Genomic DNA, 72,089 nt, shown 5'->3' on the forward strand with positions numbered 1-72,089 from the left:
GTCCAATGTACCCAAACCTAATTTAATTATTTCAGGATCAATTGTTTCTGAATAAGTAAGTTTTCAATATTTTGATAAATGAAGTTTTGGTAGTGTATTGAACATTTCAATACTTTCAATAACAAGTTTTCAATATTTCCCTACATTAACCACACGCATATCGCTTCATTTTATTCATCGAGAAAGTGATATAAATTTGTGTCACTTGAAGTACAAATATTTAACAAAATTCAACAAAAATGTGAGCCATTCTGAATACGGTTTATTATATGCAGCCCATGCATCAAGAAAGACTCTGGACATTTTAATCTAATACAATGGATATAAATAATGTGATAAATGTTGATGCATTTAATAATTTTAAAGACAAACTGTATACTGTTTTATTTTACTGATAAAGATGGCGTGTTTTATTTACATTATAAAATTATTGGAAAATTAATCGAAAATAATTTAAATTACGAATTCAGGTATTTAATATTAAATCGTAATCAGTCAACAAGTACGTTTATCATTTTTATTTTATTTATTACTTGAAGATTATTGTAATTATCGAGATAAAGTGACGTTAATTTACTTGAGACTTTAGAGGAAGTCAAGACAGGTCATTACGTTTCATTAATTGCACATTTCAGTACCTTCATTTAAGTGAATAACTAACTTGATTTATCTACTTTTCTAAGTCAAATTTTTGTACACACCCCCTCCCCAAGAATCCCACATTGTGATACCCATCTGATTTAATATAATTTTGCAAATTAACGAAAAATAATAACCTAAAATTCTATAAAAGACTAATCCTGGATTTGACTACTATCGTAATTTTTACTGTAAGTGTTTTCTAACATATATTTCTAAGTTTAATAATAAAATTTTTTAAAAACTCACCTAGATGAAATAACTTCACTTCTGAGAATAATTCACTAAACACTTCACAATTTTCACTACGAACAATCTAGTTTCCCACAAAATCACAAAATACCTTTGTGTACACTGTAAAAAAAAGTTTTTGGGGCAAATTTTAAAAAACAAAATAAATAAAAACAAATAAAAAAACAAATACATTAAAAAAACAAAAAATATTAATTTAATTTACAATTATATTTTATTTTTACATATATAATTTATATGTATATATATATTTATATATAATAATTAATATAAATTCAAAAAAATTCACATGACAGAAATTATTATTTATTAAATATATTTATATACTTTTATACTTTTTTTTTATTATTTCCTTAATTTTTTTATTAATAATATATAGAATTTGTTCGTCATTTTCATCTTCATCTTAATTACGTCATTTACACAATTTTCTTTTATCTTTTTAATCATACGAGTTGTCAATAAAAATTATTTAGAAAAAAAACACAAATTCGAAAATAAAAAACAAAAGATAGTTTTTTTTTTTTGAGGAATTTTAATCACCGTTTTTTAGCATTCGTTAATTATAATAAAACATCTATTTGGGATTTTTTTTAGGGGTTTTACTGTATTTAAATATGTACAACAATTTGAATTTTATAATTTTTTTGGTAATAGATGTTTTATTACTATTTTTTCTTGTGTTTTTTTTTTTTTTTTTTCTTATTTTAATTATTTTGAGTACGTAATGCCTTTTTTGTGTTGTATTTTAACTTGAAGAACAGTGATTTTAGACACGAAAAATGCCCAGATTTAGCGAAGAACTAGGTTTGCATTGTGCTACATCTCTCATCGAATAATAGAAGCAAGTGAATAATTTTTTGCCCGGTGATTTGACTCTAAACAAAATTATTTACAAAAAAAATTCTTTAAGTTTGAATGAATCTCCAATCAATGGCAGCAACTTTCACAACCCGACATATTGCATTTTACAAATTTATTGTTGAAGAAAACGGAACTAGATTCGGCATGGCTTTCTTTTTTGAAAAAATTGCTTTAATTCGAATTATTCTCGGCTCCACGCAATTTTTTCGAATTTTTTTGTAATTTATTCTTAAGCCTTCTATCCAATGGAAATATGAAATCCTTTGCTAACTTATAAAAATTCTATTATTTAAACTTTACCAACTAAATCAACATGAGAATTTCGAGATACATAGAAAACCAATTTGGTATTGGAACAATTTTCGAAACATAAATTATATGCCAAAAAGGAGAAGGGACTTATTTGGTGCAACGAATATCGAATTTAATTTTTTTTTTCTGTTATTTTAAATATTGTGTTTTTTGTTACTCAATTATAGTGCCCTTGAGATACGTTGTATATCCCTGCATATTAAGAAAAGTTTTTTCTAGTTTTCTTTTGTTTTTCCATTTTGTAGGTTTTTACTCGGAAACAAAAACTGAGAAAAGCTGCCCAACTTGTTCCTACATTCAAATTTTCTTCATCAGTACATATACTTTTAACAATCATCCAAACGAAATTTGTATAGTACTGCTAGAATTAAAAACTGCATTCTTTATAAGATTTAACACTTCTCATTTTCTAAACGAAAATACCAATTTTTACCGACTGTTAATTCAAAAGGTGTTCTCATATCCCAATGTTCTTCGAATATAATGCGTCTAAAATTACGGCTCTAGAATTTTCATTGTGAAAAATATACTTAAAAAATATATTGTACCTACCAGAGAGAGAAAAATTTATACTCTACACACTAAATTACAACACAGCACAATTAAATATTTTTTATTTTGATTTTTTTTGACCATTTTTTAAAAGTTTTTTTTTTTTCAAAATTTTTAATAACATAAATACTAAATTGAATAATTACTAATTTATAACTTATGAATTAATGTTTTGTTTAATTAATTTTCATCAAAAAATTTTCCATATTAATATAATAGGTACAAATGTTTGTATTTACACAAAATGAAAATTGTTTTTTTCTTGCAAATTTTCTTGCCATTTTTTCTCGATTTTTTACTTACAATTTTTTATAAATAGGTAAATATGTATATAACTTTTTTCTTGAGTATTTTTTAATTAATTTTTTTTTACGTATACAAAGTCATATCAATAATTAATTTTTTCCCAAAAAATTAATTTTTTTTTTACGTATATAAGGTTTCTTTTTTATAAAATCAAAATTTTGAATAAAATTTTTATACAAAATATTTTTTTTTGAGGCATTTTAAATTACGTATTTTTTTTCCTTGGAATAAGATATGAGACATGAAAATTTTTCAGGCATTTTTTTTTACGTATATATGGTTTTCAAATTTTTGAAAATATATTTTCATAATGCTTTTTTTTTACTCAATATGGCAGTTTAATAAATTAAAAAAATTCATCCATTTTTTACAAAATTAACTGTGAATTAAAGAGAGAAAGGGTCACAAAAAGAGGGGGAGAAATATATATATTATATAAATATACAATTTTTTTAAGGTCTACCTTTGGTTTCAACGCTTAATACATTAGTCATCGTATATTCAATATCCATTTTGTTTTATTCTGAAACACTTAAACGTGCTTTTGTGTGGTTTAAGGTTTTTTCTTTTTGCTATGTACATAGGAGATTCGTTAAACAATTTTTTTTTATCGTATCGATTTTTAAATATATTTTTTTCAAATGAAACCTGTTGAAAGTTTCACATTTTACAAACAGTAAAATTTGTTTGCAAGTAGGAAGATAAAATCACTATTTGGAAGTGAAAAACGTACGAAAATCGTTTGATTTAGGCTGAGGTCACACGGGTACAGATTATACCTAATACATGTTGATTAAAGCGCAATAGAGTATTGAATTTGACGTCCGTTTGAACAAATCTAATTTTATCAAACCAGAAACTTCAGCCTAAATGTAACACAAATTTAAATATGACCGATTTTATTTAAAGAAAATTTTTCATTCAAAACTTATAAGTTTTTCTTCTCAGGACCATATATATTTTTGTAAGATAAACATTTTGTAAGACTAATCCTTAACTTGCCAAATCTTTTCTAAATACTTCGAAAGCTCAAAGACATAATTTTTTGTTATCATTTTTTAAATTTGTTCACCAATTTGTTTATAAGGCAAAACTTAAATTTTTACGGTAGTTTTTTCAGGTTCTTCTTACCTCAATTATTGCTTCAAATTTGTTCACGAAAAAAATATATTTAGAAACAATAATAAACAATACAATTTTGTTTGGTTTCTATACCAAAAATTTGTTTAAAAAATAATTTATTCTCAAAAACAAATATTTAAAAAATATATTATTTTTAAAAAATCGAATGAAATACGATTTTAAATGATTACAATGACTAGTTTTTGAGAATCAATCAATCAATTATGTTTTTAAAAAATAATTAGAATTAAACTTTTGCATGCAAAATACAAAAATAATTTATTTCACTCACCAATTAAAAAAAAACAAACTATTTAAGAAAAAACTTTGCACTGGGAGGGGAATATAATTGAAAAATAAATTACTGAAAACAAAATCACTGTATTAAAAAAAAATGTCAATTGCACATTATAAGCACTGGCCCTAAAATCCAATGTCTTTTGTTTTTGTATTTTTTTTTTTGTTTGAAATAACACATTAAAAATGTTTTTTTTTTTTTTCATTGTTAATTAATTTATTAATTAAATTGTTAATTATTTTGTACACTAATTTATATAAATAATAAATTACTAATTTAATATTGAACTATTAATATTCGAAAGAACAATTTCTTTGAAAATTTTTTATAAATATAAAAAATTTTTAAATTTTTTTTTTTTTTCATTTTTGCATGATTTTTTTTTTTGTAAAATAATAAAACAATGCTTCGTTTTTTTTGAGAGGTTGAAATGGTTGTTTCGTGTGGTAAAAAATAAGTTTAAAAAACAAAAAATAAACATAAAAAATTATGACAAATTTTACACTTGGTTTTTTTTGAAAACATTTTTTTTTTAAATTACATAACCTGAAATAAATTTCGGTAACCAAGTGTAAAATTATCTAATTATATAAAAACAAAATTATTATTTTGACTGAAATATTATATTCGGTTTTTTTTTTTTTGTTTTTAGGTACATATTGGTTATTATTAAGAATTAAACAGAGATAGAAATAGATTCTCATTGTGGTGAGCCTTGTGGACTAATATCATCACCACCCCCTTCCGAACCACCTTCACCTTTCGTTTTATTTTCCTTTTTCCATTTCATACGACGATTTTGAAACCATATTTTAATTTGTCGCTCTGTTAGACATAACGCATGTGCTATTTCGATACGTCTTCGTCGTGTTAAATACCGATTAAAATGAAATTCTTTTTCCAACTCCAATGTCTGGTAACGCGTGTAGGTCTGACGTCCACGTTTTCTTTCTGAAACAATAGAAACAAATATTATAAGAAATTTTTAGTTCTACAAAGTTGGTAATGTTAATTGTTTTTAAAAAAGTAAGTTGTCCCTAATTTTAATTTTAAATATGGCGCGAAATAGGTGCCTGGTTTTTTATTCATTTGGTTGGGTCTTTCATAATGCATATTTATATATTGTTAATATTGTGTATTGTTTTTAACTTCCAAAACTAGAAAATGATGGAAAAAAAGAAATGGCTTTGGAACAAGACAAAAATTAAAACAACATAACGAAATGCAACAATAAGATACATTCGACATATGATTTATTGACCATTTATAAATCCATTATTAAAGTTCACCTTGGTGTACACGAGCTAGTGATACAAATCACATCGCAATTTGTATTTTAACATACTAAAATTGAACACACTTTATTGCACCACAAAATGGATAATAATTTTAATTGTAAAGTAAAATTAAAAGCGTGGAGTGTTCATTCATTATTTAATTAAGCTTATTTTACAAATATCACCAACACCACGCTTTCAGTTTTTCATTACAATTAAAATTATTTTCAATTTTTTTAGTATTTTAAAACTACAACTTATTTTCTTATTTTTAGTCTCCTTAAGTTAAATATTGTGTAACCTTTGGATAGCAAAGAAAAATAAAAAGAAATCATTTCGCTTGGTAAGTTTCGATCTCATGATCTTACGCAACAAGAGTGAACATCATAGCCACTACGCCATCTTATAATTGAGAATACTATTCACATTTCAAAATTATATGATTATACAGATATGATTATCGTTTATTATGTTGATCCTGGTCAGGATATTAGGATAAAATTATCAAATTATTATGGTGTCACCGGTTTTTAATATGAGTGCAAATTTTCAAGTCAACCGAACATTTATAAGTCAAGGAAAATAACTTTGTAAGATTTCATTACATTCATACATACATTCAAAAGAACAAAGTCTACTCAACTAATTCAATTTTAAATAAAATATTTTCAAAAATTGGTCCCAAAAAATAATAGCTCCCTAAGTATCCTTTTCATCTCCTCTGATGTAATTGACCATCACTTTGGAGTTGATAGTTGATTTAAGAAGGAGTGTTATAAGTTTAAAGTGTTTATCTGTGCGTCTATGTGTTTCTCAGTGGCATCGTAGCCCCTAAAAGGTCGAACCGACTTGATTGAGAAAATTTTATAGCTAAGTTTCCAGAAAATCGGGTTACAAGAATTAAATCGTATTTGTCGGGGGTTTTTTAAATTTTGTAAATTTCACATGTATAAATGAACTGACTACACAAAGGACAACTATATTAATATATAATTTATATCTTATAACGTTTGGACGTATAGCAATGTTTTGTAGTTTTTAGCTTGCAGCATGAAAGAAATAACAAAGAATGTGTTTTTAAAAAGGATGCAGCTCAGCTCAGCACAACACAATGATGATGAAGAAACCCAAACCAAAAAAACAAAAAAACCAAACTATATACACCAAACTTATCATGATTGGCGTCACAAGGTTACTTATAGAAACCTACTAATTTATGTTCCCCTTAGCTATCATGAATAAATACAAATAATTATCCGACAAACAGACTGTGTTTTGCTTGCTGTTATTACTCCCTTGTACCAGGTAAAATAATTAATTAGACTGCAAAAAAAGTGTGCACCTGAGAGCAGTAGCGTTTACTGTGAAAATGAGTTTTAAAATTAGTTTAAGACATCAAATTTTAAAATCATTTTTCATATTCCTTTAGGGGCCATCCATAAATTACGTCACACCTTAAGGGATGTGGAGGGGTCTACAAGATATTACAAAATGTGATCAGGCGCAAGCAGCGGGAGTTTAAACCTTGATTTTAAAAATGAAAATCGCGAAGTAAATTACTGTTACTTCCGTACGTCATTTGTCTAATTTTATTAATATTATAATATTATTAATGTTATTAATAATTGCGTCGCGTAATTTATGAATAAACCTTTATCAATATTTTAATTGCTATGATAGTTTTTCTGTTGACTAAAGAACATAATTTTAATTTGCAAAGCTGAAGTTTGGCTACTCTACTAGCATCCATAGAACGATAGTTAACGCAACCACAAGTGGGATCCGCACATCATTCCTACCTAACGTCAAGGCAAAAAATATCCGAAATTCAACCACCTTATTTTCAAACTATAACAAAAAATAACTCTCGTACCATTACCCTGAATCGATTTTGATTAAGCAAACAAGGAAGTTATGTGGCGGCTTCATAAATTTTTTTGATTATAAATGCGACCTGTGCCGTAGTGTGGTATCATCTTAAAGAGTTTTACAAATGAGCCACAAACTGCAACCATTATGCTATTGTAGCCAATATTGTGTAGTACCTACGTATATTGATGTTTTAGGGCTTTTTTTTAAAAAAGGGGTATGAATTATTCATTGTTTTATTAAAAATGAGTTTAAGAATCAGTCAAAAGTTGTTTATAATATTGTTCTTTAAATAATGAATTTTTAAATACAATCGATTAGGGTTCGATAATTAATTCGACAAGATTTTTTACAAATTAGTTTTGCCGTTTAAAATAATCATGATAGTTGATTATATTAGCGTGGAATTTTGCGGTTTTTGAAGAGAATGGAAAGAGTTTTTTCAGAAAGTTTTCTTGACAGTTGAATAAAAATGCCATAATATTGATTATTGATGCAAGTGCCAATTTCTCAATTTGCTAAGAATTCATTCAACAATAAACTACTTTGAAATCGGTGGAATCGCAAAGAAATAAAAATCGAGATAAATGTTGACAAACTATTGCATATATTTTAAAATTATCTAATTACAAGTGTAGCAATCTGTTAAGATTGTTAAAAAGCTACAGAAAAAAAGTAACATTATAACTAAAAATTGAATAATGTTCAAAATTTTGAGAAATTGCTCCTAAACATATTTTGAAGTCACAATAAAATTTTTTCAAAGACTCTCAGAAATTTTGCAAGGTTTAAAGAAAATAAGTTACCGTAAATTAACAATAGTTCTTATGAAATTATTATTCTTATAAAAATACGATTTTTTCTTGCAGTAGGAAGAAAGAATATCATTGAATTGATATCCAAATAATGTTAAAAAACGGATAGAACATTAGTTCTAAAGATTGGACACTTATGGTCTTTAAAATGTGTACGAAAAGTTCATTTGATAAGCTATTTCCAAGTTATTTGGTCAATTGTAAAAAAACTTGCACCTTTTAACAAGGTATTTCCAACATTTTTATGAATTGAAAAATAAAAAAGTCTTTTGAAAAATTCCTATCAATAAATATCAAATTAGTTACAAAAATTATAGTCAATAAATTTTTCATTAAATACAACTCGTTATAAATTAAAAAATCTACCCGGTGTTTAAAAGCTTGTGTATAATTAAACCATCGGGGACACTACGTCATCAAAGATTTAACCATATAGTTTTTGTAAATATTTTACTGCGATCTTGGTTTAGGAAATAATTTCTTATTGATTTAAACACTGTACGCGAACTTTCCCGAGAATTTTTTGGGTTTAGTTATGTATTGTTTATGTTTTAATCAATGGAATTTAAAGAAGTTTGATTAATAATTCAATTGAAAAATCTCAATTTTGCAGTTCGCATTTTGTCAGTGAGCAACAAGTAGAGGCTCTGAGCTTTTTGAATACCTTGTATAATTTTTATATTAAAAGTAATTACTCTTTTATACATATTTCTTGTATTGCATTCTTATCGCTTCACATGTAAGTGTATAAATCTTAAAATCAACAAACAGTGTATTTTGACACAATAATAAGATATTTGTGTGATCCATCTTCACAAAGACAATGTTCTCCTTTTTTCCTTTTTATATGTGTGTGCACTTCTGAGCACTTCACTTTTGCAAAACAATAATAACCATTTATTTATAACTATCTGTACACATCTTTTACCATTTTTGTGCTATGTATTTTGTACTTTAATGGAAAACAAAGAAAAAACAAACGAGAGAATGAGAAACAAAACAAAAAATAAAAAAACTAAGAGACAATTAATTATGTGTTCCATCACCCAATACGTAATGTCATTTGTGTCACATAAAATGTGATGTGTTGTCACTCATTTTATTGTATTTTTAAAGTATTTTCTTAATAAATTGATTTGCAAAAAAGTATTACAAGAGACCATCATTATTGTTGTAAGAGTGGACTGGATTTTTATATATATTTCCTTATTTGAATTCGGTAGGGATGAACTCCATCTGGTTCCTGAGGGTAATTGCGTTTATTACGGGTACTAGTTGTTATTCTTGAAAAAGCTGTGAGAATTGTTGATTTTTAAAACATTTCAGTCATTTTAGTGTGTGCCTATAATTTTAATTTGTTGTAGCTTTATAACTTAAGAATGCAATTTTAATTTGCCAGGCTGAAATTCGGTTGCTTTACTACAGTGAATACACAACTGCTCTGGATACGAGACGCTGTTCATCCCTATCTGAATTCAATCATCTTAAAATAATCTAACGAAAACGTTGGGACTCTCGTACTATGTTATGAGTTTAAATTAAATTTTTTAATTCTTGCCCGAACCTTCAAAATTTCATGTTGTATTAATGTTCAAAAATAATCATACTAGTAAAAAATTAACACTTTGTAGGTCCATGATCACTCTGAAAGTACTTTTACTCGTACTTTTAAAAGAATAGTATTAAAATTCGTGTTTTCAAGTATTCTTCCCATAGCAGGGGCAACTGTTTCATCCTCAATAGGGCTGTGTCTTAAAATTTTTTTTATTGCCTCAATCGACCTTCGTTATCGAGTCAAAACATCGTGGACAATCAATTTATGGATAACATCAAAAAGTACGAAGGCTTTCGATGTGAAAGGTTAGAAAATAGCACGTGGTGAGGTCATAGCTTGCAACTACCATAGAGACTATATATCCAAAGTTTTTTGTAATGAAAAATATAGATAAAATATTTAATTGCATGGTTATCAATTTTTACTATTTATTTCAGATATTGTCATCAAAATTCTCTGACATTTTCAAATTTTAACGAAAATCGAAACATTGAAATCGACTTCAACATACTACCTTATAATATTAGATAGACATATTTCTAGTCTCCTTGATTCATATTATTTGACAAATACTATAAAATGCATATAAAAAAATTTTTAAATACAAGTAAAGCCGATAAAATTACCTAATTACACACAATCCACAAAACAGTTTTTATTGTGTCTTTGTGCAAATACTTTTACGAAAACAATAAACTATAAAGTTGTGAGAGATGTTGTCGGCAGATAATGTACTTAATTGATTCAATTGTTACCATAATTGTATTTGCCAATGTTTTTTTTTAGCTCCTTCCATGCTACTACATTCAGTCATTTCATATAATGGACAGTTTTTTTTCACCCAAAACTCATTTATCACAAATTAAAAGTAAGAAAAAAATTTATTTACACAAAAACTCAATATAGCATTGAAAAAGTTAGGATATTGAACGCTTATTTCCATAGTTTATGATTTACCTAGAAACTAAAATCGTGAAACAAGAAATAGCTAAAAATTCGTGGTAATCTAACTAAATTGATCTCTGTTTGGAAAATCATATTTCCATACATACCACAAGCAGTAGGAATTGAATGAAGTAGATAAGTATTAAGAAACTATAGTAATTTACAGCAATACCGTTCAAATGTATAAATGAACTCTCTAATCAAACATTTGAGGGTTTTTATAACCGCTATTTTGACTACTTGACATCAGTGTCCTCAAAAATTTTAATAAAACTATTCATTAAACAGCGTGCTTTAAAAAAAATATTTGTTAACCTAGGACATCTCTAACGATGTCTCATAGAAAAAAGTATTTTTCATAGTACATATATCTGTCTGCTAATGTAAATTAATTCAGAGAGTTGTTATGATTTGGGCAGTCAGACATTAGAGTCGTGTTTTAGTTTTTGGCAAAAGTATTCTAAATAAAATAATTAGTATAAATTATCTTAAAAGAAAATAAACAGTATGTGTACCGAATGCCTGGAAATTGTATTAAGAATCTAAAATAAAAATAAAAAATATCTCGTAAATAAAAAAAGTAAGCGCTACGTTTATGATGTATCAAGGTACGAAAGGAATATAGTTCCTACCTGATGTCCCACCACACCTCTCGATTTTTTTTCATAAAATCTCAAAATGGATTGGGTGAACGAAGATATCAAATACTATATCACAACGTATAAAACATTCGGTATAATTTACTATGTGACCCTAAATACGGAGACAGTTTTGAGAATTCCATTCTGCGGCATACAGTTGAAATTTTACCAACGACAACTTATTGTTTTAAAATTTGACTATTTTAACAAATCACATTCTAAATACCTAAAGTAGAAACATAAATGAGTCTTTATTCTTTAATAAAAATATATTCAAAACCTTCCAGGAATATGCATGTATACCAACTATACAAAAATGACAGGTACCAACCATGCCAAAATGTTATAAAACAAAAGGAATCGAGCCCAGTAAGTCTTTTATTTTTCGATTAGTTTGCAATCATAATGATTAATTTCTTTGTGTTACAAATAAATGAATAATCATATACTGTTGTTGTTGTTGCACACTAAGCTATAAGACTTTCAGCTTACAGCCACACACTCAAAACAAGAAATAAAAATTATTAAAACCTGTCTATTAAAAAAGGATAAATTATATTTATCATATATAAAGATGAAATATAATGATCACCTTCATTATAAAGTTACAAGATATTATATTAAAGTATTTATAAAGTTGCTTGCTGCACTACTTTATTATGAAGAAGACGTTTTTTGTTGTTTTGTTGCCCTTTTTTTTATAGTACCATTAAGTTAGTTGTTAAATTTTAAATTACCTTTTCTGTATGCATTGCATATTGTTTATCTTTTTTAAAATAGTTCACGGTGTATTTGACTTTGTACACAAAATGGGCGCACCTTTGTTAAAAGGTGGAATAACAGCACGAGTAGTGTTCCCATTGATAAGAAAACTTAGGAAAAGTGAATCAGCATCATCTATGACACATCTAATTGTAAGGTTGTCCATTATGACAAGATTAGATTATTGAGGAGTAGGTGTAAGCAGTTTCAGCTATAGAGAGAAAGTACACATTCGGAACCTTAAACTCGCAATTGGAACATATCTAAGAAGGCTCTCCATTTTTCCTTAAAACTTTTTCCAAACTGAACCAAATTTGAAGATCATCGGCGTTTTTTTAGCTTTTTCGGGTACGAATCCGTAAACTCGCACGTAAAACAAAGCTAAGAATCTCTCCATTAAATAACCTTACAAACGGGAAAAAAATCAAAATCGGTTCATCCGTTTAAGCGTTACGATGCCACAGACAGACAGATAAACATAGTGCGGTCAAGCTTATAACACCCCCTTTTTTTTAGTTCGGGGATAAAAAAGTACTAGTAGCAAGAATATGTCTTGGTTAAAGAAGATATACAGAGTGGGTCATTTTAATCTATAATGGCTAATAGCTTGTTTGGTAGTTAGCCAATCACAAAAATAACAAACAAACACTGTAGAGTTTGAACGGGGGACGTCATAATGGACCTAGTTCTTCTTTTCTAACATCAGATTGGACCTAGTTCTTCGGGTTGCTTTAATAGCCAATTTAGATCCTAAACGGTAAGAGATCGAATGACACTTTATGTAAAAAAGTTGATCCTCATAAAAAATTTCAACTTTTGTTTGAAACATTTTTTCGAAAAAAGTCAGCTTTCGCAGGAAAAGCGACTTAAATTATGCCATTATTGCATTTAATCGAAAGGAAATACACTTAAAGTTTATCGATAATTGTAGGTCAAAGTCATGGACACATGCGAATGTCTTCTATTGCTTTTACAAATTCTGGCTAAATGATTTCGTAAATTTGAGTACCATATAATCACCGCACGTGTTATCTTCCAAAAATAACCGTTATTAACAGAAATCTATTTTTTTAAGATAACATCATTTTTTAATTACATTAAAGTAACAAAAAATTATAATCATTTTCGAATCAACCATATATTCATTCATTGTGTTGTCTATTTCAAAATAAGATAAGGTGTAAATTTTTATTCTTTTTGTGTATTTGGATTCTAAACAAAAACTGACTAATTTCCAAATATTTATCAAAAACCAAAAAACTTCAAAAGATACAACGAAAAAAAAAATCATCTTCAGTTACATTTTACAACACAAGAAGAAAGGGAGAAGAAAAAAAACTTTTTTTTTGTATGTGTAGTAAGTTAGAAAAACATAGAGTGTCAGAAATTATTGAATAAGATAAATTATTTATCAGATAAACATATTTTTACATGTGTGTGTGATGGATCTATTATAAGATTAATGAGTATGATAGAGAAAACATATAATATTCATTTAAAGAAAATGTAAAATAATGTAGTTCGTTTCATGAAAGATATACCGTTAAATCGAAAAAATTTGTAGAGCAAAGCGATCTTAAACTTGAAACATTTATCGATACAATGTTAATAGATAATAAGTGTAAAACCGTCATTCGGTGCTCCATTTTTTTGTTCGAAAGATGTCAAAACCATCTTAGAATCGACGAGAATAGGGAGAAATTTGCGAGTGAATCGTGTGGATAGCAAATCGAAAAATTTGTTTTCATTTTCTCAGTCCACATATAGATATTATTTGACAATTCATGGTACCATCTGGTGGGCAATTGGTGGGCCGCTTTTTGTGGGCAAGGTTTCTACTTTCAAATATTAGATTGAAAGAAAATTTTTATGTTTCCCAAGAAAATCAGTACCTTATAACGACCCATTTTGCCACTTGAATATTTAATGCCAATTGTTTTCCTAACCTAGGTTCTAACACGGAATTCATTCGACAAAAATGACCTAGCCAACAAAAAAATGTTAGACTGTTAATTTTTTTCCTCAAGCTAGACCAAATTGAATGACACTTTACAATCCCTATCGTCATTTGGAAAAGTTCGCACTATTTGCAGTCAATGTGAAGTGACTTTTTGCTCTTGAGTCATTCATAATTGTGAGTTTAGATTATGAACTTTTCTGTCTCAATCAAGTTTCGAATTCTAAACTAAGATCACACGTTTTATAATGCGTTAAACGTTCGTTTAACGTGCGTTTAAGGGATATTTTGTGTTAACAAGTGAAATGTACAAAATAAAAAAACCCCGACAAATTTTTCGGGTTCGGAATCCTAAACTCGCACTTGAAGCATATCTAAGACCACTCTCTATTAAATTATCTTTTTCCTTAGAGCCTTTTCCAAGCTTAATCGATTTAGATTTTTGAATTTTAATCGCAAATTTTTTAGTTTTTTCGGGTACCCTAAACTCGCACTTAAAACATAGGTAAGAACACTCTCCATTAAATTACCTATGAAACAAAACAAAAAAAAATCGAAATCGGTTCATCCGTTTAGGCGCTACGATGGCACAGACAGACACAAACATATACACACAGCGGTCAAACTTATAACACCCCCTTTTTAAGGTCGGGGGGTTAAAAAGAACAGTTGTACGAAAACCAATTGGAACAAACATTATGACTATCGTTTAATTTTATGTAATTCAAGTGCTTGAGAAAAAAATGAGCAACCCAAAGATACTCGTTCAGTCAAATCTTTTACAAAAATTTCTGCCGAGGTTGAAAGTTTTTTAACAGGTTTTCAGAGCCATACACCTTTATAAAATAAAACTAAAAATATACTCAGAATTTAAATATAATTTCAAGATAATTAAAGAGATTTTCATTATTTAATTCGCATTTAAATTTATCGTTCTCACATTATTTTATCATTAAACTAATAAATCATTACACTTCTGAAATGAACTTCTCAACGTTATAATAATATTTTTGTCTAATATTTTGTGTTGTTATATTCAATAAAACTGTTTCTCTCACTTTTATACAGAAACGATACATTACATGTGTCTTTATCTACCAGATATTTAAAAGGTTGTTTGGCTACATTTCAAAATTTTTATTATAAAAAGGAATGGAATATGTAATTTTATATTAACAAAAAAAAAAAAACATGGAGGATTAATCATATCGTAATAATAATAATAATAATTTTTTTAACATATCACGAAATGTTATAACGTTTCGTTTTTTTTAACATTCTGTTTTGGCATTGATTTCCATCTGATTAGTCAAGAATGCGTATAGCGAAATTACCTTTGATTAATTGTTTCCGACAGATTAAATTAAAAGAAAAAAAATTGTATGCATTGTTTTTTATACTTCATTTAATTTCTAAGTGATTGGTTATGACTTCACGATTATATAACACACATCTTCATGAAATTAGATTTGAATTTCAATAGGGACGCCATTAATTTTAATATTCTTGACTGAAAACAATTTACTAAAAAAATATTACATTTAATATTCGCAAGGAAACAGAAAAAGAACGGAAATATTTTCTTGGCTGAAGCATTTTCCCTTAATTTTAAAGGATTAATATTTTATTTTAAAAAGAGAACAAGTTAATGACTTTTTAAAATGAATTTCGGTGTTTAACAGAAAAAATTCGAATGTAAAAGGAGCATAAGAATGAATCTATTTCCATGTCAAATTTTAACTCTCTAAATCAGAAAGGTTTGGAAAGCAAAATATTCAAAAATATCGATTCGAGTAATCCAATTTGAAAAAAAACAAAGACTATGGGAAAATGCACATAAATATTTTAAATGTTTTAGTTGAGTAATTTCAAAAATAGGCCAGGATATTTGGTCGAAAGAGCAGTAATTACGTGTTTATATTTCAAACCCAAAACACAACTGTAAATTGTTAAATAAAATTGTTTTTTTAAAGAATTATGAGGTCCTATATTTCAAAAATATTTCAAATTCATTAGCAAAATAAAGTTTGTGTACAATATTCTTCAAATCTTAAGCTTCATTAATATTTAATGGATTTAGAAAAAAATTTTAAGGACCTTATTTAAAAAAACAATGAAAAAAGAAAGAGCTTCCTCTTTTCAAATTAGTATATTGAAGAAAATTTCGAAGAAAGAAAATGTTTAAAATCATAAAGCAAATGTAACTATGTAAGTTTTGCGTTCTTGTATTATCAGTCGATAGTTTTCGAATTTAAAGCTTCATAAGAAGGCTGTGCTTACACCTTTAATTTTGACATGAACCACAGCTCCATTATAGTGAATAACTTTGTTTTTGACAGTGATGACTCATATTTCAACGATTCCAATTCGTATAATCAAAATAATAGTTTCTTATTGCAGTTAGTTATTAAAGTTTATGTGAGAAACACCAAAAATAATTTCGTCTAAAATTTTATGAAAAAATGATAATAAAGTAATTTAGTTCATCATCCATAAATTACCTTAAACATAACTAAATTAATCTTTCAAGGTCATTTTATATAATGATTACTACTTAATAGAAACATTTTATCCTGTACATAAAAACATGACTCTCTTTGGTGAATCCTTGAAAATGATAAATAACTTAATAAACAAAAAATAATGTACATTTGTGTTACTGAATAAAATGAGATATCATTCCATTCTTTCATTCATACCACCAGACGACACGAAGACCTTAGTCAGAACGACTTAAGTATATTATTTCTAATATCAGAAAGGGGAGATAAAATATTTTTAAAACTACAAAAGTAATACATTTTTGGTATACATAGCACAAAGTCAGATGTTTTGATCACATGCTGGTTTCAAAAAAAAAGAAGAATTTTACCTATAAGGTAAAATAGATTCTCTAACTGAACTGTGATAATAGTAGGATGGGGCCGGATGTACAATCGGATAGTTATTTTATAATGGTTTAAAATTTGATGTCGTGCCTAACAAATTTTCCTTATAAAAAACTGTAGAACTATATTCAAATCAGAATTTTATCATTTGCTCAACATAGAAAGTGTTATGTTGTCAGAAACATTGAAAGTTGCAATTTTTAAGGTTTTGAGCCACAAAGTTTTCGTTTTTTTCTGGATTGGGGCAAAATGATGTTTGAAATTTTTTTTTCAATTATCTTCTTAAGGTAGTACTATCGGTAATAAACTTTGCATTCACAATTTAATGAAACTTGGCATAGTTGTCCATTATTATATCATAATTAACTAGCTAAATTTTTAGGAGCCTTCAGAGAACTGAAAATCTGAACGTCCAGTTTTGTGAAATAAAATAAAATCTGTGATTTTCCATAAGGATCAATGTTAAAATATCTTTAAAATATATTTTTTTCAGTTCTCTGAAAGCCCCTAAAAATTTAACTGGTTAATTATGATATAATAATGGACAACTATGCCAAGTTTCATGAAATTCTGAATGCAAAGTCTATTACCGATAGTACTACCTTAAGGTGTTCTATCGTAAAAATTCGGTTTCTCAGAAAGAGAAAAAATATTGTTCTCTAAATAGTGGCTGTATTAGTGAATTAAATTTGTAAACGCAACAACGAATTCTATATTCCAATACAAAGTTTCTGAAAAAGTAAATAGGTTCATTTCAATTTTCATGTTGCACGTAGAAATTGCATTTATAAAATTTTTTTTCGGGAAATATTTATTTAAAAAATTGTCAAACGTTCTAAGAAAACAGACAAATACTACACCAGGCCCTGGACCGATATTAAGATTCATCTTTGAAATAAATAAAAAAAACTTTTTATAACAAATACTGTTTCTTTAATACAATGCAATACTAATTTATCATTGTATTCAGTATTTGATAAAGACATTAATTTTATTTGCTTTTAAAGCTGTGGTTGTGGATGTTTGGATTTTAAATGTCTGTTCTTTTAATTCTTGGTTTAGTTTTCTGAAATTATTTTATAAATGATTACGATTACTAATTTTATGACATATAAGGAAGTTGGGATTATAATATATGAGAGATTTTGATCCTTGAAAAAATGTGTGGATTTATATGGTTTTATAATAGTAAAATTCCCACAAAAGTTACATATATCCAAGCAATATTATTTACAATTATTCATTATAGACTTTATTTGCTCATTAAGGATTCCCTTTGAATTTAGGGAAGAATTGTGAAAGAATGTTTTTGAATTTTTTGTAAAACCTGACATGAAATTAATTGAGAAATGAATTCATACTAGCGTTCGATCGTAGAGCGATTTTTGGACGAAGACAAAGTCGATTAATCGGATATCACTAAAACCTTCGATCGAAGTAGACGTAGGAGTCTTTAAAGATTTAAGAAGGTTTTATTCAAGATTGGCTACAAGCTACAATTAATAATATGAATTATTTTAAAACATTAATATTGAAGGTTTTTTGTATTGACTGAGATAGAAAGGTAATTTAAATTATCTCTAGGAGTTGTTATATTGCTTCATATGGTTTTCGGACCAAAGCCAAAGGTTTTGCCGTGGGTGGTTTTTTGACCAATATAGCCAAATTCAAAACCGAAGCTTCGGTCGGGCACTTATTCACACAAATGTGAAATTTGAGCACACCACTACAAGCTTTGGAGGAGATAGTCATGTAGTAGAAAAAATTTTATGAAAGAAAGCAGACATGAAGCAGACAGTCTTATGTGAGTTTAATAGTAAATAGTTGTGTAAATTAGCAGGTAGCTTTTTGTGTAATAACCGATGAAGTCTTTAAGACTTTTAATATTTCAGAATTAATTATTTATTCTTCAAAAGATTGCACCGATAGTAAAGCTAACATGAAATTAATTGCAGTTAGTTGAAGCTTGGAATGTTTGTTTTTCCATCCACAGCTAACAAACTTTCCATTAAAAGCACGATTGTTTAAATAACTTAATACTTTCGGAGGTATCACCACAAATTTTGAATTTTTAGCAAAAAATGTACGCTAGTAATAAGACTAATAAGAAAATAAGGGAGAATGAACTATCAATCGTGGGCCTCATGTTCTTGAATGAAAAACCTGTCGAGCATAAATTTTTCTTTGGTGCTAAGAACTGTTAAACGATTACGCGAAAATCTATTGACAGTTTGATATACATTAATTGATAAACAAGAGTTATAGGTAAAAAATATTTACAAAACTTTTCGTCTAGTCTGAGTATTTTCAATTTTTTTGCACGTAGAATGTCTGTATTGTCTCATATAGAACGTCTTTAATAATATTATTGTTTCAATAATTAAATCCAAATGTTTCATTTACAATTCTTAAGAATGTAGGCAGTACGAAAACACAACAACAAAAAAAACCAACATCCAGATATTTTAATGAACATTCAATTTTCTCAAATAACAAACTAACGTTCTACGCTAGAACACACTAATTATATATTTTCCTCATATGATATTTCTATGTGTGTATAATTGACGTATACACACAAAAACATACCATGACATATTTTATGATAATAAATTAAAACTGATTTGAAACATAGCCAAAGAACCGCCACAGACAACACTATATAGCATTAGGTTGCAGCAAGCAAAGCAGATGAACGTTGGAAAGAAGTGAGTAGTGTATTGAAAATAGAGGTTAATTAAAGCAAGCAGAGAAGATATTGTTACAACAAAACCATTTGCTTTGACGACTTTTAATATCCATCGTGCATCATCTTGTAGAAAAGTAATCAACCACATCACAGATTATTTTGATATGAGCTAAAAACCACAGGCGGTTGCTTAAAAATAACGTATTTAATTTTCATATAATAAGACAATAATGTGCTTTTATGACTAAAAATCAGAATATAAGTATATTTGTACATAAATTTTGATTTTTACGAAATTTCATAATTCATTTATTTATTCAAAAATCATGAAAACATTCTTACAATGTCATAAATATTACACATTTGTCCAATATCTACGACAATACATCGGGACTACTCCTGTACATAAACACTTAAACGTATAAGTAGTGTGTATACACTTTATTTTAAATTATGATTAAAAGAACTTTCAAAGCGACCATAATATGATGACCTGCTTAGAAAGTTCTAGCAAAAATTTACGTGAACTTTGTCACTTAGGGGGAGTATGTAACTTAATAATGAATGATAAGAATGATGTTTTATGAACATAAATACAACATACTAATTGCGAGAGTTCGGAAAAGAATTACAAAGTTTAATTAAGCCGCCTTGAATTCAACTTTTTCGTGACATTATCAGGTGTCATACCACCAAATAATAGTAAAAAATGTTGCAATTTCAGTACCTCGCTAATTGTTCAATATAAATCGTAATTAAAATAAGTAAATTTCTCGATACTAATACTCTGTTAATAGTATGATTTTTATTTTCATCGAAATTAAAATTTTTGTGAGGTTTAACCATACACTCAACTTTTATCACTAATTACATCATATCCTAATATAATAAAATCGACATTCATTCTAGAGGCCCCTAATCCAAAGAGATTGTACGAATTGTTTAAGATCCGCCATTTCATGAAAAACAGTAGGTCTTATAATTTGGAACCTATTTTAGCATTAGATAAAATAATATCACGATCAAGTCATAATCAAAACAGTTCCAAAGTGGTCATAATATGGTGTCCTGATGTAATTTGCCTTATACTATTGTAGATGTAACATAACGAGAACGGGAAAAAATAGCTCTAGTTCAAAAGTGCTTTTTGGTAATAGATAGAGACAAATTTCAATTAGGACGTTATTCATTATAAAATAACAAAATATGTTTTTTTTCAGAAAATACTCAGCTATGAACATGAGAGCTAGCTCCTGCAATAAGTTTTACCTCAGAGCCTACGGTTACAAAAAATTTCGAAATTCGCAATTGTAAGTATCTTTATTTTGAGTATTCAATCCTGTATTGACAGTCTGCGTAGACTTGAATAAAATACACATTTTCTAGAGATACGCATATGATAAATATTTGCAAAATAAAAAATATCAAAGATTGCCACATACATCATTCAAAAGTATAGAAACTAAAAGTTTTCAGCCGTCCATGAATGCATACAAGTTGATTTTTAAAAAAGTTTTCACCTTTATATTTTGAAAACAGAATAGAAACTGAAAAATCGCGAAAAGCCCCATAAGCTCATTTTGAAACTAAAACATATAAAAAACTAAGACACAAAAACCAAATTTTTATTATACTCCTTTATTTTATTATTTGTTTTTTAATTTGTGTTCTTCTTTCTACGTTACCACGAGCCTGCCTGCAAAGTTTCAGCTCAAGCAGAGACTATGAGTTTAAAAAATACAATATACGATTTTAAGAAAAATGTGTTATTTTTTCAATCTCTGAGGGAATTCGCTTAGCTATTGCAGCTCCTGTGCCACGAATTTTTTTCCATTTGAATATAAGATTGGAAACTTTTTAAAAATCAGCCAGTCTAATATACATCATACTTCATACACGTACATAATATAATATTAAATATAACGATGAAATTCTTTTTGTCAGTAGAAACGTAAGTGTTGCTCTTATAAATATCATACATCATAAATCATATTTTAATAAAATATAATTATTATAATATTATTATTATTATGAATGATCATCATATTTATATATCATACACTGGTAGTGGTAGCCATTACGAATGTGATCTTATACTTCTTGTAAATGTAAATCTTTTGAAAAGCCTTTGATAATCTCAATTGGATTATAAACATATAAATAATATTTATATTTATTATATTACATTATTAAGATCATCTTAAAATGTGACACATTTTATGTTTTATCTTTGCAAAATTTATTTTTATTTTTGTGTTATATATGTGGAATATTAATGTAAACCACTTTGTTTAAATAACACAAAAAACTAATTTTTTTTAAAGGAAAATAATCTCTCTAATAGAAAGCTTAATTTAAAAATAATTATTAAAATTGAATTATTTTAATTATTTTAAAGCAACAATTTTTAATAGGAAAATAAGTATAATGCATCCTAGTTTTATTAATATTCTGTTCTTTAATTTTTAGCTACTTTCTACGGGTTCCCTTATGATTCACACAACCAAGCTCAAATCAAAACACCCCCAAAGACCTATGAAAAGTTTAATGGAAATATTGTGAGTCTTTCTCACAAGCAGAACGTTAAAAACCTAAAAGTACTCTGCTATAATAGTACCTACTTAAACTTAAAGAAAACGATCATTTGATAATTTGTAAAATCTGAAATTTCTTTTACAACTTTTAAAATTTATTGTTTGCTAAATTTAAAGTTGTTGTAAAAGTCTTAAATTTTGAAAATGATATGCACAGCAGATCAATTTTTTGGTTGAAATAAGTAAACATTTATAAAAGAAGGTCCAGTTTGAAAACCAGTGGATAGATATTATCTTGTTTTATCTTGTTATAATTGAAATAAATGAGGGTTATAACGCTTTTTTTTTTATAAATTCGTCCATTTTCGGTTGTTCGTCTGTCTATCTGTTTGTGATCACGATAACTAAAAAATGAATAAAGATATCAAGCTGAAATTTTTATGCTCAGGACGTAAAAAGTGAGTTTGAGTGCGTAAATGAGCAACTTAGGTCAATTGCGTTTTGGGGCTGTGGGACCCATTATATAAGCTGTTAGAGACAGAAAAAAGTTTAAATGTAAAAAATGTTCCTTATAAAAAAAATATGTAGCTTTTGTTGGAAATAGATTTTCGTAAACGTCACTGTTTGTGATTGACGGCTCAAATTAGTACAAAATTTGGTGTCCACTTTGTCCAAAATTATAAAGAATTGGCATTTGACAATTTTGAGGTAGCTGTAACCTGTGGCCTTGTGAAAGATTCTCGAAAAAGGAAAAAACATCCTAAAAAATACTTTCGAAATTCAAGCACATGACTTTCAACAGTTTCTATACAGGTTTTTTCAACAATTAACTCAGTCAATTGTTTATTGTCACTTGTTTTTTAATTAAAATAATTTTAAAATACTGAAATGTTAATTAAAAAGCCGACTGTTTGAACATAATTGAAAATAGTTTACGTTCATTTTAAACGAACGAACTTAAAAAATTACCTCCAACAAAAATATGCAACGAATTTCCTTACTCATACAAAAACTACCAAAAAAAACTCAACCTTTTTGTTGTTGTTGTTGTTGTTGTATATTGGAAAAACATGGTTCGTCTCACAAATAATAACAGTATTTGTAAATATAGAAATAGACAAGAACAACATGCTGATAATATACAACTTTAAAATGTATTGAATAAAGATAACAATACTAAAATATATATATTCTGCTTCTGTTGCCACGGCCTGCCACGATCCCTGATATAATTCCAGGGGTTGATGATGACGAGGGTACGACATTTCCTTTCACAATCACTTAGACTGTGATTATTTGTAATCATGTGAAGATATATATAATGCACAGTCTCATTGATTTCAAAAACGAACGTGAAGTGAAGTGAAGTAAACAGCATAACATACAGAAATGTTTTCAGTTTATGTTTAGGGGGTGGGATCTCTCTCTTTTTCGGGTGAATCATTTATCATTTAGTATGACAGCATTTCTAATTAGACCGACAGTCTCTCTCTCAGACATGTTATATTCGTTTTGTATATATATGAATGTATGTTATACTACTACCTATGTTATGGCGGATGAAATGATCATGGATCCGACAGACAGACAGACGGTTGGACATCTCTCATATTATCTATGGGTTATTATTGGACTGTGTAAAAAAATTTTTTAAATTATTTAGTTTCGGTAATTTTTTTTAGTTAAATCGTTTTTAATTGATTCTGTGGGAATGGTTTGTATTTTTATTTTGTGATGATAATGAGCTTTTAATTTTAAAAAGTATTATTAGGATTTTTTTTCGTTAACTACTTGTTTTAATTACATGAATTGTTTTTTAAGTTTTGAATTCCGTTGTAGGGAAAGATTATTTTTGCCACGAAAATCAAAATTTATGTAATTCGGTTTTACAATAAAGATTGCAGACTAGTAAATTATTTTTGACACCATAGAAACAAAATAACAAAACAAAAAATTGAAAATTATTCCTAATTTTTGTCATAAAATAAGTTTTTTCTAGTAATTTTCGATACTTCAAAACGTCATTTTTTTAAGTTTTGAAATTTCTTGACAAATTAAATAATAATAATAATAATGGGGTTTAACTTCCGTTTTTCAAATATCTATCTATAACAGAGGCCACCCATGTCATTATTTTTAAATCTTCACTTTTTATTGAGAAAACTGAGACACTTCGAAAAATGTATTTTCCCCTAATATCTCAAATATCTATAAAAATATATGATTGAAACCAAAAAAGTTTTAGAGAAATTTATTTCCTACAAAAATCAATCATAATTTTACATTGATGGCTCTTTATTTATCCCGAAAAAGAGCGGTTTTTGCCTTGAAAGGGCACCCATTATAAACAAAGTTGTAGAAAATAACACTATTTGCCTTCAAATTTTACGTATTTTTCTTAAAAATCGAAACAGTAAGAAAAAAGTAATTATTATAAGAAAATATGTTCTTAAAATGGTAGCAAGTAGATATTTTCTTGGTACATGAAAATATTGCTGTACTTTGATATTTTACCAGTCAAATACTAATTTTTTTGAAGTATTCAGATTGATGACTAAATAAATATTTACTTCTTATAAGAATAGCCAAGTTAACACCAGTAACGCAGTTACTGGTTACTTAGTTAACTCCAGTAATGTTTTTATTTTTTATTTTTAAAATGAAAATATTCACTATAATTTAAAAAAAAAAGTAAGAGAATCCATTATCAGGAATTGATTGATCTGGTCTTTTAAGGTAATACCCTCTACAGTTAGTTTAAGTTTTTACGTAAATATACCTTGCCCCGTATTATTCTATCAAAATATCTAATACTTAATTATAAAATAATTTAAATTTTCTAAAACAAAAAACAAAACATAGCAACGAGGTCAATTTTTTTGTTTTTATTTTAGTTCCATGAAATTAACCAATTAAATTCGTATTAAGATGGTAAAAATATCAAGTACATTCCGGTTCTTGTTTTTATATTTTGTTTAATATTTGTAGATGAATTTTTAAAAATATTATACGCAAGCGCAATATGTAATTTTCCTGGTGAATCAAAAATATTTGTTAATATTTTTGTTATGATTTGTCTAATTATTTTTTCATGAAAAAAATCTATAATTTGTTAAAAATATACTTTGGGATTGTACAATGATATGTGTAATCTTTCAAAAATATTTGAACATCTTTAACCGGCTTTGACCAGAATTTGCAAGAAATATGGAGGGAACGCGAAATTCATAAATTGAAACAAATACAATCAAATTTATATTTCTCAAATATTTATCGATTTCTTTGTTGGAAGAATAAGGAATTGTTTCTATTTAATATATTCTATTAACAGTCATTAAAAATATTGAATTATTAATAAAATGACGCTTTAAAAAACTTATACCCTTGAGAAACAAGTAATTGCATTTTTTCGTTAAAACAGGTAAAAAAAAATTAATAAATTTTAAACAATTTTTTAAGATATTTTAATAATTATGAACAAAAATATATTTTGAATATCTCAAGGCTATTTATGGCAATTAATTATACTTGTTTTATCTTTTGCAAACGCCGTTCGTTAGTTCATATTGAAATCAAATTTTTATAAAATGTATCATTAAATAATTATCCGCATCTTCTTCCTTAGAAACAGATTTTAAACTTCTTTTTTCAATGAGTCCAATGTAAAGTAGAAACTAATGACAAGTCTGCCTAATTTTTTGAATATCGAATTTTTTAAACTTTCGACTTCGATTCAGTTATTTCCTATTTGTCATATTTGTCGATGTTAGTATTGGTTCATTGCTATTCCATGCTGCATCTTTATAACTTTGATTTAAAATGTTTACATTTTATGCTTTGTGTTCATGAAAATAGAACTATAAATAATCAGATTAAAAACTTTAGACTGGAAAAAAATTCTAGTCGTACTTCATTTTAGTCGAAATATCTACTTATTTATAACAAAAAAGTTTTAAAATGATAGATTAAATTTGAATTGGTGAATTATTATTTTCAAAAGATAATCAATTTTGAAAGACATTCAACCACCTAGCACGCTTTTGAGAAGTTCTAAATCGATTTTAAATTATACTAATTAAATATTCCTCAAAAAAAGAAAAAAAAAACATAAATAAAAAACTAAAACATACTAAATCGATAAAAAAACAATTAGTAACATATTTAACTTTCACTTGAAATGTTTTATTAATGTGAAGTAAATAGTATTTTTAAATTTTGGAGGCACACTGATTGGTTAAAAATATGAGATAATAGAAACTAGTATTTATCGAGACCATAGCCAATGACCATTATTTATCTCGATACTTCATACGGTTTTACTATAAATAAACAGGAAAAAAATTACTGGAATTAAATTTAACACCTTCACTTGGAGGTTTAGTTAATACATACTTAATTTAACGATTTGAGAACTTAATTCTAACAGTAAAAATTTTCTTGAGCTTGAGACCGAGAAATAATTTCAACCCGTGAATTACTTCAAGCCTCAAATACTTAATTATACTAAATGGAGGCTTAGAAATATAAGAAATTTAAATTCAGAAAATTAAGACACGGTTCTTAAACATACTTTCGATGGATTTATAAGTTTACCTCGGATGCATAAAATTTGAACGGAATAGAGAAATTTTCGAGACACAGCTTCGACTCAAGTAGGCTTACAGGGTGAATTATTTGATTTGTTGTACCGGTCAGTGTAGTAAAACAAAAAAATAATAATGAAAGCACACACAAAAAATGTGTATTACAAGAGAATATAATCCAATGTACCTAGAATTTCTATATTTAAAAAAAAAAAAAAACCAATCATTATATTCCACTCACTACTTGAATATATTAATAATAATATATTATTCACGAAACTATAAATAAATAAAAAATATAATACACCTTCTATACGTAAAACCTTTAATGTTGTAATGGATCTGACCTAAATTAATAATCAATAGATATACATTATAATATATTTTTGGTAATTCCTTAACATGTACCAAGAGTGATGTTTTTATGTTCGATGGTTTGGTTCATCAAACCAAAAATATGAATTATAATAATGTATAATGTTATTAACAAAAGAAGGAAGCATTATGATATATTTATAGAGTATACATGTATTAAGTAACAAAATGTTTTATTGTAATCCATTGAGCTATTGAATAAGTTATTTTATTGTAGAGGCAGGTAGTGAACCTTCAATACGAGGTACCTTTTGAAGAATGATTCAAAGTACACTAGCCGCGAATGATGTAGCATCTAGGGTAAAATCTACCTTGAATCATTCTCTACCTCTTATACAGGTATCGCTATTTACTATATAAAATTTGTATTGAAAGGAGCGTATTTATTTCGAATGTAGATAGGCTGTGGATTGATTGTCAATGTGGTTTTATTTTCGATTCTTCTACATATTTACCATCTAACCATTGCATATTCTTTAGTTAATCATACTCAACATAAATCATGAATTATTGATGAGTAAGTTGTTATACCATATTCTAACTTTAAACATAACTTTAAATAATATACCTTGAATCTAACAACATATTGTACCATTGCTACATGATAATATGAATATCCTATTAGCCTAATAACAAAAATCAATTCACTGCGTAATGTTTTGTTGGTCTGTTCAGATTACAATGTAACGGGAATTACAATATTACGGTGACATATACACTCGATTTTAGAATTATATTCTTGTTTTTTGTAGGGGTTTTGTAAGCGTAGGTAAGCGAAATATAAGTGTGAAAAAGTCGTCGTTCACTCCGAGTCATCCAAAAAAGTACCAGTTGAATTTGTTACTGTACGCTCAGAGTAGCGAATGCCTGTAAGAGAAACGTGCCAAGTTTCAAATGGTTTTTTCTTTCCAACTGTCTTTGTTTAATGCTTTTATCCAAAATAAATATTCTTCTTAACTAATGCGTAAATAATGGGAAATAGATGATTGATTCAAAAAATGGATCATTTAGAAATAAAAGCAAATAATATACAAGATCTTCTTAGACAGATAATACAGAATATACAGATATTTTTAGACTTCAGTTATTAATAAAACAAAATGTTTTGCATTAATAAATTAAAATTTATCAATATCAATAAATGATAAATTCTTTAAAAGTTCAAAAATTCAAAGGTTAATGGATTTCTAATTGAAAATCATCACTATTTATAACAATAAATTATTCAAACAGAGACTGAAATTTCAATTAATTGTGAGTTTTAGTTAAATTAATATGAATTATTTTAAGTCTATTAAATCACAAAAATTTCTTTCGACATTTAATTTTTCCTTGCACAGGGGAACCATTTTTTTGACACAATAAAATTTTTCTTGAAATAAGAATATAAAAGTAAGAAAAAAGAAGTTAATAAAAAGCTTTGTAAATATTTTACTTTTCAATAATTTAGCGTTTTAGATTTTGATAACATTGCCCACGACCATTGATAACATCGAATATAAATTCGATACCGTAATTAAAAAAGTTCCCCTCTATTTTAAATTAAACAATTAATAAATCTATAGAAAAATATTTATATATTAAACATTAACAACATACAAAAAAAAATCTATGTATAACTGTTCCATGTATATTTTGAGTGTAGTGTATAAAAAGAGAATGTGGCCCACCAGAAATTTACAGACACGCACGAATATCATATTCAGAACAATATTTTAATGTTCATATTTTTTTGTTACATGTACTGACTGTGTTTTGTTTTCCTTTACACAACACGATGTATACACATAAAAATCTTCCTTTCTCACCTCATTCTCACTCTATAAACCACCAAAAATAATATGAAAAAAAATACAATCCGCGTTGGATGTGATTCTCCAAGGAATAACTTTCTGATAGTGAGAATAACGGAGATGGTGAAATAATTTTATGTATTCATGTATTTCTAACGACATTTCTAAAATATAGTCCTCTCAATAATAGTTGTATTAGCGCAGTAAAACTGTAAACGCAACGAAAACTACTCGTCTTTACAGTTTGTAGTACACTTCTAGATTAAACTAAATACCTATTCGTTAAAAAGTAATATTTGTAAATTGCTTTTGCATAAACAAATCTGCTAATTTCATCCTACTAAGCACCTCCCAAGCATCCCCAATTTGTTTATTTAGACATATCTAGTTTGGATTACAAAGTTGCTTTCTGTAGCACAAACGCGAACTAAGAATGTTCAAAAATGTCTTCTAAATAGCTTGGATTCCAATCCTTAAATGTTTAATACCGACAGTTTTAAAAATTTATAACACCTAACAGAGACGGTCAAATTTTTTTACTGCTTTATGTCGTTTTTATAACCATTTTTGGAATTTTTCGTGTAAAACTACTTTTAGTCACAAGCCGTTAGGAATACCTTCATTTACTTATTATATACCTGATTTGAACGTTCAAAACTTCTAATCAGACAAAGAGGGCATACTATAAGTGACGTCATTTCTATACATCGTATTTGTAACTTCATCGTATTTTAAAGTTCTCTTTTGGTACTAAATCAAGTTTTAAACTTGATGTCTAAGATGGCGAATTCATTATCTGAAAAAGATTCTAGAAAAACTGATTTTCTTCTTTGCTCAAGACAGTATTTTTAATTTCCTATCCTTTGAACCTTTCCTTTCTTCGCTTCAATTTTACTACAAACTGAATAAGTCTGGAGTCATCGTAAGTATTATTCAAGAAATTCGAGCAGCTATCTCTATGAAACTTTTGTAATCGAATGATTTCATCCGATATTAAATAAAAACATGCCCGACATTTAATAACACCAAAGATTTCAATTTTTAAAATGTCGGAAGGTATTCGTTTCGATATCTGAAAGTGTAGAAATCAAGAACAAAAGGCGTGAAACGTGAGTGGAGAGGGTGGCAAGAAAAAAGGCGCCTATTTGGGCGAGATCTAGCCCTAGGTCGTTGCGTACATTGTACTGCGCATCAGGCTATCTTTTGTTTTCAATCAATTGAAAGTAATTGAAAACAATTTCTATTGTTATCAATTCTAAGACAGCATCATGCGCAGTAAAAAGTACGCAACGGCCGTAAATTCAACCAATTCAATTTATACAATAATTGTTTTTTATTTTCAGGGATAAAACCAATAAAACTTCTATTAATCTGTTAAAAATAATAATATAATGCACTCGTCCCACTGTTTTAAAAATCTTTTATATTATTAGGTTGGTAGTATAGAGAGGAGATAGAACCTTATATATTATATGGTGTATAGTAAAAAAAGGCCACCAAAAACAAATGAATTTTAAATTACACAATGTTATTATTCAGTTGTTTCAAACAAAACGATTTTTTGTTTGTTTTATGTGTATGAATGTATATATATATGTGTTCGAAACAAATTCAATTTTCATTGTTCAAAATTATTTGTTCTACCTCATTGTGGTAATAAGGATGGGTACGATGATATATCTACCACTCACTGATCTCTGAATGATATTTTATTTATTGTAGAGGATTTATTATTAGGAATGTTTATACAAAATAAACGTAGAATTTTCAATATAGGGTTGATAGTTTATTTCAAATAAAACAGATATCTAAAAAGCTTTTAAAATGAGCAGTAAAAGTGTAAAATAGTGACAAGAATACCAAGAAATCTTATTAGTAAAAATTGATAGTTTGACTTCTTGGGTCATCAAAATATCGCTTGTCGCATTATTCAATTGTCGAAATATATTTTTCAAAATAATTTAATATGATTTCTATAAATTACTAATTAATTATTTTAATTAATTTTACGGTTGTAACTTTACATAATTTCGTTGAATGTCCGAGGTTATTTCAAAAATTTGATGACTGTTGAAGTCACACAAAATCTAAGATTGTTCTTGATAAATTTAGTGGCAAAAAAGTGGCCATTGATATTCAATGAGTTTTCTGATTATATGTAGTCAAAATACAACTTAAATAATTAACTGTATTTTATTAAATTCCGCTAAATAGCCTTGTAATTATTGATAGTTGTGAACTACCCATTTTCCTCGGCAACATCTCCACTTTCACCCCTCCCCCAACACCCCCTTGCGTAGGGGTTACAGTTTTGTAATGTACACGTCATCGAAAATATTCGATTATTCATCCCCACTTTCTCGCTCCATCTTTCCACCCCCCGAAGATTAAAATAGATACAAACAATCCTTGAAGTTGCTTTTACATCTTGTGAATTTTTGAGCTTAATCGATGCACAACTTTTTAAGTTTTTGAAGCATATCCCTTTCAACCTCTATTTGAATACCTTACTCTACTATATAATGCATGTATTATACATAAAAATCTTCCTCTTGAATGAGAAAAAACATCACATCAAAATCCGTTGCGTAGTTTTAAAGATCTAAGCATACATAGGAACATGATTACAGTTTAATTAAATATTCAATAAAAATGATAATTCCTTGCTTTAACCTATTATATTTTCGGAAATCGATTAGAAAATATCTAACGTTTTCCAAATTTATTTATTTTTAAATTGCTTTGGGTATAATTAATGATTTAAAATGAATTGGTAAATCAATCAAGCTTCAAACTTCTAGCTATCATATCTAACACCTTGCTATTAAAGCCTTGTCCAACGATTGCAATTTAGATTTATTATCTACCACCAAAGGTGACATTCATGTAGAGGTGCCCTGAAATTTCTGGGTGATTAGTTGTTCAGAATATTTTATCGAGAATTGAATCATAGAATTGATTTTATTCGGTAACAACTACCCAACAATGATTCATTTGTACCAGGATGGATGAACAGGACCTTACAACTAACTATTAAACAATAGAAAATTATCATCATTAATAGAAATATTATTTATACAACAAAAGGCCTTTTTCTTTGTATACAACCAACAGAGAAAAAAAAACTTTTTTTTTACTATTTGATTAATTGCAGGAAAACATGACGTGAAATGATTACTATACACTTTTTCTACGACTACGAATCACAACAGAAGGAGAAAACTGTAGAAGTGAGTATATTATTTTAACCTGAACTCTTATTTCTTTTGTTTGGGAATTGTTTTTGGGGAGAAGAAGAAAAAAACTTTGTGTGTACGAGCAAAAAACTATTATATCAAACCATTTTGAAATGGAAAGATCTCTAAAGTAGTTTTATGGTACAAAAAACCATTATGTATATATGTGTTATACGTATGGCATGTAGTGATTAATGAAACTATTCGACGCCATCTTTAAAATGTGTAACAAAATGGGTAAAACTAAATTATATTTAATCGAAAATTGTATTGTAAAAAAATTATTTATGGAATTTGTTTAAGAAATGTGTGCCAAACAGGTTCTTATTTACCATTAAAGTTTTTGATGGATTTATACAATTTTTCTTTACCATATACTTTTAAAAAGTGTAAGGACATAAATGTCTAGAAGGAATGTAAAAATAGTTGTTTCATTGAAAACTGAAAAACTTTGGTATAAATACAACAATTGTAATAAAAAAAATTTAATATGGTCCAAATGTATACAGGGTAGTGTAAGTTAGGGTAGCAGGACTTCATAAAATGTTAGGTAACGATAAATAGGACAATTTTTGGCACACTTATAATTGGAAAAACGTTTTTTTTTTTAAATACAGACTCTTGATGTTTGGAAAAATAAAATTTCCAAAATACTTGGTAAGTATATTTGAATATTTGAGACTATGACCTGAGGATCCGTCATAATTTAAGGCTCTTAGTCTAATTTACAAAAACTAGTGGTAGAAGAATGGGTGTACCATCACCCTGTTTAGAGAAGAATCCCAAGTGGCACTAAATTTATTGAAAATGGCATTATCCAATACTCTATGCAACATCTCAAAAAGTCAGCTTTCCCTGCTGTAAGTGTGTTGCGAAATTGTCATTATTTTAGCGATACCTAACTTTCGATGAAGCCGTAGATATTTTACTTCAAATATTCCAAAAAAATGAAAAAAATATAGATAAAAAGCCATGGCAAATTTTCTGAAACTATTTGCAATAAGTCAAAAATTTTGTAACACACGAGTCGATTACTTTACAAAGTAGTTTTTTTACGCCTTGGGTTATACATTTTGTATTATTAGTCAATTATCTTCTTTATCACGAATCGTAATTAAAAAATTTCCCGTGCAAAGTACTTACAAAACCGCAGTTTTTTTTTTTGACAATTTAAAAGCTACATTATCCCATAATATTTTGACTAATTGCGAATAATTCCAAAAATCCATGCTGTGTTTATTCCTACAATAAAAACAATCCAAGAAATATGCATTATGATTCAAATGTCTATAAAGTAAGCAATTAGTTGTTTCAAAAATAATATCTTTCATTATATTATTTAAAGAGTTAAAAGAGATAATAAATATAAAAAACAAAACACCATTTTGACTAACTACTTAATAAAAAAAATTAAAATGAAATCGATACTTAGCCCGGGCTCCGGATTTTCGAAAAATGGGCAGCATTTTTCACGTGTTTGTAGTTTTGAACAGAAAGAATCGCTTACCTTCTGGACATTTTCGAACATGGAACAAATTAAAAATAAAAAAATGTTAATAAAATGCGTTTATTAGTTTGTTAAATAAAACAAAATATTAGAATAACTAAAAATACATGATTTTGATCATTTTGGTCATAATCGGTCAATTTTATTTGAAAATCCAAGAAATTCCTTCAAATAAAAGCTTAATTTTAAAAACATCAAAGAAATAGAAGACCGATTATGACCAAACGGTGACCAATTAGAGTTATTTTCAAAACAAATCGCGCAAAATTTATTTCATTCAAATATTGCCACTAAACTACTATGAAAATTGGATTCTGAATTTTACGAAAACAATTATAAGTGAAATAAGTTTATAGAAACATTTTTTATAAAAACAATTGGTTTCCATTAGGAACCATAGAATAGGATCAAACCAAATTTGTTAACGGAAGCCTTCAAGTCATATAACAAGATTGCGTGTTAGAAGCCTTTACACAGTTATTCGAGAGATAGTTCTTCTTTAGAAGAGCTCGAAATAATCCAAAATGATCAAATTTATTTTCAATATCTATGAAAGTTTTTATTCCTTGAATCCTTAATGATTGTACAAAAGTTTCAATTCCCTAAATGAATTATTATGGTTATTACATTTTTACATTATATTTATTGAACATCGAACTTCCCAAATAGATATTATCCAGAATAATATGGATGACCTCACTCAAACATCTCATTTGATAATATAAAAATAGACAATGTATAATCAAATAAAAATAAAAAATCTGATCTAAAACCTCGAACAAGACCTCTATATAGAAGAAAAATATAAATCACTTTAATTTTGTTTAATAATAGATACATTCAAGTTTTAAGCTATTCTTGAAACTTCTTAATATTTGTGACATTACTTAGAAAAATGAGTGCATTAAGTGATCTTGTTATAATTTCGGAGCAATAAAATTTATGTCTCAAGTGAAGTTGTTGAAAAATGTTTAATTTTGATGTCAGCGGGTTTGACCGTATTGATATGAGAAACTAATATATTTATTGAAGATTTATAATTTTGAGATTGACTTCGATATTGCACCCTGTTGTCGCCCTACTAGCTCGGTTGGTTGAGGCGTAACCAATTCCGTCCACAGTATGCTTAAATAACAGCGGAAAGATGGTAAAATAAATATATGGTATCACAATGGGCCCTATAACCTAAGTATGTGCTTCGTGGACCGCCAATATAACATAGCCTAACCTCGATATTGCTAACCTCGATCAGTAGTCGGTCTTTTGGGCACAACTAAACTAGCTAGACTCCAAACAATATTGTATACATAGATGTAAAAATCGTTAAACAAATTGTGAAGTTTTTTGATAGAAATAAATTTTTTTATAAATATTTAATACATATCCTGATTAAATAATGACAAAGATATATTACATTTTATGATATGAAGAATAATATCTCTTTTGTGTTAATTGATGTTTTTTTTTTTGTATGTTCATATATGCATCATATTCTGAATGAACAGAGAATACCCCCATCATCAACGTTTTCAATTCCTCCTGACAGACTTGGTTGGCTTATAATATTATAAAGATAAAGTATTGTACCTTGGAAACAATGACCTTTGAATCCCACTTCAAATTCCCAAAAAATATTGCTGGCAATAAGGAAGACTAAATTTACTTACTTCAAGGCAAGCATCCGAAAGAATAGTTGCCCATGTACTTTTGTTTTCGAGTTGGAATATAATTTTATATATCACTGATTCTTCTTAGTGGGTCATTTGTTAAGCCATATTCAAATTTTAAAGCTAGGTAATACAATATTCAGTAACTTATGAAAATACAGCATCGGTACTTAAAGTGAATTTGGGCCTGTGTTTTTGCATACTCTGAGTCAATGAAATGATTATGATTATGGACTTTTCTGCACCCTCAGAGAATAAGCCGTCAAAATAAAAAAGTAGGTACCCTGAGTTAATGAAATTAAAAATAAACTTATAGGGTTTTCAAGGTCTAAATCACAAATTTCTTTTGGTGTTAGTCCCTAGGGTGAATTGTAGAAAAGATAAAGAAATAGAAAGTGATCCCAAGTACAATCAGTTGATGCAAGGTTCATTTGAGAGTGATTCTTGGTACATTAAGGTCTTGTATAACATATTAATAAAATACAATCATACAATACAATTGTTGCGTTGACAATTTGATGGTATTTGGAAAATCACCAGTGACGTCATGCAATTAATATGGCTGCCACAGGCAGGTTGAAGTCTTAAAAGCGCAGCATTGATCTATGGGATGACTAGACTAGCAAAGGAGCGATTATTTTTTATTAGCAGTCCTATTTTAAACGTATTCCCATTGCTGTATTTTTTCAAAATATGTCTGCTAAAAACGTATAGATTGTGATTCATGGTACAATACTCTCGCATATTATCCACTGAGAGATGATTATTATTATGGTGGACTTGCTATTGCTGTACATATAGTGATGCGTGTTATCAAAAGCCGGGGCTGAAGAAATAAACACAATAAACTATAATTTATCAATGTCATATGCTTGATTATTGCTCACTCAGTGATATCTTCTTTGTTAGGTTTCTGACCTCTTTTTTGTACTAGTGTGTATATTTATACGTATACATAGTAACATTTTGTGTTACAAAAAAATTATTCTTTTTTTTATTTTAGTTTTGAAAAAGGTATAACAGGAATAAAATACCTTTTCGAATGAAGAAGGTAAAAAGTGTACAGTTGTGTTTTTTTTTTGTTTTCAACAAAATGGTTTCTCTAAAAAAAGCCCTATTATTTATAAAAATCTTTTTAGTGTTGATTATAAAATGGGATTTGTTCGTCAGTTTGGGAAAAATTTCGCTGGTTCTTATCATTAATAAAAGGTGACAAGAAAACAAAGATTTGTACTCAATTATGGTTGGTATGGTTAGCGTGGCTTGAGGAGCTTTTTTACAGTCAAATTTTTTCTCAATCCCCGTTTGTTTAGGTGTATTGGATTAATAAATTTAAACTAGATAAGATAAAACTAGTGCTAAGAGTAAAATTTTCACTGTGACCAACCTGGTCTATTATTCAATTTTTTTTTATGGGCTAATTCCAGATTGAAATTTCTTTTTTTAAATTGAGTGATATTGCTCCAAAAAAAGTGAAATAGGAGACTGTTCTCGTAAGAAGTATTTTAGATAAACCTTCCTCTCTATTTCAATCACATATTTAAATTAAAACTATGTTTATTCTTTTAGTATTCAATATCTTGCACTAAATTGAACACAAATAATCATAAATATTAAACAAGCAAAGCGTAACTTATGACAGAGATAAAACAAACTTTTTGCTACGTGATTAAGAAAATTGAAAAACACAAATGTTGTTACTCAAAATAGCATGCGAAAAAAAACTTTATAAAATAAAAAAAATTGGAAAATTTGAATTTATTATGGCCTAATCAGACCCAACAATAGCCAATATTTAATCTCCTCGTTCCAGCGATGACAAAAACTATACAAAAATTGCTAGAAATTGTAGATTTGAACCAAAATTTTAATTGCTTACTAATAAAAATGTGACTGTCTTGTGATTAAATAGCTTTTATATTACAATATTTCGAAAAATTATTAAAAAGAAGGAAAAAAAGGTTGGCGTCAATTTCTTAGAAAAGAAAACCGTTGTAATAAAACAAACATTTCACTTTCAGTTCAAAAATCAAAATTAATTTATATAAAAACCAATTTATCTAAATAAATAATATATAAAGCAATCCATATAGGCAACCAGAAATCCAAACACACCAACATATACCTACACAGCAGCCAAAGAAAAAAAAATCGTTTATATCGAATGTAATATTTTTCTGTCAATTTCAGAAACATTTCTAGTATATTATTTTTCAATATGGTGTATGTTTTGGTTTTGTATTCGGGTTAAAAAAATACCTATAGGTATTATACGATAAAAAGGAGAAAAAAAAATACGAGTAAAATAAACGAGGAGGCAATCATTTCATTCTGGCATCGATTAAGTGCGTCATTTTAAGCGTAGGTAGGTTATAGGTATATAACAGTTAGTGTTTGGTTACATTTAAGGTTATATTCAGGTTTGTTTTACCATTTTTCGATACATTCTAATTTTATGAATTCGAATTTTTCTATCGTGAATGAAATTTTTTGCAGGACAAAAACTTTTATATTGTACTTTGTCTGTTTTAAGTATCTTTTGTTTTTTACAGAATGGTAAAAGAATTGTGTGCACTTTATATCAATCAAATAAAGTGTGGGACCTCTAACACTACCCTGAAGTACACCGGAGAGTTGTTCTTGAATTTTTACCTAGATATGTCTGCCTTTGAGGAAATAATTTTGAAAACAAAGTAAAACGTTTTAAAACAAAGTACATTATTTGAATTTATAAGGCAAACTAGGATGGCATACTTTATCAAATGCTTTGTTGAGATCTAGAAATGAAACTTTAAAGCCCAGGGCGTTCAGAAAACGATTCAATTTTTCGATTGTGTATTGAGCACGAAAGAGTCGAGCACAAATAACTCACTTGGTGAAGTTAAAATTGACATTTTTCACATATTTCAAGCAAATGTTATAATTTTAACTTCAAAAACCTTTCTAAATCCAGTGATAAGCCTTAAAACGACAAAAACAGACCTTTCATTTTCTACATATGCGTTGTTTCTTATATTATTTATACGCAGTTTTTCTTTTACTCTTTATGAAACCTCACAAGGGACAACTTAAAAATGAGAGAAAGTATAGAAGCGAATAAGGAGAAAACGCATATACATAATACCTAAAGAAAAACCAATGTACAATACATTGGAAAAAAGAAAATGTAGTGTTGTATATTATGGTAGACTGAGCAATGAAATTCACAAACATACGCAACAAAAAATGTATCGCGCCAGAGCTGCGATCACCAAATGAATTCTATTTTCGGTTAAAAAAAAATTTATCATAAGTTCAGAAATTGAAAAAATTAAATATCGTCTGTAAGCTCATAAGCTCATTGTTTGGGCGAACAAATTTTCAGATAAAAAATGGTGATAAAATTACAGTTTCAAACTTATTATGGATAAGATAAGTAGGCAAGAATTCCGTAAATCCTGGGAAAATTTTCACTTCCCGTTTTTATACTCTCCAATTTTGATCATTACTGACCGAGGTCGTTTATATAACCAAGAGGTTGCATCTTCGTCATGAAATTTTGACTGGTCATTTTCCTCTGCTAAAGTTGCTGTAACAAAACGATAGCTCTCATTTTACTTGAAAAGGAAATCCGCTCGAAAATCATTCATTTTTTTCTTTTACTCTCACATTTTCTTTATGTACTCATATATGTATGTGTGGTATATTTATTTTGTATAATGCGTATTTTATTATATTTCACCACCAGATGTCAGGTTATTGATAATGTGATTTTTTATAAATAAAACAAACATTTTTTATCTGAACGAACATTTCAGTTTTTCTTTTTTAACTTTCTTGTATTTACTTTACTTCGTATTTCATTTTAAAAAGTGAATGAAAATAATAATGTAATACCTTTACTCTCTCTCTATTTATTAATTCTGTAATATTTTTCTCAGTCAGGTTTTTGAGCGGTCATTAATCAAAAATCGTAAATCAATTTTTTATTACGCATTAATAAATAAAGCTTTCTTAACAAACAAAATGTTTTTGAAAGTTTGTTTTTAGAATGTGTTTTCTGGAGTTTTTGTAAAGTTTAAACATTTTCCTAGGCTTTTCCTAGGGAAGGGCGATGATCTTCAAAATTGGTTCAGTTTGGAAAAGGCTTTAAGGAAACCGGTAATTTAATGGAAATGTGTTCTTAGATATATTTCTAGTGCGAGTTTAAGGTTCCGTACTCGAAAAATTTGTCGAGGGATTTTTAAATTTTGTAAATTTCACTTGTCTGGCGTTAATTATTCGTAGAATGAGTTTCGAGAGCTTATCATATTCAAAAAACAGCTTCGCCAAAGAAAAAATTTATTATTTTATATGCATTTAATAAACTTTAGGAGAAAATCTTAAATAAAAACGGAAAACTTGCTTTTCTAACTTGAAATGAAACTTACAACAGAAAAAATTGGATTTCCTGAAGAAAAAATATTTCTTTAAGAAAGAATAAAGGATGCAACTAAGAAAATTTATATGTCGTTGTCTTAATTCCATGAATGGAATCGGTAGGACAATCTCTCTTTATTCCCATCTCACAAGGAAGTATTTTTCATGTCTTTCTATGGATTGATGTTAATTTAAAAAACGTTAAAATGCTGTTTTGAAGTGATATTTTTAATAGTTTGCAATTTATACAATGCATACGAATTGTATGTAAACAATTTAATAATAAGTTATATTTTTTATAACTATCAATATTGTCATTTTTTCCTTCTATAATTCGATTCGAAGTGTTGATAAACAAAATAACTATACAATATTAACAATTGCAATGTAGATTTTCACCTTATTAATTGATTGAAAACGGAATTGTAACGGAATCCTTATCAACTATTTTATATTATATAGTTATTAAATAATAATGAAATGAATGAACTGAGTAGATATAGAATGGAATGGAACCTTTAAGTAATATTATGTTTTATTACAGGTTTTGGCTTACAACTTTATTATTTAAAAAGATTATATATATAATGTATTATAAACAATAAAATACATTGTTATAATAATAATAATAATAATAATACTGTTGTAATATTATTGTTGTAACCTTGGCCAGAAAGTGGCTCATAAATTCTGAATCAACAAGTAGCCCATATAATACCAATGTATACACATTTATACATACATACATGCATACACTATGAAAGAGACACGAAGTGTATATATATTCTATATACATGCGGTACCAAGTATATACATATGTAGCTGTAGGTAGGTAGGTAGGAAGGTAGGTATTACACGTATTCATGTTAAGCGTATATAAAAGCTGTGCAAGTCACACATATTCTAATACACTATATTTTATTTTATTACAAGGAGAGACATGTATATGGAGGAATATTGTCTACGATAATGAGAATGCTGTTATTTAACTCTTATACTGTTTCAAGTAAGTGAAGATGGTTTTCGTTAAAGATACAAATATGTACTTTTAGACTTTTGACTAAACTGAATTCCAAACAATAATTAAATAAGTGCAAATATAGTTCAAAACAAATTGACCGAGGTTGGAAGGAAGATTATAGACATAGGTACTGTTTTCACTCACCAAAACACTAAAAAGGCAAAAAAAAGAATGAGAGGTGTCGTGTGCACCCGATATGAACTATATTCCTTTCGTACCTTGCATAAATGTAGCGGTTTCTTTTTTATTTACAAGATATTTTTCAGAAAATTTAAGGTATTAATTACCTTTGTTTGATTCGTTAAAGAATTTAATTTTATAGCTACTCTTAGTATTTACTGTATGAAATAATTGTAGTATGAGTTTAAAAAAGGCATACTTTTAATGTAGTAGTCCGTCCACCCAATATGTGAGTACATTACGTTTGGTTTGATCAGGATATTTATTATGACATAACATAAAAAATGCATTGAACTTCCTTTAAATAGTGAATCTGTTTTCTTTAACTTCTGATAACTTTCACAATTCAATTTTTAAAATGATAAAACATAAAATTTTGGCAAAAAATACAAATTTGACAAATACATATTTTTGCATTTACTCAAGATTCATGGCAACCTGAATCGATTGAAAAAGTTTCCTAGGTTACCTAGTCGCATTTTGTTGCCTGTTGCAACTCCCAACCAGGAAACAAACATCGTTCGATAAGGAACATAGTTCCAATAAATACCAAGGAAATATATAGTCGACATTAGAACAGAATTAGTTATCAAGGAAAACAACCAATAAATCCAAAACTGTCTCAATATTTCCTAGAGCCATTTCTCTTACGTTTCTGCAGCAAAGTTTTCGAAATGTACTCCAAAAGGTGAGTTTAAAATGTACTCCAAAATCATAAACGTTTCAACAGACCTTAATGAGTTTTCAATTTAGGGAACTGTTGCTAATCTTATGTTTAAGGAATTTTCTAGTAATATACATATTTCCAGAAAATTCTTAATATAAAACAGAGATGTCTAGTGGGTTAAAAAAAATATTTAAATGTTTATAGTCGTGGTTAATTTAAGTGAACCATTCTGAATTTAAATAAATTGCAAGTTTATAGAATGTATTTATTATAGCATTATTATTATTAAGTATATAATTTGCATGCAGCATATTTTTGAATGGATGAATTGAATCATTTAATAAATACAGAGAGATTCTAGATAATCGATAATAGTTTTGTGGTTCACATTACTTTATTGATTTTATTCGCCTTTATCTTCGCCTAAACCATTTTACAATATGGTGAAGGCGAAGATAAGTGCTTATCATGATACCTGAAATTTATAATTTAAACAGAATATTTGTTACTTAGTTACCACAATTTTTTGGCAGAAAGTAAGGAAAAATGCCTCATTTTTTGTAAAATTATCGAATAGAATGCATACTTTTTGTAACGTATTTATATTAGAAAAGTAAAAATTTTAATAATTAGATGATTGGTACATTCGAATTTTTATTGATTTTCTTATCGAAATCGAAACTAAATAAAGCTATAGTTTTTTGAGGTTAATCTTTTTTTTTTTTTAAAGAGGTTATTTTTTTTTAAGTGGATTTATATAAAAATGTGTATAATTATATTATTGTAACAGTGCGAACAGGGAAAGATCGTCTGAGTCAACCTGTATATATTATAAGCATATAGGTATAGTTATTATTGCAATAGATTTTCATATTTAAAGTTTGTTACTTGCATTTAAACTGTATTTAATGGTTCTGATATATTAATATGTTTTATATTCATATATTATTTATTATATTTGCAACAATAATAATAATATTGTTATAATATTTAACTACTTAGTGGTTTATATTTATTTATTCATAGAAACAGGTACTTATGATTGCATATAACAAACAACATATACATATAACATTTATTTAAAAGTGTTATTTTATTTTATTTATATTCATTTAAAAATATTATCGTTTTTGTACAACTATTTTATATATTATAAATGTATTGCAATTGATCAATTTATTTCAAGTTTATTGATTTTAAAGTACAAAAATGTTCGATGCTTTTGATTAAAATATTATTATATATTATAGGTAAAGGTTAGGTTAAGCTTTATAGTTTCAACGATACTAAAGTTCCTGGTTTATATTGAATTTATTCAAACGTTTCAAGATTGTTTACTTTCCTGGTTATTATAACATTCTTAAAATTTACGATACTTTTAAATCGAAATATGAGTTTAATAGAATTATAAAACCAATTAAAAAAGGTTTCACTAACGATGTATTTAATCGCGTACGAATCCTTGATAAAAAGAAATAAAATAAGATTTATTATTATTTTTGTTATTTTTATTTAAAAGAATGATTGATCTACAGTCAGTAATTTCAATAATAATTTCAAAATTTACCCCCAAGATAATAAAAATTTTTAAATCTATTTTTAATAATAAATAATTATTGTTTTTATTCAAAAAAAAATCCGATACACTAATATATATTTCATTATTTTTTGAATAAATTATTTTACTATTATTACACGATAGAATATTATAAATTCCGATGAGATAATTTAAAAAAATGTATGCATAATTAACACTTCATTAAAAAATAAAAATAAAAGTTACTATATTATGTATGATACACACAAAATAAAAAAAAACAGTCATTATTAATACTTTTAAAGTGACTTAAATTGTAAACAATGTCATTATTTTTATTATGATTATACATATACAATTTTTGTTAATATTACACCAGGAGCTAGACCTGTTAAATTTTGATCACAAGAACAATTGCATACAGTAGTACGCTAATTTTTTAATTATCGGCTAAAATCGTATATAAAGGCTGATATTCCAGAGAAATTCGCAAAATCAATCAAAATTTTCTTGTCCTTTCCTTGTTAGTATACAAATTTGACGAAATTTTTCGAGATATCTTGAAAACAACATCGAAATAACAGCTTTTTGTAAGGGTTTTAAGCGAGAATTTTTAAATGAAGCTGATTTTTCAATATTTAGAATCAAAGTTGTCCTATTATAGTAAATTTTATCAAATTGTGGTGTTCTGATTTTCCCATCGTTTCCACCATATTTGATATATATATACATATTTTAGTCTTATATTAAAAATTTTAATAAAAAATACTTTTTAAGGGACAAGCTTTTATTGTTCTAAAAAGTAGAAAATAATTTTATCTATGAGTTACTTATACTCGACTATATCTAAAAGCTTGAAGCGCTTAATATCAAGAATGAATTGAAAATAATTAGGCATGTGGAGTAGATGAGGCCTTCCGATTCATTTTCAACATTTTAAATTGAGTGCCTCACGCTTGTTCAAATTGTTAAAAATTCAAACCCCTTTAACGATTGCGCGAGTAGTTTTGAGATATCAACTAAAGTCAATTTCAAAGTGATACGCGGACTCCGCACTTGTGATATGGCTCTTAGTATATCATGATTATACATACAATTTTTGTTTATATAAATGTGTTTAATAAACATACAGTGTTTATCCACTTTTAAATACACTTATTACATGCAGCTAACAGTCAATGTATTTTATTTTTATATGATGGACAACCCACGCTGTCCGCATTGCATGCTCATTATATGCGCATTTAAATAATCATATCATCATTAATGTTCATCAAATGGTTTTATAATACATTTTTATTTGCAATACACACATTGCGTTGTGCACTGATTGGAGCAATCAAGTGGGATTTATATCCACCTTAAGGTTGATCGGACAGAACACAGTTTTACAATACATTCTTAATTTTTTTTAACAGAAATATAAAATTTTAATTTGTATAATAATTATTTTAATATAGATAGCATTCAACTAGTCATGGGATTTATGTAATTATTTAATGACCAAAAATATAATAAATAATCGATTTTGGTCTTGCTGGGCGAAAATTTTCGTGAATTTGTTTTAATTAAGATATTTACAAAACTCTTCGTAAGAGGATTTTTTTTTATTTTTATGTACTGGATTAAATTTATAAAAGTAGAAGTTTTTTACTTCTTAATCTTTAGAAGGTGGAGCAACATCATCGAAAATGTATCCATTCAACATTTGCTATGCTTTTTTACACGTATCGGTTATAAATGAATAGCTTATAAAAAATTCAGAATCTTATATATAAGTACATTGCCTTAATATCCGATCAACCTTAAGGAGCCTGTAAACGATTTACAATACATCGTTAGTAGATGATGATTTGCGTCGGATGCTTAAAATAATTTTGAATTTTTTGTGTTTTATAAATGTAAATCTACCTCAAACTGGAGATGGATTTATTTCCCGATTGGCAACAAATGAAGAAAATAACTTTAAATCGGCTGGTCAGATTTTCATCAAAATCGACTCTCCATTCAAAACAATTACATTTAAATTTGTTTATTTCCATAGCGGAGTCAGAAGGCGACAGAAATGTACCTCCCCAGACAAGCACACAATATAAACTGATTATATTTATCAAATTTTTCGGGGTTAAGAATTTTCCTAGCAGGTAGACATATAAAAAAAAGTTACAAAATTTTACTTACGAACTGATAGTTTTGTAACTAGAAACTAGAAAATCGTTCACAAAAATCAAGCACGCACGGGAAAATCGATATTTTCCTTAAAAACTTCTCACGTATTACCGTAGTTACACAAGCAAAATCTAACGAATGACTAACGAAAAATTTAAATATTAAAAATAATGCAATTCTATAGTCACCATGCAATAAATTTGACATTTAGAAAATATTATGTAACAATAGAATTGAACAATATTCCATATAGGATTGACTTTTTAAATACGTAATAAATATTTCAAAAGACAATAAACACCCCCAATAAAACCAAACTGTTATTAAGTATACCTTAATAAAACTGTTCAAGGTTAAAAATTGTATACTAAAATTATTTTTGGGGTGAAAGTTTGCAAAATTACTACACAAAAACTTTAAACAATTTCAGTCGTAAATTGCAAGCTATAAAGAAATTATGTTACATGAGTTCTTATGATATATAAACGAGCTCAAATTTTTAAACAAGCAAAAGAAAATTATGTCAAAAAAGATCAGATGTATGCTTTAGTTAATTTTTCATTATCCGAAAATTTTATTAATGTGTTTTCGAGTAATTTGGGGAGTATTTTACAAAATTGGTTTTTTTTTTTAATTATCATATAATCGATTCTATTTAATTGATTAAGTAAGAACAGTAAATTTACAATAAAAACTTGGCTAAAGAAATTAATAAAATAGCTTTAACTTAAATACAAAAATTCATTTTATTTTAAAATTAGTTCATTAGATTATTTCAAAAACTGCGTTGCGTAACGAAGGTAGTTTTAAGCTAATGAAAACACTTGTTTTAAAACATTGAATTTTATTACGGTTAAAGCGTTAAAGAAGATCAAACAGATTATAATAATGGTTGTAAGGAACAATTTAAAACACCATAAAACCATTTTCAGCCCCTTTAGTAAGTATAGTAAAGTAAGTAATAATGTTTTAACATTTGACATTTTTACGACCATTTCAAATAATCCCCATAGAATAAAATTATATCGTTGTAGTACCTACTTTAGTCAACTATTTTATATGTTGGTAGAACTTATTCGTATTATATGTTGGAGCATTTTGTATTTTACAAATTGATTTTAATGTAAATTTTTAAAAGTATAGTTTCAGAAATTTGAAGTTAGTCAGTGAAATTTAATTTAAGAATAGATTTAACCAATTTTTACATAATTGTTTATACCATGTATATTATATGAAGGTATACTAAGTTTAGTCCCAAGTTTGTAACGCTTAAAAATATTGATACTATGAACAAAACTTTGGTATAGGTGTTCATAAAATCACCTAATTAGTCCATTTCCGGTTGTCTGTCTGTCTGTCTGCCATCACGATTACTCAAAAACGAAAAAAAAATATCAAGCGGAAATTTTTGTGGGGTGCTTAGGACTTAAAAAGTGAGATCGAGTTCGTAAATGAGCCACATTGGTCAATTGGGTCTGTGTCCGTAGGACCCATCCTGTAAACCATAAGAGATAAAACAAAAGTTTAAATGTAAAAAATGTTCCTTATAAAAAAATAAACAACTTTTGTTTGAAACATTTTTTCGTATACACCAACCGTGAGAGCGCAAATTGTAAAGTATGTGTTATATGGGAATATCAGATATATATGTGTGACATGTATGTATGTGTAATGTGACAAGAGTAATCAACACTGGCATGGTATTTCAACAATTAACTTAGTCAATTGTTTATTTTCACTTGTTTTTGTACAATTTTAGTATTTTGAAATTGCATCTGCTCTTGCGAATTTGATATTGTCCAAAATAATTAAAATTGCTTCAGTAAATGTGGATTAAACACCAGCATATAATCTGTAGAAAAAACTATTTGAAATATTATAGCTTTAGAATCTGAGATATCATAAATTTGATAAATTTATCATAAAATAAAATCCTCCATCAATCAATAAACTTGTTGAAAAAAAAAATAATACAAATATTGATTAATGATTTGGAATTATGATTAAATTCTCAAAATTCAATGATTATTTCTTAACATCTCAATATTATATTGAGAGAATGGTTAATATTATTTATCTTCAAAAAAAATATAAAAAAATGCACATAGCACACTAGGAGGTCCTCTTCAAAGTTTAGTCTTCTTCAAGTTTATCTATGTTACATGTATGTACGCATATACACAATATAATACCATAACTTTTTTTAAGGTATAACATTCATAGAGCCGCCTATTATTGGATATTATTATAACAGCAGTACGTACTACAGCCGACATACGCTTGAAAATGAAGAATGGCTGACATATTATTTTTTTTATGATTCGTTTGTTAGATACTATTCAATCATTTGTTCGTTCATAGTTTTTTTATATTCTATTCTTGTTATTTTTTTTAAATTATCACACTTTCTTTGATAATTTTTTTTCGAAAGATTAATGACTTTTTTGTATGATGTCAGAGCGCTTAGTCAGTGTGTGAGAAAATATTTAGATTTGTTCTTCATTAATTACTTTTTGTATTCAAATTTTGAAAATTCTATAACGTTGGTACATTTAAAAAATTGATAATTATGATTTGTACGAAATTTATCTTAAAATTCTGAATCTTAGACTGTTCTAGAAAGGTCCACTGATCGCTGGTTTTAATAAAAGCAGTGTCCTGAGAAAATTCCTTCAAATTATTCAAAATTTTCGTCCTTTATTTAAAAATAAATTGATTTTGCAGTTAGTTAAGTAACATATTTATATGTAGAAGCACTTGAAAAAGATACAATTCAGTATATCGAAAAATTTTGCAAAGTAAATTAACATGAATAAAAATTACTGCTACATGCGAAATGAATTAATTCCTTCAAATATTGGTAGCCTTCCATTGCTTTCAAATTTTCCTAAAAACTTTTGAAATCCAATTAAACTTTGAAATATCTACACGGAACCACTTGATAGAACTTGCAGAAGAATTAATAGCTTCCAAAATAAATTTTATGAGAAACTAAAAATGTTTTCGTGAATGGAACGTAATAGTTTCATATTTTTTTAAAACATTCACCATGCCCGAAGGTGCCCACAATTTATAACATTGCAGAGGCCAAGAAGAAGCATTTTATTTCCGCAAAATTATGTTCATGAACATCTACTTCGGAAATATAACTATTTTCAAAACGCGTCATCAGACTTAACCAACCAGACAGTGAATTGGATTCTGTGATTTTATTTTAGACTATCTGTAAATTTGCATGTGGCTTCCGATATGTTGCCGCAACTAAGCCTAGACAGAATGAGTTATTTCTTAGTCTTGCTTTCATATCCTGATGTCATTGATGGTGAGGGGGGGGGGGGTTGCAAAACTATGCGAAACGAAGCGAATACGGAGAAATCTAATGGATAATTAATTTATTTTTTTGGACACTTGACTGCTGATTGGACTTGGTTACTGATTTAATTGATTGATTCTAAGGCATATTTTTATGCGCTTGAAAAATTAAAAAAAAAACCGTAAATATGTTTAAACAAAAGAATTTAAAAAGAAAAATTAGAATAAAGAATTAAATAAAATGTTACAATTGATTCCTTTTGTGGAGAGCCAATAAATTATCTTAAACCAAAAATGACATGAAATAGCCAAAATCAACAAAAATAGAATAATATGCATATATATTATTATTATTAGACAACGTTGCGTAAGAAACGAAAACCTGCTGGGAATTGCTCTATTGAAAAAGATAACTAAATAGAAAAAATATTCATATTTTTGAAAAAGTAAGACCACCTAGCGATAAGATCTTTAAAGACTTCCGTGTTGTTTTTAAGAAATACGTAGGGTCACCTGTTTATTTGAAAAATTTAAATATGTAGAGTACCGAACAAAAATCTAACCTAACAAAAAATTTGAATGACAGTCTGTTGTAGATACTTACCAAATTGACTTCGCATCCATGGATATAACGGACTAGGTAATGATGCTGCTGTATTTGTTACAGGCGGAGGTTGTTGAGCACTTTGTGTCTGTGCACCCGGTGGACCTTGTCCAGCACTCACTTGATGCATATTCGCGCCCGGACCCCCCGTTGTATGTTGCTGTACACCCCCATACATCATATGCTGTTGAGTTTGTGGATGTTGTGCGGCTTGCGGATGTTGCGCGCCCGGATGATGTTGCTGCTGTTGCGCGTGTGCCGGTTGTGCATTCATATGCGGATGTTGTTGATGGTCATGTGTCATACCGTGATGACCCATTGCCGCCTGAGATCCATCTAATGGTGGGCTACCCGAGCTACCTAATACACCACTTTGTCCAACGGCAGCCGCTTGTAATTTACAACTAGCATATACTACCGGCGTTTGATGCCCATTTGGTGCGCCATTCCCGCCCATATGTATATTGGTCGGACTATCCGGTCGATATACCCCGTTATCCATTTGTTGTTGGTAATACGCGGCGTTCCTAATATCCATCCGATCATATGGTGGAAATCTTGGATATGGCATACCTTGTGGAGGTTGGCCACCCGTTGGTGGACCCCCATAATGATGGGGTGGTATACCTTGCCGACCCAATACAACCGATGGATCGCCTCCACATGAGTTTGGATCGGATTGGACACCCGTTGTACCCTGTGGAGGCACCTGCACTGCAGCCCCATAATGCTGATGTTGATGAGGATGTTCCGCGGATACGACACCTCCATTCCGTAAATCGGGCATATACGAATTTGCAAAATAAGAACTCATACTATTATCACAGTTGTTTTCACCACCACACGAGGGCTGTCCAAAATTAAAATCAACAACTTCACAATCACTTTTGAACTCAATTTTTGCTAATTTTTATTTTATTGGAATGGCTTTGAATAAAGCCAAACCAATACACAATTCAAATAGGAAAAATTTACACTAAGCTATGTAGATTAAGCTAAGTAATTTTTTTGATTACTTAAAAATATTTAATTTTTTAAATAATGCACGTTTTAATAAATGGAACGCCATTTTTTAAATTTTACAAAAAATAAATACAACATACTTTCGCGAATCACAAATTTTTTTTTAAATAAATTTTTCACAGAAAAAAGATTATAATATTAGACTGCGCTTTTTTGCACTTTGTTTTACAAAAAATTTCTTTTATACTTTGTTACACTTGAAATTTAAATTACACAAGCAGCTTAACACTTGAAATGATTGATGTAGTACAGGAGCGTTGTAGCAGCGTAGCAAAATCTGTAAAGAAACAAAGAACAAATTTTTAGTAAAAAGGTCGTTTTTTTTTATATAATAGAAATTAGATCGTACCCAGACACAAAAGATATTAATATAATTCAGAAATAGTCGCGGAGAAGATGATAAAATTAATTGAATGACATTTTTCATGTGACGATTAGTTTGACCTCGGACAGTTTTATCAAATTTTATCAGTGAAAATTTCTCTTAATAAATCATTTGATTTAATTCAATATTGTAAATTTTTTTTCTATAAATGCAATGCATTCGTCTCTGGATGACATTAAAATGATTTTTTGAAGAGATGTTGTCAATTCTTTCTTGACGACATGGAAATTTCAAAAACCATATGTAAAGTCTGTGTACAATTATGACATTAGATGGACCGTGAATACTTAGTATGTATGACAAAAACATTTTTAAGCCAATTAAAATTTTATGTAAAAACCACTTAAATAACTTATAACGATTTATACATTATTCAGTAATAGGGATCACATCATAGGTTTTTGCAAATGTCTGGTTTAGTTATTGCGGTTTACCCATGTTTTTATGAAAAAAATCTTATATATTATTTATCTAGCCTGTTTTTTCCTGTCCACATTTTTATTTTAGCAAATTCCATGATTTATCCCTCATTTCAAAGCTTATCGTGCTCGCTACTGACGTAAAATTGACGAACATTCTAATAATGTACAGCTTAGGGAAAAACAGGTTTAAGAAAACAGTTATAACATTTCATTCAGTTCATTATGTAATTTGAATATCATATCTGTAATGAAATTGCCTATAAATAAAAAGAAAGTAAATTACTATTGATATTTGGTATCAATTTTATAATATTTCTCTAGCTTGCGCAATTCCCCACGGGTCGAGTTAGTATTTTAATATTTTTACAGGAAACTTAATTAGTTATTGCTGTAGAAATTGAAAACAAAAAAAATCAAAGCTTAATTACTTGAAATAAGGATTTTATAATTAGAAATAATTAAATTATGTTATGCATTTTGTTAAAATATATCCCCTTAAGGACCCACAATAAAAATATTTAGCTAGATTATAAAATTATTAATTAGCTAATTAATAATTTTATAATCTAGCTAAATATTTTTATTGTGGGTCCTTAAGGGGATATATTTTAACAAAATGCATAATACAGCCCACAGAAATGCTCATCTTAATTTGAAAATTATGTTATGCTTTCTTTGATAAAAGAAATAAGGGGGTGAAACAAATCAAATTTTTTGTTGACGTTCAACACAGTAAAATAAATTACTGGATTGGAGTAAACGGCTCAAGAATTCAAAGCTCGAAATAATTATCACAAGAAAATTTCTACGGGTTTTAATATTTTCGAGCAAAAAAAAAGTAATTTTTGGATATTAAGTAATTTTTAGAGCAAAATTTACGTTAAGAAATTAGAAAATAATGAATTAATCTGCATATAGCCGGGTTTTTCGAAAAACTATGGAAATATCAATTTTTATGAAATATATGGTATGATATAAATTTAAGATACTTCTTATTTGACATAATGAATAGTCCAAAATGGCTGACATTATATCGAGAGAGTAGAAATATAAGACATACATAGATAGTAAAAAAAGACAGAAATATGGTAGTCATATATATAAAATATGATATTATATACCTTCATATGACAGATATGTTTGGGAAATTAACTTATGCTTTATATATTACGACATACAAATAATCTAAATGAGTAATTTAATCCATCATTTGAAAATTTATCACAGAAATGGAATTTTTTTAAATTTACAGCGAGTTTAGCAAAAAAAACCTTTTTGTTGAAAAAAACTATTATCTCATTTTGATGATTCGATTTGATATTGAAGTCTTATTGATCTAAGATAATACTGATGATTTTAAGTGCCACTTAACCAACGGGAATGGGCGAAGAAGGTATAGTTTTGCTTTTGCAAAAATTTATTTATTACTAAATCAATTGTTTGCTCTAATTTTCCCTTTTATTTTTAGAAAACAATAGATTATAAAATAAATTAAAAAATAAAAGTAATTAATATAAGAAAATAAACTGAATATTCTTAATAATTGATAATAAATGCAAAATATGTCTAAAACCTATTACACTTTGTATGTATTTCTTATCAAGAATATTATTCAATTTAACGATGCAAAATAATGGTTAAAAAATATTTAATTTAAAAAATATAAAATAAATAAATAATATCAATTGTAAATTCCTACAGAGTGTAACAAGAGCACTACTAAGTATTTTGGGTACATATAGATACAGGGATATCAAATAAACATAAAAGTTGCTATCAAAGTTCATTTCTCAAGCGTTTCAAAAAAAGGAGTTGTTTTTATTCTTGGGATGCTTAAGAATAGAAGACGTGCATTATTTAATTTACAAGTTCCTATTAACATTGGTCATATTCTCAAGTGTTATAGAAATAAAACCAACCCTGTATTGTTGGAACACTAAGAACTTTAATGTTTATTTTCACCTATGAATATGAACCTAAACTATTCGCCATTCTTCCTGAAACATTCTGTAAAGAAAATATATTTGTATATTATATTATTATATACGTTAATTAAAATTAATTACAAAACAATTCATTGACATTGATAAATACAAGACGAACTTATTTAAAAAAAATAATAATAATACGATTTTTTAAACTAAAAATAATTATTTTTTTTACTTCAATTATATTATGTGACAAATAATATGGATTTTTAGTAATTATTTTAAGGTAGAATGTCCGAAACCCCACTTGTTTTGAGTAAAATAAAAGTTATGAGAATAACCGCCCCTTTAAGAAGATAATCAATTGAAAATGATATTCGCTATCAAAGTTGGAACTAAATCTATGAACCAGTTAACAAAAACTGACACATTTTAAATCATATCCGAAAAAATTGTCTACAGATTATGCAGCGGTGTGTGTATAATTTGTGTATGTATGCTACATACGATGTGTAAGTATTATGTACAGTTACACATCTGTTGCTACAAACTCAAGTAAAGTGGCCATCCCAACGGTTGATCGTTATAGAGAGACCTAAAAAAAGTACGCGTAATTCAAAATATTAATATAGCGCGTCCTTTTCTTTGGTCTCTTTTTTAACGGTCAATAATTAACTTATTGCGTTTCTTTTGCTTTTAAGCCTCTATGTTTTATATAACTTCTTTGTACAAATTGGTTGTTCGTTAGGAGATCAGCTCTTTTTCTGGTGTCATAGGATACGGAAGACTAAACTCGCATCTGAAGAATGCGAGAATGCTCTCAATCAAATTAGGTTTAAAAATCAAAGTCGGATCATACAAGTTTAAGAGCTACGATGACCCAGACAGGCACACAGATAAATAGACATATGTTAAACTTATAACATCCCTCCTTTAAGTCGGGGGTTAATAATAATTTTTGCCACACATTTTTTACCTGTTACTATACTTAAATTCATCGTGTTTTCTTAAAATTATCTTCCAAAATATTTAGCTATGAAATATAAAATACCTAAATTAGAGGTAAATTTGTGTCTAATTTTTTCAAATGTTTTTATATTTTTAACAAAAATATAAAAAAAATATTTTTAAAGAGAAATTTGAACAAAAAAAAAAAAAAACAAAACAAAACAAAACATATACAACCATAGTTTTTATTTCTTTATGTTTTTGGTAACATCATGTATAAGTTATGCGTATTTATAATGTACGCACGCGAACACCTCGTTAAAAAGTAATTCTATTTACACGAAATTATATTTTTGATAAAGTATTTTTTTGATTCAATTCACATTGTTTTTTGTTTGAAAAATTATATTTTGTTATGCATACATCATATTTTCTTTTTGATAATATGAATTATTATTTTTAGATTAACATTGAAATCTGAATGAATTACCTAGGTAAGCTTAATTAGGCCCAAAAGCGTAAGTTTATTATAATATACCTTCTCTGATTAAAATCTAATAAAATTATTTATAAAAATAAAAATTTCCACTAAGTAATTTAGATGAAACGCGTTAACGTTTGTAAAAAATAAAAATTTGCAAATGAACACGGACATTTCAAAATATATAAATATTATCGAAAAATAAATGAGGTCTTTAGGATATTTCGAAATAAAATTTCAGTTTTGGCTCCAATTTCCTATATCAGTTTTTGTATTACCTATATAAGTATGAATTTCAACTACTAAGTAGTCATCATCAGTATGAATTAGCTAATCGTAATTACTCCTATTATGTATGTTATTCGTTGCTAATTTGGTGCCGGACTGCTTTTTTGACTTGTCAGTAGCAACAATCTTTTAAATTTGAAAAACACGAAAATTAGATTTATTTTTCGATGGGCGTATTTTTCTGATAATCTAAGTTACCTAATTTTTGTATTATAAATGGGACCAAATCGGAGACAAAAAAATTTACTTAATTTACCTACCCTTCAAAAAATTTGAGAAAATTACGAAAGAGTTTGTATCAGAATTGTACGAAAATTTATATATAGGATAGCCATGCCCCAAAGGATAAAAAATCGAGTTTATTTAACGATTGTTCAAGTAGTTTTTGAGATAATACCCTAAATTCTCCGCGAAAAGTTTTCATTTTGGAGCGAATCTGAAAATATTTGATAAAGTACTCGGTAAATCGTTAAAAATACTAGATTATTGTATTTTTGGAAGTTTAATGCAGTGTTCCTAAAGGAAAATTATTACTGAAAATACTTGTTGTTTGAGGAGGAATAGCATGAATTATCCTTTTCTGGATTCGTATTTGTAATACAGACAGTAGAAAAGTTTTTCCTTGGTTTTTAATTAAGTATTTAAATATTTTAATGAGACAGAGACTACAATTAATTGTAAATTACTATAATTCATTAAAAAAGTATATCAAAAAAACTTAAAATAACAAAAAAAAAAATTATTTCAAAGCCATTGATTTAAATAAAAAAAATGGATTTGGAGAAAAAAATACATGTGAATAATCTAAAAAATCAAAAAGACATATTCTAATTAAGAAACTCCCACCCATGGAGGTCTCCTTCAAGTAAGTAAGCAGTGAATACAAAAACATAAGTGTCGTCTTCCTCTTATTGCCATATAGATGAAAACCGACAACTTCGTATATATGGGATCAACTGACATGTGATTTGTCAATCTCCTCTTCCAGTTTTAAAAGTGTATATTTTATAAAACGTAATACCATCGTTGTCTCGACAATTGTCTGTCTGTTTGTCAGTTTGTCTGCTAGTCCGTTTTTGTTTGTTAGTTTTCATGTTTGTGAGTTTTTAAAGAGTATCGACGACAAGTTTAGGGAGTTTATCATCTTATGGTACAAGCGCTGGCAACGTCACGACAAATTTGATTTTAAAATGACTGGATTTTTGACGTTTCTTCTCTTTTTGAAATTAGGAAAGGTTAAAGTTCGCCTTATCTCTGAAAGCGATTGTGTTTACAATTTTTTTTCGCATTCCCAAAAAAAGCTGCCAAAGTTGTTGATTTCAAAATCATTTTATGACAATTAGCCTTTTTCCTCTGAAGATTGAAAATATCCTCTAGATGGCAGGATATATTTGTACCACCCTAGTGTTGCCATCTAGCAGATCTTTTTTTAGTCTTCACAGGAAAAAGGCTAATACAAAAAAATATTTTTTCATGTCCTTTTATCAATTTAAATTACAATTATTCATGTCCTTTTATCAAACAATATTGACGTTATTAATAGCGCGTCAGATATCTTTTATTTCATTAATTTAAAAGATAAAGGTTTTCAAATTATTTGAGTGTGGCCGTAGTTTTAATTCGATTTAGTTTAATAGTAAAAGAATGTAATAATTATTTTTCCGACAGAAATTTGATTATTTTACTGACAAGCATCACGCGTTACTTGACGAAAACCCTCTCTACTCAAGAAGTACCTCATTCCTACCGTAGTTTAATATGGAAAAAATATCCGAAATTCAGCCGTGTTAAAATAAGTTCTTGAAAGTTGCCAGCTCAAATACCATTACAACATACATCTGCAAAAACGTTATTTAATTCAAAGAAGATTTCTTTTTTCGTTTCGTAAATACAAAATTATTCCCCCTTTTCCATGTAGAACGTAAACATTCAAATGACAGAGTAAGCAGGATGTTCGGGGACTTTTTTGTTTTGACTACAAACAGTACTGCAAATTGACTATTTTTAACCTATTTGGCTCTAAATTACTTCAGATATAAATTATTTTACAAAATAAGATTGCATCTCTCTTTACACTTTAAAGAGCCGAGAAACACCTTGGCTAAACAACTTTAAAGATAGAGTAGCTGACAAAGAATAATTGATCATATTGATGACATCAGATTATTAAGAGATGCACGCTTGATATCTTAAAGCCTGAAGTATGGATCAGAATGGCACTAGTCAGACGTTTATCCCTTCTTAAGAGAATTGCTGTTCTTTCATTTTACAGCCTTTTAAGGTATAAGACGAAATATTCAAATTAAAACTTTTTTTTACTTCGACCAACACACGGAGGAAGAAATAGGGAAATCTTTTGCATAGTTGAGTAGGCTTCTTGAGAAAACTATCTATGTAGCCTCTCCCTAATATTAACAGTACCTAAGCATTTCAAAACTAAATATCTTCAAAAAAATCTTCTAAAAAAAATTTTTTAATAATAATAAATGATGGTCCTTTTTGTTTCTAACCCATATTAAAAAAAATTGTTGTTAACACATGATAAAAGTAATATCACCGTTGACAATTATATTGGGTAACAAAAAATTAAGGGTTATATCATTTATTATTACATAAGTTTTACATACACAGAAAATTCCCCTAAGGTAAAAATTCCTGATTAAATTAAAATATATACACATATACAAAATACCCTTCTTCAAAATTAAACTTCATTATTACTACAAAAATTCTTTGTTTGAAAAATTGATTATTATCCAGCATTCGAATTGAAATTATTTTGTTTATCTAACGCCATTTTTGAGTACGAAAAAATTACCATAACAAATAATCATTATACAGAAAATAAAATGAAGAATTGCCTTTCATGAATTTTTAATAAGTTTTAATAGAAGTATAATCTTTTACTCTAAATAATAACTGAATTTTCACCCCTAATTTTAGGGATTTAGTATATACATGACACATACAAAAAAAGGGTTACTGTTTTTAATTGTAACAGTAAAAAGCACTCTTGTGTTTGCATGTAACAAAGATTAAATTTCATAATGTAATCCTGTTTAAAAAAAACGCAGGGTGGTAATTTAAATGACAAGTAGCGATCTCTGTCCACTCAACCTTGAATCATACATGTAGTTATATTCTTGTGCCGATAAGGTAGTACAACAAAAAATGGTTTGAGAAATGAGTACGTTGTGTTGAATACAAAAACCCAGTGGTGTACCAAAAAAAAAAAAAAAATCAAAAAATAATTATTTTTTAACATGAATTTAACTGTCGAAAAAAAAAAACAGTAGTTCGAACATTTGGAATAACAACAAAATTTATATAAACAATATGCCCTTTTATCGAATGTATATATAAGTAGTATACACAATACAAAAAAAAAAAAAAAAAACAATTGTTCACAGATTCGATGTGTAATGTCGATTAAAATTCCATTCGCATACTATTCACCACCATTCATTGAATGGGGGGTTGTTTTGTCACCACCCGTCACCCAGAAACATTTTATCCATACAAAATACGCTCACCAACTCTGAACATCAATATATTCAATTATAGTCGATTTTCTTAAGAAATACTTTAAAATAAAAATAAAAATCTTTTAAATTTGATCATTATTAAATTTGAAGTTCTTAGTTCAAAATGAATGTAAATAAACATTTTTACAATTTCCCTAAAATCAAATTTTTCAATAATCCACTACATACTAATTTCGTACAATATTGCCAAATATTGGTTGTAATCGATAGATAAACATCCAAAATCCAGATATTTAGACATTTAGTATTATAAACTTTGATAAATTTTAATCAGTTCTATTGATTTTATGTTTTATTCAGAAACTTCAAGTAAATTAATAGAATAAGATTTCGGAAAATTTCACGACTTTTGTCAAAAGATTTTTAGAGTTTGAAGAGTATTCAATAGGCAATAGGGTTTTTCCGAAGTTAACTAATTCGAAAGCCATTAATATTTTGTGGGCTCAAACATAACAAGGTTGTAAGCTAACTTGTTTTGGTTGATTATTTTCTATCGAAATAATTTAATATCAGAAAATTGAAATTAAAATTTGCACTATTTTGACATTAGGAGAACTCGAAAGGAAATAGTTTTAAGACAAGGGTTGCCTTTTTGCAACATTATTCTAGTAAGGCTATGACAACTTGATGAAAAGGTTGGAGCGCTTGATGTTTTACGTTGCAATTTTTTAAAATTTTGAATTCTTTTTCAATTATACACTTTTAATCAAAAATTTCAAGTGTTTTCAGACTGTTGAAATTTTGGCTTTGTTCTATGTATTTAGTTCTTTTAAAAGGTTCTTATACAATCTAACAAAGAGATGCAATTGTAATTTGAATAGTTGCATATATGGAAAAAATCGACTATGTAAAATATGTACTATGTATTTCGAACATGCCCAAACCATTTCATCCGTTTATTTTATCTGAACAATGTATGTGACCGGCTTGGCTTGGCTGTTGTATGTTGCTATATAATAATATATTGTGTATATGTATTCTATATTCGAAACGTTCATTTCGAGAGGATGTTAGAAACTCGTTCATTTGTATTGATTCTACCGCATATTCATCCCATGGCGACATCAGTTTGATGTATTGTTTTCATCATGTCCCATTACTGAACAGTTATTTCAATTCCATTATAATGATTCCTATATTAGAAATTTCTAGTTAAAATAAACCAATGGTTTCTATGTTTTAATGTATTTGTATTGACTACTGACTCATGTTGGTTGACTTGCTGTTGCGATGACCCTCTAAAAATAATCATGATCGAACCAGTGTAGTTTTGTGAATAAATTAATTAAAATTATTCACTGACATCTATTATTTAATATTGAAACTGTTTGTTAAAATGATTTAGATCTTTGCTAAGATGTACCATAAAAACTTAAAAGATTAATAAGGGTGATACAGTCGAATTCTTTTTGAGTGATAAGTTAAAGGTCGTTTTTAATTTAAAACTTTAAACAGAAGTAATCGTTTGAAATTTAGGTAGTAAAGAATTTGAAGTTTATTCTGCTCAGTGTATGCTAAAAGCAAAATATTAGGAATTGATTGTTTTCACCACCAAAATATGCCTTCACTTTAAAAAAGCACAAGTTATTCGTGACTCGTGATTCGTGAAAATACTTAGCTGACTAAATATGAAAAGAGAAGTAGGGAGTGAACACTATCTTAGAACATATAATTAATAAATGAGCTTAACAATACCACGCAACTACAAAAATATATAATATATTGTGTGCAAGTACTGCTTATAAATTTGATAATATAGATATCGCTCTTCAATCATCAATACTCTAACTATAGTCGTTTCTGTTCATCAAATGATGAATCTTCGATGAACTCATAATTAAATTAAAATTTTGTAATAATATCGGCAACCTTATATTTTTATGGTATTATTATAAACTACAAGATTGTCTAAATATCCAATAGAAAAGGATAATCACCCATATGATTCATCATATTTTCAGCCAACTTTGAACGATAAAATAATAATAAAAGCCCGATGACCTTTAGTGATTTTTGGAAACTTTTTAATAAAAAAAATGTATTTATAAAGTCCTTGCATATCTCCTTGATTTAAAAAAAAAAAAAACTGAATTAACAAGGTTATTGTAAAATATTCCAGAACCTCTCTGTACAAATTTCAATAATTTTCTAGTTAAAGAGGTTCTCTCCATAATAATACAGTTTTAGAAATTTTGACATAGACAAGAAATAGAATTATCACACACACACCAGGAACCAGGACACATAGAAACCATATAGAGGAACAAGAAGGAGTTTATTTCTCTTGGTATGTAATGTCAAGTTTGTGACGTTTTATTCATTTCAATGGTTTATATTCAGTTCAGAGAGAGCTAGCTGGTGTTGTATAGGTAAAATACAGAATACAAATGTCATATGGGACTTGGGAAATGATTTCCCATAGGTCTGATCACAGTTGTTGGTTTGTTCTATATATATAGATATGTATAACTATTATTATGTATGCAAATTTAAACAATATTATGTTAGCTTGATACTACAATTGTAGTATGCTCTCAGACATCACAGCGAAAACTATGTGTATGGAAATTGTTTGTATTGTTTATGGCCAAGCATTCCGTTTTTGTTATATCGAAAATTGATCCCATATTTTTGAAATCATGTAAAAGTGGAAAGAATGGTTAAAACCATACTATTTATAATTCGTGATCTAGATTCGTCCTTCTGTGTTGCTAGACAACCGTTATATCACTTATGCAATAAGCATTGCAAAGTTTTATTCAAAATCGAAAAAGATATTTCATCGAAAGTCAAATGTTATCAGCATTATCTTTGGGATCGATTTTGAGACAAAAGTTCTCTCTTCATGATTTTTAGTAGGTTTTACTGTAAACAATACTTTTTGAAATATATTAATAGGCATTTTCAGAGTACAGTGTAATAAAACAAAACCTGTGGAATCACTTTTTATATGTGATGTAATATACTAATCTTTTCTTCCAATAATTTTATAACATTTTGAGGTATGAAATTTCAGATGAGAAAATATGGTAAATTTTAGTAAAATAATGCTTTTTTCGACATTTCGGCAACTTTAGTCTTGCCATCAAAGTGTTTTGGTTTTCATAAGGAACACAAAAAAGATATTAAATGAGTTAGCAAATTGCCACTCAATTAGCTCGAATTTCTAAACACCAACAATCAGGTAGATGATTAAAAGAGGAGTCTTTTATGTTTTTCGTATTGATATGGGATTTGTTTTCGAGGGAATTTTGAAAAAATCTGACCTTCTTTGAAGCCTGATCGGTGGGTGTTATGCGGAAATTTTTTGGATGGTAAAAATTTTGGGATTGCTGGGAAGACGAAGATGCGTTTTTTTCTTAGATTACTAATAATGCTTTTTTTTTAAAGGAACGCAGTATAATCTTTAAAATAATGCATTCTTGATAAACTCCTTCTATAACATTTAATGAATCATTTTATGTATATCTTCATACTTAACCGATATTATGATTTGTGAATATATACATAAATAATAATAAAAGATCACTCAATATAGTACAATAAGATTATCTCTGTTCAACAAGTGCCATATAATTTATTGAAATAATATTCCTTCATCTGAATATTTGTGTCTCTATTTGAATGGGTAGATCCATATTCACAGGCATACACTTATAATATTATTTCCCTTCAATTGTATCTATATAGGCAATATAGCTATCACAATTTTCATGTAGATTGTCTAAACATGTAGGGTTCAATTATTATTATTATAGTATGTGACAATTAATTTTGAATATTTTATCATAATTTTACTTCCTTAACTTTGCAAAACTACTTTGCTTAAATTACTTTGCATCTTTAATGATAATCTTTCAGGGGTTCAAAATATTATCGAATTTTTTCAAGTATGTGAGCATGATTGTTGTACCAAAAAATGTAAAAAAATAACAGATAGTAATAAGTTTTTCTAGATTGTGAAGAAAATGGATTGAAAAATTGATTGATTCTAGAATTGATTTTAGAATGGATTCGAATATAATCACGTTGACGAAGAAATATTATATTTATCAAGTTTTCTGTCTATAGCAATGAAGTTGCAAGTACCAAAAATACTTGAATAATGAAATGTAGAATATATAATGTTTCGAATGATCTAGAATATCAAATTGTAATCCGTAATTAAACTGTCGTCAAACAATTAAATATATATATTGTATGGACTTGACAACATTATATTGCTAGAGAATACAACAGTATAGGGTCATAGACATAGCAATCGAGTGCTTTTACAGGGTGTGTTATTAAACCTTGCGCTAACTCTCAACCAAAACAATTCAATTAAGCTCGAAATATAGAATTAGAGGAGGGTGGTCGGGAGGTGCACATGCACTACTTGCTTTGAAGGAAAATGCATAGAAAAAGATTAAAAACTCGTTGCCCTTCTCTACTCTGTACCACCTCAGTCTCGTACGACAAAATTCATGTCTCATCATTAATTAAACATACAATAAATACCCTGAATTCAATGCACCCCCCTCCTGAATGTAATCCTGGCGACTTCCATAGCATTATCATTGAATCTATGTGATTTTTTTCTTGATGCGCTGCGTACTATACAGTACAACCGATTAGGTTGAAACTTGACGTTACAATAGTCAAAAATTTCAACAATCTACAGCTAATGGTTTTTGAGTTATGCGAGGCACACCTTTATGTTCTTACAGGCACCGAAACTAGTCAAAATGAACACAAAGATGGTCAAAATGGATATTATCGTCGAAAACACAATTCTGAATTTTTTTTATTAAAACTATATTTATTTTGAATAAAAGAAATCAGAGGCAATCAAAATATTTCGGAAGTCTGTATTTTTCGGAGAATTGCCAATGTTTTTGGCGTATTTTAATAATAGTATGATAATAGTTGCTCCAGATAATTGATGCATACACACTACCAGGATATTGGACATCGTTGAACGATAGATCCCAATGATTTCATTCACATCCTATACAAAATTAGAATGAAACTACATATAAACTTTTGTATTGTACACATAAATTCAAACAACAGAACAAACATTGGAATCTAGTCTTTATCATCCAATCACGAATCACAACCAAACAAATGAGGTTAATGGTTAATTGTTTTAATTTGAATGTTTATTTAATGACAAAATCAATTGTGTGTTGAAGTATGTTGTGTTGCTGATGTGACGCGATGCACCATTATTTACATATTATACACAAGATTCACAATCAATGAATGATGTGAAGAGTTCAGTTCGATTTGCTAATAAATGGCGGTAGATATTTTATATAACTATTAAAAACAATTATAGTAGTATTTCAATTCCATTTCACTTGTCTTTTAAATTTTAATTATTTTATCAAAGTATTTAAAAAAGAAAACAACCTGACAGAAATGTATTCCATCTTTGTATTGTCAATTTAAACAAAAAATACTTTTTAAGGAACGAGCTATAATTGAATTAAAAAGTAAAAAATAAATCAAACTAGCTGTGAACCCCCTGGAGTCGGGGTTACAGTTTTGTAATGTACCCGTCATGCTCTTTTATTTGATACCCCACTTGAGTATATTTGAAAATATTCGATTCATTACCACTTTCTTGCTCCACTTTTCCACCCCTCAAATGTTAAAAATAGATCAAAATAATCCTTGAAGCTGGTTATATATCTTATTAATATTTGAGCTTAAATCGATTAACAACTTTTTCAGTTTTTGAAGCGCATCCTTTTCAACCCTTATTTCAACACCTTAATCTACAATATTATACATGTATTATACATAAAAACCTTCCTCTAGAATCACTCCATCTTTTAGAAAAAACCGCATCATCCGTTGCGTAGTTTAAAAGATCAGCAAGCATACATTGTGATTAAGGACAGATAGAGGGATTGAAGCCACTTTGTTTTATACTATGTCTTGATTTGAAAAACATTAAAAAGTTCAGTCGTTCCAAAAACATCGGAGTGTTCAGTCGTTCCAAAAATTAGTGAATATTACAAGAACAAGAATAAAAATTAATCCTGCAATTAACGTCTTTAGTCGTGTACTGCTACTCATTTGAAAAGATTTTTCCCTGTTGGGAAAACTACTGTAAACGCAGAGAAGGTTTCTTTTCGGCTCAAATGAAGAAAACGAATAAAAGAGAAAATTGGTCCCATTAAATGAAAGCAATGGAATTCGAACAACATCAGAACGGCGTCTTGCTATTTTGTTATTGTTTAGGTCACGATTATAATTCGATATGACAAAATATTTTCATCAATTCAACGATTTTAAAATGACAAAAACGTATTGCAATATTGGAATTACGTTTAATCGTTATGCAAATCAATATCACATCCTACCACAAATATTTTAATGCTTCCTCCCAAAAAAAAAAAATAAATACACAAACATGATTCAAACTTTTATGCATAAATTAACAATTAATCGAGCAATGCCTTAAGTTTATACAACATACATGACGAAACAATATCTCCAGTGTTAATAGTTTTATAAACCTTTTCATTTTAAAATTTCATAATAAAATCAAGCCTCGATTACCGAGAAAACTTCGTTAGCGAGGTTAATTATCATTGATCATTAAACGTCTACAAAGAGGAAATCATTTTTCACCATTTTACATTTGATATAAGATGTCTGTTGCAATTTTGAGGATGTCGACAACAGCCCTCTTTTGCCTGTCAGGCATATCGAATTTTGTATTTGTAATTCATATTCTCATTTCTTAATTCATTTACTTTCTGTGTGGGAGGACAATTAAAAGTTTTGCCGGGCCTCTTGAAGTTAATAAAAATTTATACTACAAGTATGCAAAATATACCGGATTTAGCTACTTTATGCTAATCTGATGAGGTAAGAAACTATTTGTATAAAACTAAGCATAGTAAGAGCAATAAATAACTTGCATATATGTGTTATGTGTGTGTGTGTGTGTGTGTAAGTTATGTGTGTACCCTCTAGGTGTGAAACCATAAACTATTTAGTGCGGCTATATAATATACAGAAACGCAACAGGCAAAAGGTCAACAAGAAATCTAGCAAATATCTAATAGATGGCAGTCAAAGTATGTTAAATAGTTTATGACATAAATATTCGTTTGTTTTTTTTTTGTATTTTTTTTTGTTGATGTTGGTATTAATATTTCTTCTTTTGTCATCGACATACACAAATGTTCTATATACTAGCTGTTACAGTTTTAGGAGGAGCAATGTTTTATAAGAGGGAAGGTTTTATGTCAATTTGATGGACGCCAGGGGTGGAGTTTGATAGGGTGAGTCACATAAATAAATGCATTATGGCTTCCACAATTTATCATATGTCATCAATATGGCTTCCTATTATAATCATATTTTTTATGATTAAAAGTGTAACATAGCAATGAAGATGTATCAATAAATATTAGAATGTCAATATTTGTGAGTTGTTTCGAAAATCGGGTTTGTTCAAATGTTTACTTTAACAAATTGAATAAGTTTTTCATATCTTCCACCAACGAAACATCCCTATTAACAATTTCTTTACAAACGTGGTTCAAAGTTCAAGAAGATTATTTTTAGAAATTTTTACTTTTAATAACTCAATGGTGGAGGTGCAAGGAAATCGGTTTAAAATAAGAGTTGGCAACAAAATCATATGGGATGAGCCGATACAAACAATCTTGTTAACTCGAAAAAAAAATAGTGCTTTTGTTAAAGATTTAAAAGTTGGGTAATCTAGTAGGTATAAACATAATAAAATTATATTACTCTTGTCGTTTAATTAAAATCATAAGATTTAAAAAAAAGGACCTAGTTTTTCATGGCTTCGATTACTTTTTGATTTAAAAGTTTTTAATTCGAACTTTTTGTCCAGTAAAGTTTGGAACAATGTGAAATAAACTTTGGAAGAAGAGAGTTTTCTCAGGATGTTTCCGAGAAAATCAAACAAATTTTGATATAGAGAAGTCGTAAAAAGGAAAGCGAATTTCAAATCTATGCTGATTACTAGCAGATTCTCAAAATTAAGCTGATAATGAAGACAGACCTATGTAATTGATGGTACATGGGAAAAACACCTGCGATGTATTTCTTTTATACAAATTTATTTAAGTTCGTAAAACTTTTATTATAATTAGATCTCTAATTCAAATTTGTTATTGCTTCCTGTTTAAAAGAAAATTATTTTTTTCATAAATAAATAAAAGCAATAAAATACCATAAAATTGAATCACGTGATTCTATTTTCTGGAACGTGTGTAGGTCAATAGGTCACATTTTATTATATAGAAGATTTCATACTCAATTATTTCATATATAAAAATACACATGAAAATATAATTGTTTTTACTAATACAGAATTTTAATTGAGTTATAAAAATTGAAGAATTTTAATTGATTAATCCTTAAAAAAACATAAATTGTTATGAAATGATTTTTTTTTTTTATAAAAATAATAACAAATTTATTATTCTGTTCATAAGTTTTCAGTTTAATTTATTAATGTCACAATTTTTTAAATGTTCAGAACATGTTTGTTTCCAAATTTGAACCACTCCTAAATTATTGAATTGTAACACCATAACAAAAACAAAATTTTCTTGTGACCTTTATAAATTCATTGATGTAGGTATCTTACGTGTAATATTTTTGCCTCTAAATAAATGGTTTTAAAATGTAATTTTTTTTTTGCGAAATCATAGCATAGAAACTTTTTCATTTGAATTTAGTATCAGAAAAGTGGAAAGTAAGCACATAAATTAAAATATTACAAGTGAAAACAAACAGTTGACTGAGTTAATTGTTGAAATACCATGCATAGACAGTGTTGATTACTCTATCACATTATACATACATACATGTTACACATACATTACTGATATTCCCATATAATACATACTATACAATTTACGCCTAATTTGCACCCTCACGGATGTTTGTTTCAAACAAAAGTTGGTAATTTTTTTATAAAGGAATATTTTTTACTTTTAAACTTTTGTTCTATCTGTAACAGTTTACAAAATGGGTCCTATGGAACCATGGTTTTTTGTCCGCTTTGAGTACGCTGTAAAAATTTCAGCTTGATATCGTTTTTCGTTTTTGAGTTATCGAGTTGACAGACGGACGGACGGACAAGCGAAAATGGATTAATTAGCTGATTTTATGAACACCGAAACAAAAATTTTTTGCGTAGCATCAATATTTTTAAGCGTTACAAACTTGGGAGTATACCTTGCATTTTACATATATATGCATGGTATAAAAACTTGGGACTAAACTAAGTATACCTTGCATATTACATATATGCATGGTATAAAAAGGCTTTGTCTCGACTAGAAGTCAACTAAACTTCATTCTTATATAATTGTCGATAATATTAATTGAAACCTAATAAATTTTTAATAAATTCTTAACCTTACTTGGCCTAATTATTTTATTTTAATATTTCATACAGAAATAAACAAGTTCAAAAAACAAGTTCCATCTGTTGTATCAAGAATCAAAAAATTTAAATACAATACACGAAATATTTTTTCGATACGCAACTTAAAAATATTTTATCGAATTATTTTTTTGCAATACAGCAAAATATTTTATTGATGATGATTGCAAGTCTATTCAAAATTCCATTTAAAATTCTTTGAAGATTCACAAAAAAAAACCTTTAAACTGGTTTATAAATAATTATGATTGTATTTAAAAACCCTGGTCAAATATTGAGGAGACTTTATTGTGAAAAAAGTGAAAGTTTTTTTTCTTTCGTTCCATAAAAATAATAAAGACCCAATTTATGTGGAGAATCGTATACGGAAGGAATGTGTCATCTGCTTAGCTGGAACTAAAACATTCTCTATCCATTGTTTAGTCCAATTTTGTTTGGATCTGATAATAATTTTATTTTCAAGTTTTTTTGTTGTTCAACAAATTCTTTTAGTATGTTTTTCTCTGTTAAAAATGTAATAAACGCATACCTTTATTTATTATAAAAAATTAGAAAGTTGATTTTTTTGTTTGTTAAATTTTTTTTGGCAGAGTTGGTCAATATGAGTTTGTGGCCTGTAGACAGTTAGGTGTTTTTGTAAGAAGAAAAAATAATAACTTAAAATACTTTTTTAGTTCAAAAACAAATCTTACGATTTAAAAAAAAAAACTTTTTGCAATTCAATTTACACTGGTAAAAAAAAACTTTTAACAAAAAGAAAACCGACTTTAAAAGGAAAACTTTTCCAAAACAAATTAATATGCACTAAAAAGTAAAAAAATAACTATAATATAATGTAGTTAAAATTATTGTTATTTTTGGAGTCGGTGTCAGCCAAAGAAATATAGCAAACTGTTCTGTCAGAGTTGTTTCCTTGGCTAACATCGACTCCAAAAATAACAATAATTTTAACTACATTATATTACCGTTATTTTTTTACTTTTTAGTGCATATTAATTTGTTTTGCAAAAGTTTTTCTTTTGAAGTCGGTTTTTTTTTTGCAAAAAGTCTTATTTATTTTGTAATTTTTAGTGAATCTGAAGTACACTAACTAATTTGTTACTAAAAAAGAATCATCGAAATCGGTTGGCGTGATATTGAGTTATTCGTCCTCTTGTCGTGCACACTTAATGCAAATTTAAGACTTTTATGGTTTTCTCATGGATGCCGTTGTCAGAACTGGACCAAAATGAAATGGGACCACACGGGAAGCACCAGCTTTCAAATAGATGTCAAGTTCTGAGGTAACACACATAAAAAACAATACAGTCGGATTGATAACCTCCTCTTTTTTTGTTTGAAGTCGGTTAAAAAATACAACATTTGCTACCATTAAAAGTGCACAGAAATATCTGTTTAGCGTACAGTTTTAGTAAACTTTAAACAACCTTTACTAACTGTTCGCAAATAATATCTTTCCAAATGCTTGACGTTTGAGAATAAATTATTTTCCTATCACGTATTTTAATCCCAATTCTGTTTACTATAGTTATGGATATATTTGGCAGCTTATTTCAATATTTATATTCAAAAATGATAAAACTTTTGGGTTTAAAAAAAAATCCATAAATTTACGACGAAAAAAAGGTATTTATTATTTTTTGGTGTTTATCGATAATCGTAAATTCATGCATCATACGTATCGAATATATGTGTATGAAAAGTGAAATAACAATAATCTATTAAGAATGAAAACAGAATACGAAATATATGATTCGAAAGGTCACTAAATTGGTTCTTTCAGTGAGTTAATTTTTTGGAAAACACTTGAACATGTAAAGCACTCCAGCCTGTACGGATATAAAATAAAATTTTCATATTTGATTTCGAACAATATATCAGAAACCATGCAACCATTCGCCAAATAAACCTAATTTTTGTATTTTTTGGGTTAAAATTACCTCATATCGTTATAGAATTTTATAGAAATTGGAGACAGAAATTTTTACAAATTTTTTTTAAATTTTCTTAACCTTTTGAAAAAACGAAGAAATCACATCCATTTGGCGTTTAGTCTACAATTTTCTACAGCATTCTAAACGAAATTCTTAGAAAACGGTAAGTTAAGAAAACAATGCGGTAAGAACAGAAAGAAGCATGAAATCTATCTCAATAAACGTGAGAGTCTAGCTAATTTGGATAATTCTAAAATTCCTGATAAGAAATAGGTTCTCAATTTTTGAGTACAGACCAAAATATAAATACCATCATATCAAAAACCAAAACAAAATATATCATTTAATGGGAGTTGAAACCTCGTCTCTTGCATGCATTGGATACAGTACACACACTTATAAACATAGCGGTTATGTTATATTGTCCTGTTTTGGTTCGTTACTATATATTTTAAGCGTTCGCTGGTGACGATCGCAGCTAAAACGTTCGCTACTCTCTACGTTACTACGAAGCTACAAAGTTTACTATATCGTATTTTTTAGGGTAAGATGTAATACCTAGAGTCAAACACTCTGAAGCATTCAGTAGAAACTGTTGATATTTACTGGACGGTATTTGTATTAAAGAAGCGTGTTTTGCAAGAATGCAGGTTGGCTGAAGACTTGACAATGTGGTTTTGGAATCAACCAGAAAATAAAATTTTTTGCGAAAAGTAAAACGAAATTCATTCTACTTATTATCTATTGCGGTCAAGTTTTAAATATGTAAAGTGATGTACCTTGAATCTAACAACATGATGTACCTACTATTCTTAAAATTTTACAACTGTTATTGTGTTTAATGGATTTATACAACTACATGCAAACGAAATAGGTGAGACGAGGAGTCTCCTTCGCTCTGAGTCATTTAAAATACCATTTGGAACGTTTTTGAACACGCTGGGAGATGGATATCTCTAAGAGAAACGTGGAGGATTTTCAATGGGTCAATTACATGGTGCATTATGCTGTCGTACCATGGTTCAAAGACTTTAATGATAGTTGTTTAATATTTAAATTCTCGAAAAAACAGTGCTGTAAACAGGAAAAATTTCCATTCTGATAGTTGAATGCATAACTAAACGAATCACACAAATGTAAATTTTGATTCATGGCACTACACCTTCTCCTACCATATATAGTAAATATATGTATAATATAATAGATATCTATAACGCCGATCAGAACACCGCGTGGTGACATACGAAAGAGTTATGGACCTCCACATTTTATCTATTATACCGGTGTGAAATGCCCAAAAGCATTTTACTGTAAATGATCAAACTAAATGTTTCAAAACCTATATAGTTATAATATGTGTATATATATCTATATGTATTTATATTCAAATCGTCGCTCAGAACGTTCCACGATCCGATCGCTTTTAAAATACTCATGTTTCTCGTTTGTACAATTTCATACATTACAAAATTGTTTACAATATTATATCGGACTATGGTATATACTTGGGAAATTAATCTGTTATATTGAGTATTTATTATATAGTGATATATAATCTATAATATACATACTGTGTACAAAAAAAATAGATGACATTTGAATTTAAACTGTGCGCGTTTATTGTGCATTATGAATTCCTTCCGCTCGGCCAAACAGCCAACAAAGAATATTATTTGAACGTTATGCGTCATTTGCGTAATGCTATCCGCCTAGAAAGGCCGGAATTGTGGAAAGGCATGGTTTTTACATCACGATAATGCACCATCCCATACTGCACTCATAATTCGTGATCATTTCGTCAAAAACTCAACTCATATCGTTCCGCAACCACCGTATTCACCTGATCCGGCGCCGTGCGACTTCTGGCTGTTCAGCGAGCTCAAAAAAAAGCTCCGGGGACACCGTTTTGATGCGATAGAGGAGATTCAAGACGGAACTGAAGGCAATCCCGGAAAGTGACTACAGCCAGTATTTCGAAGATTGAAAAACCGTTGGCATAAGTGCATTGCATCGGGTGGGGTTTATTTTAAAGGGGCTGAAATTGATTTGGAAGAAGAAATAAAGAATTTTCAAAATAAATACAATGTCACCTTATTTTTTGGGCACAGTAGTAATAAATGACTTCAAACGTAGGCATATTAAACATTGGTCTGTAGGTGGGCGAAAAATGTTTCAATTACTGGACGTTTGCGAATATCGAATGTTCCAATTATCGAGGCTCTACTGTATTATGAACTAGAATCGATTAATGAAAACACATTATTGTTTATTTAGTTAGCTTTTGGTTTGGCGACTAAAGATCATATTTACCTAAGTTTTACGTTTTATAAATTTTATTGTGTGAAGCATATAACCCAATTATTTTAATCGCAGGAA

The 72,089-nt window shown here is 28.0% G+C and overlaps 1 protein-coding gene across 3 annotated transcripts; it reads right to left on the reverse strand.

Annotated features, from left to right (window-relative positions):
- Window positions 1-4,986: 4,986 nt before the first annotated feature.
- On the reverse strand, window positions 4,987-50,342 carry LOC123302400 (homeotic protein antennapedia-like). 3 transcript variants are annotated; one of them, XM_044885335.1, is made up of 3 exons: window positions 49,327-50,342; window positions 33,772-33,774; window positions 4,987-5,296 (listed from the first exon to the last, which is right to left on the reverse strand). In XM_044885335.1, exons 1-3 carry the CDS (start codon window positions 50,138-50,140, stop codon window positions 5,046-5,048), a joined length of 1,068 nt encoding a protein of 355 aa, XP_044741270.1. In that variant the 5' UTR covers window positions 50,141-50,342; the 3' UTR covers window positions 4,987-5,045. The 3 variants fall into 3 exon arrangements, with proteins under 3 accessions (XP_044741270.1, XP_044741278.1, XP_044741262.1); XM_044885343.1 differs by lacking the exon at window positions 33,772-33,774; XM_044885327.1 differs by lacking the exon at window positions 33,772-33,774 and having other exon boundaries at window positions 4,987-5,302.
- Between the last annotated feature and the right edge of the window lie 21,747 nt (window positions 50,343-72,089).

This window comes from Chrysoperla carnea, chromosome 1 (genome assembly GCF_905475395.1).
Source record: "Chrysoperla carnea chromosome 1, inChrCarn1.1, whole genome shotgun sequence".
Taxonomy (NCBI): domain Eukaryota; kingdom Metazoa; phylum Arthropoda; class Insecta; order Neuroptera; family Chrysopidae; genus Chrysoperla; species Chrysoperla carnea.

Excerpts from the sequence above, each read along its gene's own strand:
- LOC123302400 (XM_044885327.1), bottom strand. The coding sequence starts at position 50,140 with ATGAGTTCTTATTTTGCAAATTCGTATATGCCCGATTTACGGAATGGA. Across the intron at positions 5,303-49,326 it reads ATGGATGCGAAGTCAATTTG|TTTCAGAAAGAAAACGTGGA; the intron begins GTAAGTATCTAC and ends TTGTTTCTATTG.